Here is a 72,089-nt window from a genome sequence, read left to right as displayed (position 1 = left end):
AGGCAGACTACCTGCAGGGGCCACATGGGCCACCAGAAATCAAGGTACTTCTCCTGCCTGCAGATTTCCCCAACTCTCTTGGTGCTCTCCCACCCTATCCTCAATCCCCCCTCCCTTCATTGTCAATGTATCCCAGCCCCTGCTCAACCACATGCCACACTGACCAGAAAGCCAGAGAGGAAACAGAAACTGAGGAACAAAACACCCATTAAACAAAGACAAACTCAGAAATCAGCATCTAGACCTACGATCACCCAAACCCAAATGCCTAGATGCCAGCATAAGAACACAATCAACAACAGCCAACGCAATGTGTCACCGCCAAAACTCAGCTATCCTACTACAGCAAGCCCTGAATATTCCAACACAGCTGAAACACAATAAAACAACTTTAAAACCAACTTTATGAAGATGATAGCAGTCCTTAAAGAGGAAATAAATAAATCCCTTAAATTGAGAAAAGACAAACAAAAAACTACAGGAAATGACTAAATCCCTTAAAGAACGCCAAGAAAAAGCAAATGGTTAAAGCAAGTGAGTAAAACTGTTCAAGATCTGAAAATGGAAACAGAAGCAATAAAGAAAACATGAACTGAGGGATTTCTAGAAATGGAAAATCTAGGTAAGCAAACAGGAACTACAGATGCAAGCATCAACAAAGAAGATATGATAGAAGAAATTGATATGCCCTGAGGGTATGAAAAAGGGAGAACAGGTCACGCCTGCCATGAAGTGAAGGAAGATCTCACTCTCCCCTTACCCCTCACTACCTGCAGTAGGTAGGATACCTGACCCAACCCCTCACCAGCTACAGCACTCAGGAGAATGAGCCCTCTGCCTCCTTTGGGCAGTATAATAGAGCTGACCCCGAGGACAGGGGCATGGGTAAGCCAGCACTGAGTACATGAGAGGGGCATAGCTGGTACCACCTCCATTGGCCAAGGTGTGGTAGTGGGGATGAGGGAAAGATGCCCCCCCCACACTGCCGCCAGCTGGAAGGGAGCCAAACCCTTTCCCAGTTGCAACACTTGGGATAGTGGGCCCTGTACCTCATCGGGGCAGCACAGTGGAGCTGACCCTGTTGACAAGGGTCAGCAGCCAGCAAATATGAGCATGGGAGACCTGGCCACACCCCTCACCTGCCACATGGTGGCCTGGATGGGGAGAAATGCCCTACCCCCAACTGCAACACTAGGGAGAGCAGGCCCGATACCTCACGTGGGCAGCACAGTAGAGTCAACCCCAATGGTGGGTGTGTGGGTGAGCCAGCCCTGAAGTTGTTAGTATGGAAGAGCTGTCCCCATTACTCATCTGTCATGTGGCATGGGTTGGGGAGAGATGCTCCCTGTCCATCAACTCCTGAGACAGGCAGAAGAGCTGGCCCTGCCCACCACAAGCTGCAACTGCGGGGAGAGCAGGCTCTGCACCTCTTGTGGGCAGCACAATAGCGTCAACCCCATCGGTAGAGGTGTGGGGGAGCCAGCCCTGATATTGTGAGCACGGAAGACCTGTCATGTGGAGTGGCATGTGTGGGAGAGAGATGCCCCTCACCCCTGCCCATCAACACCTGAGGCAGGGAGGAGAGCTGGCCTTGCCCCTCATCTGCTGCAGCACTCAGGAGAGTGGCCCCTGTGACATGCCTGGGCAACACAGTAGAGCTGGCCCTGAAGGTGTAGGTGTGGGAGATCCAACCCTGAGGACGTGAAAGCAGGAGAACTGCCCCGCCCCTTGCTCATCACTGAAAAGGGCGAACTTACAATGCAGGAGGGCACATCCTGGTGGTGAGGACAAGGGAGAGCTGGTGGGATGACCAACTCTACAACTACCCAGGCCCAGAACCAGGGTTATGTGTTGGTCCACCCAAATATCCACCCCATCTATGATCTGCTGGAACACATAAAGGGATCAGTCCTGCAGACCCAAAGCTGCAGGATCTCCACAACACAGGGCAACAGCAGATAACCAAGAGGAGTCCCAGTGAGGGCCCAGCACTGATAGTGTAGCAGAAGCCAGAGGCCTTGAACCAGACCAAAGACTCTTTACAATGAACATTTACAAATAAAGATATATGGATAAAGGGGTTTACTGTGTGACTCACTGTGTCACACTACAGCTTCCATGATGAGATTCTGCCCCCTTTTATCTCTGTTCTTTTTTTCTCTTAAATTTTATCAGTTTCTTTTTTCACTTTCTTTTTATTTATTCTTTGTGTCTTTCACATCATGCCTCTCAATCCCATTCATTTCCCATCCCTGAGTATGTGCCCTCTGCCCGTGTACAGTCTCCTTCTGCTGCCTTCAGATCAAGATGTAGATATCTCAGCTCCTTCAACAATACCATGTCTGCCTGCATGCCACCATGCTTCTCCCCATAAGGATAATGAACTAAACCTCTGAAACTATAAGCCAGACCCAATTAAATGTTTTCCTTTATAAAACATGCCATGGTCATGGTGTCTTTTCATAGTAATAGAAACCCTAACTAAGATAGAGAAGGAACATTGCCAGATTCATTTATGAGGCCACAGCCATGCTGATACACAAACTACACAAAGATTTAACAAAGAAAGAGAATTACAGACCAGTTTCCCTTATAAACATAGATGCAAAAATATTCAATAAAATACTTACAAACTAAATCTAAGAACATATCAAAAAGATCATCCACCATGACCAAGAAAGCTTCATCCAAGAGATTCATGGATGGTGCAACATATGAAAATCAGTCAATATAATCCACCATATAAACAAACTGAAAGAAAAAAATGCATGATCAGTAGATGCTGAAAAAGCCTTTGACAAAATCCAATAGCCCCTTATAATAAAAGTATTGGAGAGATTAGGGAAACAAGGGCTATAACTAAATATAATAAAGACAATTTATAGAAAGCCTATAGTCAACATCAAATTAAATGGAGAGAAAATCAAAGCAATTTCATTAAAATCAGGAACAAGATAAGGCTGTCCATTCTCTCCATATCTAATAAATATAGTACTTGAAGTACTAGCTAGAGCAATAAGACAACTGAAGGAGATCAACTGGATTCAAATTGGAAAGGAAAAAGTCAAAGTATTATTATTTGCAACTGATATGAGAGTATACATATGCAATCCCAAAAATTCTACCACAGAACTCCTACAGCTGATAAACATGTTCAGTAAAGTGGCTGGATACAAGATTAACTTAAAAAAAAAATGTAGCCCTCCTATATACAAGTGACAAATGGGCGGAGAAAGAAATAAGGGGAACAAATAGCCCTTCACAATAGCCACAGATAATATAACATATCCTTGGGTAACTCTAAGCAAGCAAGTGAAAGACTTGTATGGCTAGTCTTTGATAAAAAGAAATTGAAGATATCAGAAGATGGAAAGATCTCCCATTCTCAAGGATCAGCAAAATCAACGTAGTAAAAATAGCCATCCTGCCTAAAGCAATCTACAGGTTCAACACAATCCCCATCAAAATTCCAACACAACTCTTTACAGACCTTAAAAGGACAATACTTAAAATCATATGAAAAAAAAACAAAAAACCCAGGGTAGTTAAACAATCCTGTACAATAAAAGAACTTCTAGAAGTATCACCATCCCTGATCTCAAACTCTACTATAGAGCTATAGTAATAAAAACCACGTAATTGGCATAAAAACAGACAAGTAGATCAATGAAATCAAATTGAAGACCCAGATATAAATCCACACACCTATAGACACCTGATTTTTTTAATAAAGAAGCTAGAAATACACAGTGGAAAAAAAGAAAGCATCTTCAACAAATGGTACTGGTCTAACTGGATATCAGTATGTAGAAGAATACAAATAGACCCATATATATCACCCTGCACAAAAGTCTAGTCTAAGTTCATCAAAGACTTCAACATAAAATCAGATACACTAACCCTAATTGAAGAAAAAGTGGGGAATAGCCTAGAACGCATTGACACAGAAGACAACGTCCTTGAACAGAACACTAATAGCACAGGCACTAAGGTCGACAATTAATAAATGAGACCTCATAAAATTGAAAAGCTTCTGTAAGCCAAAGGATACCATCAATAGGACAAAACAGCAGTCTACAGAACAGGAAAAGATTTTTTCACCCACTCCACGTGTGACAATGGGCTAATATCCAAAATATATAAAGAACTCAAGAAACTAGACATCAACAAACCAAATAATCCAATTTTAAAATGTGGTACAGCACAAGCAGGGGGAAGACACCCACAGCTTGATCAGCCTGGGCAGGTGCCATTACAATGAGCAACTATACGGTGGAGAAATGGGAGAGAAAGAGAAGCAGAGCAGTTCATGTGCTTTGGAGAGTGGCAGAACTGAAGAAACAAAAGTGGTGAGGAAGAAACTGACGTGGGTGGCCTGTGCTGTCTAGGCCCAGGGCTGCTGCCAAGGGCCATGTCTGGGTCCATGGCCCTACCACAGGTAGGGTCTATGTGGATGTCCATGGCTACTGTTACCACCAAAGGCTATGCAGATGCCCAGGGTCGAGGGCACCACCTGAAGACATGTTGGTGTCCAAGAGCGGTGCTGCCATCATGTCAAGCTAATCTGAGTGGTCTTTGCTGCCACCCAGAGCCATGGTGACACCCAAGTCTAGGCTGCTGTGGGTCTGTGTTGATGTCCATGGCCCATGTTACCACTGAGGGCCATTTGAATCATGTGTGTTGAAAACCAAGGGCCGTGCTGAGCTATCCCTGCCCTCTGCGGGCCCTGGGAGATCTGACCATGCCCCTCAAGTTGGCTGCTACAGCAGGAAAGCTATCCTAACCCTACACAGGAGAGCTGGCCCTGATGACCCTGGCACTGGGAGAACTGGTCCCACCTCTCACCATGGGTGCAGAAAAGCTGACCCTGATGTTGTGAACACTTGAAAGCTAGTTCTGCCCCTCGCCTGAAGGGGCAATCCGATCAAAGGCCTGAACTGACCAACTCAGCTTCCACTCAGGTCTACATCCAGTGCTTTGAGTTGCCCACTCAAACGTCTACCCCCTCTATGACCTGCTGGACCTGTGAAAGGACTGGTCCTGTGGAACCAGAGCTGTAGGATCTCTATGACTCAAGGCAACAGCGAGATATCTGAGACGAGTTTCTCTGAGGGTCCAGTGTTGATGGTGTACCAAAAGCCAGAGTCCCTGAACCAGACCAAGAACTCATTACAATGAACAATTCCAAGTAAAGCTTTTTGGGCAAAAGGGTAGACTGGGTGATGTACTGCAGCTCCCGAGGCCACCAGGAAGAATAAAGAGGTGATGGAGAGGTGGGAAAGACAGGAGCAAAGTGGTGTCTTCTTCTTCTTCTTCTTCTTCTTCTTCTTCTTCTTCTTCTTCTTCTTCTCCTCCTCCTCCTCCTCCTCCTCCTCCTCCTCCTCCTCCTCCTCCTCCTCCTCCTCTTCTTCTTCTTCTTCTTCTTGCTATTTTGTTTTTTGTTTTTAATTAACAAAAACTATAAAGATACTATAAGGGATACTATAAGGGTAAAAAACAGATATGGAGAGACTGGAAAATGAGTAAGATTAGGGTATATGATGTGAAATTCCAAGAAAATCAAGAAAAAATACGTTTTTAAGAAAATGGGATATAGATCTAATCAGAGAACACTCAATAGAGGAATCTCAATGGCTGAGAAACACTTAAAGAAATGTTTAACATCCTTATCTATCAGGGAAATACAAATCAAAAATACATTGACATTCCATCTTTTTTTTTTCATGATTTTGCATACTTTTTATTGTTGTTGATATCCAGCTTTGATCCATGTTGTCACATAGATTGCAAGACATTATTTCAATTTTCTTTTTTGTTTGTTTTTTTCCTTTTTATTTTATTTTACAATACCATTCAGTTCTACATAACAGCCACAGATTCCCTTGTTCTCCCCCTTCCTGTCCCCCTCCCCTTCCCCCCAGCCCACCCCCTCTTCCCACCTCCTCCAGGGCAAAGCCTCCCCTGAGGACTGAGATCGACCTGGTAGACTCAGTCCAGGCAGGTCCAGTCCCCTCCTCCCAGACTGAGCCAATCGTCCCTGCATAAGCTCCAGGTTTCAAACAGCCAGCTCATGCACTGAGTACAGGTCCTGGTACCACTGCCTAGATGCCTCCCAAACTGATCAAGCCAATCAACTGTCTCATCTATTCAGTGGGCCTGATCCAGTTGGGGGCCCCTCAGCCTTTGGTTCATAGTTCATGTGTTTCCATTCATTTGGCTATTTGTCCCTGTGCTTTATCCAACCTTGGTTTCAACAATACTAGATGTGGAACAAGGATGACTGGACTGCTACTCACATCACCAGTGAGGCTACCTGGAAAACAGGATCCCAAGAAAGACACGAGGATCGCCCAGTGATGGAGAAATGGCTGAGATCTACATAAACAACCTGGACATGAGTGGGAGCAATGAAGGGTGAGGGTCGAGGGAAAGAGAGCAGAAGATCCCAGCTGGATCACGAACAGAGAGGGAGAACAAGGAATAGGAGACCATGGTAAATGAAGACCACATGAGAAAAGGAAGAAACAAAGGGCCTAAAGAGGCCCACAGAAATCCACAAAGATACCCCCACAAAAGACTGCTGGCAATGGCCGAGAGACAGCCGGGACTGACCTACTCTGGTGATGGGATGGCCAAACACCCTAATAGTTGTGCCAGAAACCCCATCCAAGGACTGAGGAATCTGGATGCAGACATCCACGGCTAGGCCCCGGGTGGAACTCGGGGAGTCTAATTAGTGAGAAAGAGGAGGGTTTATATGAGCGAAATTCCATCTTAAACCTACCAGAATAGCTAAGATCAATAACACAAGTGACAGCTCATGCTGATGAGGATGTGGAGTAAAGAGAACAGTCCTCCATTGCTGGTGGGAGTGCAAACTTGTATAGCCACTATAGAAATCAATATAACATTTCCTCAGAGAACTGGGATTCAATCTACCTCAAGACCCAGCTGTACCACTCTTGGGCATACACCCAATGGATGTTCCATCCTACCACAAAGACATTTGATCAACTATGTTCATAGTGGCTTAATTCATAATAGCTAGAAACTGGACACTGGGCAGTGGTGGCACACGCTTTTAATCCCAGCTCTCGGGAGGCAGAGCCAGGCGGATCTCTGTGAGTATGAGTCCAGCCTGGTCTACAAAGTGAGATCCAGAAAAGGCACAAAGCTACACAGAGAAACCCTGTCTCGAAAAAAGAAAAAAGAAAGAAACTGGAAAAAAAACTAGTTTGTTTCTGGAATTGTCCTTCAACTGAAGAATGGATAAAGAAAATATGGTACATTTACAGAAAGGAGTATAACTCAACTGTTTAAAAAAATGACATCATGAAATCTGCAGGCAAAATGGATGAAACTAGAAAAAAAAATCATCCTGAGTGAAGTAACCCTGACCCAGAAAGACAAACATGGTATATACTCACTTATAAGTATATATTAGCTGTTGAATAAAGGATAACCATGCTACAATCCACAAACCCAGAGAGGCTAAGTAACAAGGAGAGCTCTAAGGGGGATGCATGAATCTCCCTGGGAAGAGGAACTAGAATAGATTTTGAAGGTGGACTGGGGGTGGGTGGGGATGGGAATAGGAGGGTTCAGGCAGGGGAGAGGTAGAGGGAGAGCATACAGGGAGAGATAACTGGAATTGGGGAGCATTTGGGGGTGATATGGAAACCTAGTACAGTGAAATCTCCCAGGAATCTATGAGGGTGACCCTAGTGAGGGTTCTTATAATGGGGGAATAGGGAACCTGAACTGTCCTTCTTCTTAAACCAGGCAAGGCTCCCAGTAGTGGGACTGGGACACCAACCCAGACACAAAACCTTCAACCTACAAACTGTCCTGCCTGCAAGATGTGTTGGGGCAATGGTGGCACAGAGCTTGTGGGAGAGACCAACCAATGACTGGTCTAATCTGAGGTCCATGCCATGAGTGGAAGCCCATGCCTGACTTTCCCTGGATAAACAGGAACCAAAGGCTGGGTAGCTCAGAGACCTAGGATAGGTGCCTAGCTCATTCATCATCAGGGAGGCTTCCTTAGGCAAATGATGGAAGCAGATGCAGAGACCCATAGCCAAACATAGGTGGAGAGAGAACCAAAATTGGAGATCTCCAATGGGTCCCTCCCCTTGAAGCTTGGAGAACTGTTAAGATCAATCCACATGAGTCTATCTAATAAGTACGGATTTATTAAGATATAAATTGAGAAAATACACTCACAAATACAAAACCTAGTAAACAGCTGAAGTCATCCTCTGTTCTGATGGGGAGCAATCCACCTGGCCATCCAATTACACCAGGAAGCAGGAAGCAGGAACTTGTGACCTCTCTCCCTTTCCTTTTAAGAGGTCACATTTAGGCTGTATAGCCCAAGGTCAAGGGTGGAGCAAATACCACTACAGGTAACCCAGAGAAAGAGGGAAAGGAAGAATTGTAGGAGCTAGAGGGGTTGAGAACACCAGGAGAACATAGCCCACAGAATCAACTAAGAAGAGCTCATAAGAGTTCACAGGGTGAAGCAGAAATTACAAAGGCTGGAAAGGCCTATGCTAGGTCCTCTACATATATGTTATGGTTGTTAGCTGGGTGTTTTTGTGGGACTCCTAACAGTGAGACTGGGGTGTCTCTGACTCTTTTGCCCACTCATGGGACCCTTTTCCTCCTATGGGCTGTCTAGTCCAGCCTTGATATGCGGGTTTGTGCCTAGTCTTATTGTAACTTGTTTTGCCATGTTAGGTTGATATCCCTGGGGGCCTGTTCTTTTCTGCAGGGAAACAGAAAAAGTGGAAATGAGGGAGAAGTGGGGTGATAATGGAAGGAGTGGAAAGAGGGGAAACTTCTGTTGGGATGTATTGTTTGAAGGAAGAATTAAAAATAATAATAATAAAAACCTCCATTGCTCCCCAAAATCTACATCATGGTCAACAAACCTCAGTCTATGGGCTAAGTCCAACAATCACCTGTGTTCCTATGTAAACCTGCACTGGTATACCACCACACTCACCACACCATCAAGGATGGCCAAGGATACTTCCTTGCTACCATGACAACAGTGGCATGTAGTAAACAGTAATTCAGACAGACTGAAAAATCCAGAGAGCCAAAAACACTTACTCTGTCGCTTCACAAAATCAGACTGCTGTCTTCAGGAGAAAGCCCACACCACCAAGAGTGGCATCAGCACATCAGCAGACAAAACAGAGTCTCTGCTCCATTCTGGGTTCCCTGAGTCCTGCATGGATGCAGCCTGCCAGTCCTGCAGGATCTCCTCTCTGCTCTGTTTTCTGCTTGGCTAACTTTAAGACTGCACACAGAATCCGCCCACCCTTCCCTTCTTCTATCTCCTCTTCTCCTTATTCCACTCCCGCGAACTCAGATGGTCCCCACCTCCCTTCCTTCCTGATTGCCCTCTCTGGCTGCTATCACCCTAAAGGTGTCTCTCTCTCCCTTCATCTTTCTCCCCGCTGACCTGACCTGTGGGCAGGCCTGGTCTCCACTGGTGCTGTCTTGATTGCCATTGTCTCCAGGCAACTAGCAGAGGATTGGACTCCGAGAAAGTTCTTGATTATGTACCTGGAGAAGACAGTGTGCCTCTCTATTGCTTTTCTCAGTTCTGTGCTCCCCATGATAAACCAGCCTGCCTCTATCCTCAGACTCGAAAACCATCTTATAGTAAAGATAAACTATGTTCATTCTGTTTACGATTAAATCTGTTTCTCAAGGATTGGGCTATGCTCCACCTGTAACCTTAACTACAAATGGTTCTGTACTGCCTGTTCCAGGAAACAGCAACCATGCTTTTGTTTCAAAAGGTTATTATAAGCACTTGTTGTTATGACCACCTTGCAACCATAGTTCTGTTTCAGGAGGTCATTATGACTAACTTGTTATGCTGTGCTCTGCTTCTGTCACCCACCTATTTGCTGCCAAGTCCCATTTGGAAACCCCCTACTCCTGAGCTATTAAAACCTTTATCTCACCCATGTCCAATGCTGATCTCTTGAACCCCACCTTTAGGAGAGACAGCTCATGAACGTGAATTTAAAAAAGCTTGCTCTAATTAATTTCTTGCTTTAGTTAATTTGGCCATGACTTTGGTCAGTGGTCTTTTCCACATCTGTGGGATTAACATCCAGCCCTTCCTCCTATGCAACTTCCTGCTGGCTCAGAAAGAACAGACACAAAGAAACAGCCCAAAGAGAACATTCCAGTTACATAAACCACACCTGGGGTGGGGTTGGGAAGAGCAGTGCAAGGCAATTGGGACTGACTTGTTGCTAGAACACAGCTGAGGACAGAATCAGGGAAGTCCTAGAGTGGCCTCTAAACCAGACTCCAATCCGACAGCCCACTGGGAGGCCACCTGCGGACACCTTCCAAAGGTGACTCAGAGTCAGCACCACCTCTCAGGTTTGACTAACAGCAGAAGGGAGGAAGGTATTCAGTACTCACAAGCATAATCTCCATAGCGTCAATGAGCAAGGCTAAGCACTGCCCTCGCCTCCCAAGGAAATGGTGAGGAATTACTTCAGAGTGAGGGACAGTGACAGGTCTAAAATTCCCAAGAGGGCTGGGGAGATGGCTCAGTCAGTAGAGAGCTTGCCTTGCATGAGGATCTGAGTCAGGATACCCAGAACCCATACAAAAAGCTGGGCATGGTGGTCAGACATCTATAATTCCAGTGGCAGCAAGATAAGAGGCTGAGACTGAAGGTTTCCTAGAAGCTTGCTGGCCAGCTAGCCTAACCTACCTGTGGAAGCTCTGGGTCAATGAGAGGCATTGTCTTTAAAAACAGGTGGAAAGCTCCTGAGAACCTTCACCCAAGATTTTACTCTGACCTCCAAATGTGTGCACCCATACACACATGAGTACCTGCATACACGCATACATACACACACACACACACACACACACACACACACACACACACACACACACACACTTAAAAAATAAATAAATCCTCAAGAGCACAGAAAATATTTATGTAATAAACTATCTGAGCAGCCTGGGATTCTTTCCCTTCTGTTCTCCAACTCCCACTCACTCTCACAAAGAGCTAGGCTGTCCTGAACAGGACCTTAGACTCATATTTTGGGTCTAATGGACCCTGATTGGTGCTGACTTCATGAATTTGAGATGGTCACTTCTACTCCTAGAATTCAAATTGCTTCTGGTACCAGGGTAGCAGTAGACTTTGGGAGTCTTTAAACACATGGGAATGAAAAGGAGGTCCTGGTCTGTAGGGTCCCAGAGGGGTTTCTAAAGCCTTAACTCCTCTTGGCAAGAGGGACACATGCTTGTTGCTCATCAAAGCAAGTGAATGGGAGTTTTAGATGCCACATTGAAAATAAAATCCTTCAAAATTCCTCTCTAGTTCCAGTGCTTCAGTCTCCATGCAATTTCAGCATTTTCCCACCTCCACCCCAGTAACAGGGTAAGTGATTTGGTTTTACTATGTTTCCTCAAAAATTCAAATGTTGAAACCTTCTGACCAAGGTAGGAAGAGGTGAGACTTTCAGAGCTGGTCAGGTCAGGCCATGGGGACTCCTCTTTCATGGATGGCATTAAGGCCCCTAGAAAAGAAGCTCCACTCAATTTTAATTCACCCTGACGATAACTCTTCTGTCACATGAAAGTCCTCCCTTCAGAGGACTCAACCTTCACCACCAGACAACTTAACCTGCTAGCATCTTGATGTCCCAGACACATCTGTGTGGACAGAGCAGACTGGCCACCAAGACCCTGCCAGGGCACATCTAGAGATAGCATTGCCCTACTTTGTTAAACCCAGTGTCCAGACAGCGTCAGATTCCAGAAGGTTCTGAGTCATCTAGGGCCTAAGCTCACCTCTCCTTCTAAGTTTCTGTGGCTTTCATGGCCACAACAAAACCTGTCCACCAAGGACTGTCCTTGTCTCCATCTTCTCTTCAACACAACCTCGGTGTGGACATCAAGCCCTCAGGCCTCATTCATGGTCTCAGTATGAAGGCTGGGGCTCAGCATCTTGCAGCCCATGTCCAGCTGGGCCTGGATCCTCACAAAAAAATGCTTCCAAGGAGGGGACAATCTGGCCATGTCTTCTGTACACACTCTGACCGTCCACACAATACTGCCAGGTTCCTGTTTGGTCAGGCAAAGCAAGCTGTAGTTTATTTCCAGGGTGCCCTAAAGGAAACCCGGGCATGTGATCTTTCCAGGTCTCATATGCACAGTGTTTACACGGAAGAAAGTGCTGCCCAGCTGAGCTTCTGTCCAGCCATTAGGCATCCAGGGTCCAGGGCTTGTGTGGAACCATCCAGCCTGGCTCTGACACCATGGCTCCACAGGGTTATCCTGAGTGCATTCATGTGCTCCACTCCAAGTCTGTCCCAAAGCTCCAACCCATTATCTATATACCATCTTCACCCACACATGTCCCCAGGCAGGACAGGAACAGAATAGTAATTGTTAGTATCTGCAGATTGTCCAATAATAGGAGACAGAGAGAAAGCAGGTTCCATGGGCAAGTGTGATTGAGGAACCCTCAGTGGGACAGAGCCATGCTGGTTTCTTTGCCACTAAACCTCTGGAAGCCTTGAGTGTGTTCACACAGTCTAGACACCCACTGAGAGAGCACTGTTGGAACTGATGAACACATGAGACCTTGAGTGTGCCCACACAGTCTAGACACCCACATATCAAGCACAGGCAGAACATTTGGCACGAGGAATACATCAGTCAATAAAAGAAGCCAAAGGAAAGGATTGTTTGTTTATGACAGACACAAAACAGAAGCATAAGATAAAAGTAATAAGGGGCTGGAGAGATGGCTCAGCTCTTAAAAGTAATGGTTGCTCTTCCAGAGGACTGCAGTTTGACTCCCACACACACTCCCATCCATAAGTCTACTCTCTGGGAATCTAATGCCTTCTTCTAGCCCCCATGGGCACCAGGCATGCATGTGATACACAGATATACATATAAAAAACTTACATAAATAAACAACTATTTTTAAAGAAATAAGTCATATAGGACTAGAGAGATGACTTAGATATTAAGAACCCATATTGCTCTTATAGAGGACCCATGTTGGTTCCCAAGGGCCCACAGTGGGCAGCTCATAAACACCTGTAACTCTAGCCCCAGGGGGTCTGATTTTCTTTTCTGGCTTTCATGGCCACCTGCACTCATGTGCACATACCCATACAGACACATATACAATTTAAAACCAATTAAACCTTTTAATGAAAGAGAGGAAGAATATATGTGAGATGTTAGAAGGTAGCACATTCTACTGATTTTTATTTTTAAAAGATTTTTGGCCAGACTCGGTATCAGTACATCTATATTCCCATGAGAGAAGCTGGGGTGGATGGATCAGTTTGTAAGATCTTATCTCAAAAAAATTTCTAAAAGCAAAGTAAGAAGAGGGATTGGGATAAGCACAGAAAAGGCATGTGACTGCAATTTCAAACAAGGTGGTTATAAGAAGCTTTGTGGGGAGGCATGAGATGAAGGCGTGGCAGACTGGAATGACTCTGCCAGATTCTGGGCATCAGCCCCTGAAAGAACTCTATGTCTCAGAAGCTACAAGGGCCAGAGGAGGAAAGCGGGTAATGGGAGAGTGACAGGGGATGAGTAGGAAGAGGAGACTGGATATGTCCAAGTGTCTCTCCACTAGAAGAAGAAGTCGCTCACCCAAGATCACTCGATGCATATGGTTTCATGCTATGTTAACTCAAAGGCAGACAGCTGCCACAAATATAGGGTCTTGAAGTTCTGTGTGTAAGCCTGGGCTGTACCCAAGTGTGCTCCTATCCAGAAAGTAAGTATCCTCAGACCCTGCCTGTTCCTACCAACCAAACCTGCCCATCTTTGTCTCATCCCTAGTTAAGAAGATATCTCAGGACTACAGGACAGTAGACATTAGGCAGACAGACTGAGCAGTAAATGTTAAACTTAGCCCCACCTTTCCTAAACATGGGTGCTAGTCTAGCGTGCTTCTCCTGGCTGTTGTGAAGCTTCCATAAGGAAACATTAGTGACTGCATCTAACAAAGGCCTGTCATAGTCAGCCTGTCTGTATGCAGGTTTCTTTCCTAGCTTAGCCTTACCTCTGCTTCCTGTAACAAGTGGGGTGGCTTGCAGCCACAGGCCTGAGCTCATCCGGCACGCTGGCTCTGTAGAATGGGAGAGAGGGTCTGCTGTCCTAGGCTTCAGTCCCTGCCTTGTCCTCTCCTGGTCTTTTCTATACATGTTCCCTTCTGTGTCCTCACCTCTTACAAGGTGGCCAGTCATGGGGTTTAGGAGTCTCCCTTCCCCTTCCAATGAAGCCTAGTAGGCAGGTTCTCAACCCAGAGTCTGTGCCTTTGTTTCTCTTCTGCTAGCAAACCCTTCAGTCCCTGGGCCCAAGCAGTCCAAATAATACACTCCAGCATGACTTAGAATAAAGGAAAGATGTTTGTTTCCCAGACATTTCCTGTTCTGGATTATCCCAGGGCATCTCTGGAGCCTAAGAATGAGTAGACTGGCTATGTGGACAAAAGCAAAAGGTGTGTTCCTAGCACCCCCCTGGGCGACCCATCCAAGAGCACAGTCTGTCAAAGCTGAGGCCACAGTGCCCCCTGGCTGCCTGCTGAAGCCCACGCCGCAGCTCCCTTGTGTTCCCGCAGCTGAGCACAGCGGTGGTGGCTGTAAGTGAATTTAGCATCAGCACAGTTATTTAAATTGTTTTAATTAATCACAGATTGAGCAGTAAATGAACCACTAAGTGGAGAGAGAGCGCTTGGGAGCACACAAGAGAGGTTAGGGGAGGAAAGCAGAGCCTAGGTGGTAGCCAGAAATAGAGAGTGCTTCACGGCCAGCCGGGGGAGAAGGCTGCAGGTAGGTGGCTGAGCTCTCCTGGCACCAGCCCCAGGCAAGACGTGTGGAAGCAGCAGGTGTTGGGGAGTGCAGAGCTTGAGGGCTGAGGGACACCTTCCCACTGGCATGAAAGGATAGAGCTTGGAGCATTGGGTATGAGGAAAACAGCAAGCATAGAGGGAGGACAAACTTAGAATGAACTCCCGTTTGGCATGTTTACACTCATCACCCATCATCTCTTTTTCTTTTTTCTTTTCTTTCTGACAGTCTCATATATCCCAGGTTGGTCTCAAATTCCCTATACAGCTTAGGATGATCTTGAGTTTCTGATTCTCCTACCTCCACCTGCAGAGTACTGAAATAACAGACCAGACATGACGTCACCACCTTGTTTTCACTCTGCTGGAGACTGAACTCAGCACACACTACCAAATGAACTACTTGCCCAGACCCATCGTTTCATGTCTGGCCCCTGGTAGATGGCACTCCAGTGGACAGCCACACACCCAAGAGCACAAAGTTGGGCAGGTAAGGGAGGAGGGATGGATATTAGAGGAGTAGGGGAGGGGTGAATATGATCGAAACACATTGTGTGAAATTCTCAAGTAACTAATAAAATTACAATCAAACGCCAATTTGAAGCACCAAGCATCCTCTAGCCAAGGCCAAGTGCTCGTGACAACACCTCAGCCCTGTAGGGCCACCTGTGCCCGCTTCCTGTCTGCAGCACCCGTGCCCGCTTCCTGTCTGCAGCACCCGTGCCCGCTTCCTGTCTGCAGTACCTGAGGGCCACCTGTGCCCGCTTCCTGTCTGCAGTACCTGTGCCCGCTTCCTGTCTGCAGTACCTGAGGGCCCTGAAATGGACAAAGGTTGCTGTTTCTTGGAGCCCCCCATATGTAGGGTTCTGTTTTCTCTGGAGAAGACATTTCCACGACTCTCTAGACATGCCTTTGTAATCTGTAAAATAGGTTTCTCACGTCGTATTGAATTTCACACAGGACGGAGCAAACTGCAGCCCAAGGCCTGTTTTCACACACAGCCTACAAGCTAAGAATATTCTTCCACATTTCTAAACTGTCAAAAAACACAAAGAAGAAGAATATTTCATGGCACATGAAAATTATGAAATGAATATTCCGCAAATAAAACTTGATGGGAATGCAGCCAGACTCCTTTAAGCATTGCCAGTGGCTCTTTGAGGTTCGGAGCAGAACTAAATGGCTGCAGCAGACACTGGGCAGCTGGGAACCCTGAAACACTTGCTTTTTGACCACGTGGAAGGTCTGCTGACTCTGCTCTGCACACAGGACTGTAAGGCACACAGGACTTTGTATAGCACTAAGAATGAAAACTAAACCACAATGCTCTCGTGTTATATAGTACTTAGTTTCTAATTTATTAAAAGTTATTTTAGGAGCTGAGAACATGGCTCTGCAAGCATTAGGATCTGAGTTCAAATTCCCAGCACACATGTAAAAAGCCAGGTGTGCCTGTTACCCCAGCACTAGGGGGCAGAGACAGGCAGATCCCAAAAGGCTATTGACCAGTCAAACTAGACAAAAGGGTAAACTCCTGGTTCAAGAAAAGAATTTGTGTAAGGAAATATGATAGAGAGTGATGGGGGAAGAAGCCAACATCTCTGATCTCTGCACGCATGTGCACAAGCTCATATACCTGTACACTTACATACATGCCCCACACACATAATGCACATGACACACACATATTTCTTAAAGTAGCTAGGGCAGGCCTAATGGCATACACCTTTAATACCAGTAGTGGACAAATAGAGGCCCAGCCTGGTCTACACAGGGAGCTCCAGGCCAGCTATGGAAACACAGTGAGACCGTGTCTCAAAATTTTAAAAAAGTAGTCTTTGGTTGTCAGCCTCATTTTTCAGCTCATTCCAGATAATACAGCCCCTTTTGTGACTGAATCTACTGCCTGGGTGTTTACTGCAGGGGTCTTGGGAAATGAGTGAGGCTGAGTCAGGTAGGGGGCCTTCTGGTACTGTCCTCAATTTGGCATGTGGCGCCTCATTAGATCTCCACCACCACCTTCTGAGCTGAGCTCTGTAGCTAGCCATATACTGCAGAAGGGAAAACTGAGGCACAGAAAGACTAATGCTGTGCTCCAAAGTCCACAGAACACAAGTGGCGTGGCCAAGACTCCCACGCAGCAGCTGTGCTCCCCTGGGCAGCCACCTCAGGCTGGGATCCTGCACTGTGACTGGCATGGCTGCAGTTTGTTCGGATGGTCTGTGGAGCTGTGGGGCTGAGGAAAGGGCCATTGTTAGGTTCCTGACTCTCCAAGTCCCTTCATCAGTGCCCCTCTGAGAGCAGACTGAGGCAATGGGAAGTCAAGCCTTTGGGCCCAAGGACTTCACAAGCACCTGACAGCTCCTTTTTGTCTCCAGAGGACTGAAAGATGGTTCCCAAGATGTGCAGGTGACTCTTGGGGACAGGAAAGCTGCAAGACTCCACACCTGTTTATGGAGAGGATGAAGCTCCTTGCTGAAGGTGGTTGAGCTGAGGTTTTCTTGGCTTTCAGACAAAATGATTCCAAGTAGAGTCTGCAGATCTGCAGTGCAGAGAAGAACCATGGGGACCTAGGGAAGTCACAGTTATAAAACTCATGTTCCAAAGAGTCCTGGAGCCAACTGAAGGTAGTTTTGTTTTGTACATGATCTCCCTATAATCCAAGATGGACTCAAACTGCATCCCCCTGTCTCATCCTCCAGAGTTCTGGGATTATAGGTGTTCCACACCCAGCTGGTAGGCTTTGGCAATGCTGAACTGGGGTCCTCACGGAAGCAGGGCAGGACATGCATGCTGGATGAGCTTAGCATCTCCACTCAGGATAGAGAAAGGAATAGCACTTCTGGAGCTGCCCCCTGCTGATTCTCTGCATCCTTACACAAAGATGTGTCCTCTCCAAATCCATTCCCTATTCAGCTGAGAAGAGTAACCAGTGTCTTGTTGGGGCTCCAGGCAGGCAGGTACACTCTTCCTCGACAGTGCCAGCCATGCTATATGGCAGAGGATGGTGAGAGCTGGACAGCCTTCTCATGTCCACAATGTAGCCCAGAGCCTCACCCTGTCTGTGTGACTTTGGGAAGAAACTGAGGCATCCCCTCCAGCATTGGCATCTCAGAACACATCACAGCTAAATACACAGCATAGGCATTTCACAACCTGGGGAAGTGGACACTGGGTTTTGAGAACAAGACAGTTGTTTATTTATCAAGACTGGGAGTGGAGATGAAGGTGTGGCAGTGAGCCTTTGGGTACCCAAGCCAGCACGTGTCCTCGCAGCTGCTTCCACTCTTGCAGCTAGTCCCTCAGCAGCCTCCCACGTTCCACATATCCAGCAGCAGGATAGTCTAATGCTTGGTCCTTTAGACCTAGCTGGGTTTGCTCTAGTAGCAGAGGGGACACACAGCAACACATAGAGAAATAGATACAGGACGACATCAGTTCAAGGTAAGGACTTCTGAGAAAGCCAGTGAGTGCGGCTGCACACAGGGCAGGGTGATTTAAGGACGTGTGATTAATCTTTATTGTCAACCTGATTGGATTTAAAAACATCATGGAAACAAACACCTGTGGGTGTGTCTACATGGGTTTTCCAGAAAGATTTAACTGAAGAGGAAGACACACCCAGAATGTGTATAGTCCCAGGCTCAATAAAAGGAAAAGGTGAGCTCACTAGTGGCATTTGTCTCTCTCTCCTTTGAGGCTCTGGACACAATGTGATCAGCCCCTCACCCTCCTGTCACCATGGTCTCCCACAATGATGGACTGTAAGCAAAACAAACCCTTGCCCCTAAGGTTGCTTCCTGCCAGGTATTTGGTCACACAATGAGAGAAAGTAACAGCAAGGACATCTAAACAGCAGTTGTGAAGATGAAGGAGGGACTTCCCATGTAGAGGGGCCCAGCAATCCTGAAAAAGACCAAGCTTAGTGGGTTGTAAGAACTGAACTGAAAGGAACCGGGGAGGGCAATGCTACTTGGAAAGCTTTAAAAAAAAAAAAAAAAGCAAAAACAAAAACAAAAATAAAAAACAGACATAAGGGGGTTGGGGATTTAGCTCAGTGGAAGAGCACTTGCCTAGCAAGCACAAGGCCCTGGGTTCGGTCCTCAGCCCTGAAATATATATATATACAGACATAAGTGGTGGTGGTGAGGTCAGAGGACAGAATACAAGACAAGAAGAGGCCTCCACCATTCTGCTGCTGGGGGCCATGCTGTTTCAAGTGGCCTGGGAAGCCACCTAAGGCCATGTTGATGTCTGTGGTCTGTGTTGCTCCTAAGGGCTATGTTTGAGTCCATGGTCCTGCTGTGGTCAAGGGCTGTGTTTATGTCTGTGGCCCATGTTACCACCAAAAGCCACTCAGGTGTTAGTGGTCTATGTTGATGTCCTTGGCCTGTGATGCTGCCAAGAATTATGATGGCATCCACAGCCTGTGATGCTGCAGAGGGCCATGTAGATGTCAGTGGTCTGTACTGCCACCTGAGACCATGCTGAGGTCAGTGGCATGTGCTGATGCTGGACACCATGTGGATGTCTGTGGTCTGTGCTCCCACTGACTGTAAAAGGCAAGGAAGCTACTTCTGCAGTCATATCGATGACTGCAGTCTCACTATTGAGAAGGAGGACATAGAAGGCTTCTGTGACAATCCCTATCTCCACCCCACCCCATCCTCCCAAAAAGGAACAACCTAGTCAGGAAACGATGGAAGAGAACTCTTTAAAATTGTGATAAAGATGCTAAAGTATAGCTCCCCACAACTGATGGCTTCTGGAAAGGATGCGGATGGGGAAGGACTCAGTTTTCTTTAAGGGACTGGCCACTGGGAGTTTGACCATGCTCCAGTGAGTATGTAGGCAATACAAAATGGACTTGTTTACTCCTCCTCCTCCGTCCTCCTCCTCCTCTTCTGTCTCCTTTTCCTCCTTTTTTAGGGGGGAAGTCAAAGGGTGGGGGTGGGCCTAGGAGGACTGGGAAGTGAGTGTGATGGGATGCAAGTGAAATTCTCAAATAATCAATAAAAATATTATGTTGGAAAAAACATATCAAAGGGAGAAAAAAGAAGAAGAGGAAGAAGAGGAAACAGTCTCCTCTAGCTCTAGGGTCACCAGGATTCAAGAAGGCTCTAGATATTGGAAGCAGGTTTTAATACTGATTCTCATTTAAATGGCCCAGTCTGGAATTGACTGTAGGAGGAAGTGTCGTCGCTGTCCCCACAAGAGGGAGCAGTGGTTTGTAGTGGTGACAGCAGAGTTGTAAGAGACTACTGACTTGGAGTATATTTTAGAAGCAGAGCTAACAGACTCCTATGAGCTGACATGGACAACCAGATGGGTCCAGATTGGTGGCCCCAGAGGCAATAGTTTACCTCCCTGCTCTGGCCTAGGTGGACCCTGTCTATACCACCCATGCTGAAAGCCTAGTTCCCAAACTGTCACTAACCATGGATACCCTGGCACCATTCTGCCTCCCCTCGATGCCTTCTGTAGCCAACACCTGAATGCACAATAGTTTCCTTCTTATCACACTGGCTGGAACATCTGTCACTTAATTATGCAGATGAGGAAGATGCCCAGGGTCCATGCAAGGATCTGTGTGTGCTTTGCCTCTTCTCTGAGCCTCAGAAGTGATGTTAATTGTGATTTTCTGTTTTTTGAAGCATGGTCTCATGTATCTGAGGCTGACCTCATCGTAGTCAAGGAAAACTTTAAAGTTCTGATACTCCTGCTTCTACCTCCAGAGTAATGGGGTTACAAGCATGAATTCACACCCTGTTTACACAGTACTAAGGAACTGAGCTACATGCTCTGGCCTCATTGTGATTGTTACATAACAACAAGGTCATGTCTCCAAGCCAAAGGTCTTAGTTAATGTGAGAGGTCAGAGCTTTTTTACTTTCTAAGCCCCAAGACCTTCCTTGGAAACAGAATTCCGGCAGGTGTGATGAAGGTCATATGAGGTCATTCATGTGGGAGTACTGACATGACTGTGTCCTATGAGACAGACACACAAGGAGGAGGTCATGTGACAGCAGAGGCTGATAAGGGAGTGATGCACTCACAAGCCAAAGAGAATCAAGACTTGTGCTGACAACATCAGAGCCTGTGAGAAGGGACAGTAACAGGTGCCTCCTAGGGACCCGCTGTGCTGTGAAGACCTGTGCCCCAAATGCACTGAAATCTAGTTCCCCGGGTATCAGCATTAGGACCCTTGCCAGTAGGTTAGCACAACTCTAGAAAAGACATCAGGGGTGAATTTACTCTCTCTTCTCTCCCCCACCAGGTAAGGATTGTGAGGGCTAAAGTTATGTTTTAAGTTTTAATTACTGCACTTAAGAGATCTGTAAAACAAAAAAGCCTCTGACCTGTGAGCCCCACTCACCCACGGACAGGTAACTTCCTGGAAGGCTGGGGGCTGTTCATGTAAGAGAACAAGCCATGTTTTCACTGCTAGGTTGGTTGCCCACACTGCACAGGATGTGCTTAATCACACATAGGTAGGCGGTACATAGACAGGAAGTGCATCAAGTTGTATGTTTGCCCCCAATTGCATGAAGGCAGGAAGTATGTATCCTTGTGGGTTTTTTCTTTATAAGCCTTTGACTAATAAAATTCAGCACCATTCTCTGGGAATCCCAGGTATGGACCTGGCCAGTGTCTATCTTCCTGACCAGTATTTAATAAAGCTTGATTCAAATTTGGCTCAAAAATTGTAGTCATGGTCTTTTTCTAGCCCAGTGGGATTAACAGGACCCCTGCTAATTAACAGACATAAGAATCTCATCACTTATGCCCTCCACCATATTATAAGCATGGAAAGGCCCTCACTAGATGCTACCACCTTGATCTGGGCTTCCAGCCTCCAGGACTGTGAGAAATGACTATCTGTCCTATGTGGACTACCCAGGCTGTGGTGTTCTATGCCAGCACCATGAAGAGATCAAGGTGGGCCTCTGAGACAGCACAGCACTGGGAACACCTACATTTTGGACTGCAGCTGCCAGAACTAAGAGAATTCATTGCTGGGGTTTTAAGACACAACTCTTCATGGCCATCTGGTGCAACATCCCGCAGAAGTTAACAGCCAACAAAGCAGAGAATCATCTGCCACCCTGGGCATGGGGTAGTGTATGGCCTCTGACTGACCAGTGGATGGAACTGAGTCGTGAAGTTTTGGTTGGAATTTGAACCAAAGTGTGCTAATATATGCACACTGTCACATCAGTGGGTCTCTCACAGGACTCATGCTTGGATTTGCCTACAGAGCCATCAAGGTGTGGCAAGACTGTTTCTCCACTTTACACAGGGACACAGAAGCCCCGAGCAAGGACCAGGCCAGCTCTGCCTCAAAAGCCGGGAATCTGAGGTCTGGGAACATCCACAGACCACAGACTCGAGTTAGGAAGCCCCTGAGCAGCAGCAGCCTGGACAGTGCCTCCCTGGCCCTAGCAGTCCTGGCTTTGCCCCTCCACTCCACAAATGCAGATCCACATTCTTCATGTAGACTTTAACTCTGAGTAGTCGGTGGTCTACAGAGGCTGATCTACCCTCTCCTGAGGAAAGCATGGAGACCCCACACAATCGAGGAAACTGAGTCTCCAAGTTCCATCAACTGGCACCTCAGAGGCAGAGCCACACTAAGACTTCAGACTAAGTACACTTACCTAGTACGCAGGCCCTGTGACTTCAGACTAGTACACTTCCCTGGAGCCTTTGCCCCTCACCGAGGCTGCCCCCCACCAAGGCTGCCCCCACCGAGGCTGCCCCCCACACTGAGGCTGCCCCCCACACTGAGGCTGCCCCACACCGAGGCTGGCCCCCACCAAGGCTGCCCCCCACACCGAGGCTGGCCCCCACCAAGGCTGCCCCACACCGAGGCTGGCCCCCACCAAGGCTGCCCCACACCGAGGCTGCCCCCGACCAAGGCTGCCCCACACCGAGGCTGCCCCCCACCAAGGCTGCCCCCCTCACCGAGGCTGCCCCCACACCGAGGCTGCCCCCCTCACCGAGGCTGCCCCCCACCAAGGCTGCCCCACAACGAGGCTGGCCCCCACCAAGGCTGCCCCACACCGAGGCTGCCCCCCTCACTGAGGCTGCCCCCCACCAAGGCTGCCCCCCTCACTGAGGCTGCCCCCACACCGAGGCTGCCCCCCTCACCGAGGCTGCCCCCCACCAAGGCTGCCCCCCTCACCGAGGCTGCCCCCCACCAAGGCTGCCCCCCTCACTGAGGCTGCCCCCACACCGAGGCTGCCCCCCTCACCGAGGCTGCCCCCCACCAAGGCTGCCCCACACCGAGGCTGCCCCACACCGAGGCTGCCCCACACCGAGGCTGGCCCCCACACTGAGGCTGCCCCACACACCGAGGCTGCCCCCCACCAAGGCTGCCCCCCACCAAGGCTGCCCCACACCAAGGCTGCCCCCACCGAGGCTGCCCCCCACACCGAGGCTGCACCCCCACCGAGGCTGCCCCACACCAAGGCTGCCCCCCCCCACCAAGGCTGCCCCCCACACCGAGGCTGCCCCCACCGAGGCTGTCCCCCACACTGAGGCTGCCCCACACCAAGGCTGCCCCCCACACTGAGGCTGCCCCACACCGAGGCTGCCCCCCACACTGAGGCTGCCCCACACCGAGGCTGCCCCCCACACTGAGGCTGCCCCACACCGAGGCTGCCCCCCACACTGAGGCTGCCCCACACCGAGGCTGCCCCCCACACTGAGGCTGCCCCACACCAAGGCTGCCCCCCACACTGAGGCTGCCCCACACCGAGGCTGCCCCACACACTAAGGCTTCCCCCCCACCGAGGCTGCCCCCTCACTGAGGCTGCCCCCCACACCAAGGCTTCCCCCTCACTGAGGCTGCCCCCACACCAAGGCTTCCCCCTCACTGAGGCTGCCCCCCACCAAGGCTGCCCCACATCAAGGCTGCCCCACACCAAGGCTTCTCCCCACCAAGGCTTCCCCACACACTGAGGCTGCCCCTTACCTCTGAGGTTGCCCCCCATACTGAGGCTGCCCCCCATCAAGGCTGCCCCACACACTGAGGCTGACCCTCACCTCTGAGGTTGCCCCCCACCAAGGCTGCCTCCCCCCCACAGCCCGAGGCTGCCTCCCCAAGGCTGCCTCTCTTCTCTGAGGCTGCCTCCCCAAAATGCCCCCTCAGGTCACAGAGATGGACATAAGAGCACTTCACAACAGCAGCATCTAAGCAAAGCTGAAGGGAGGGTCTGGAGTCAGCCAACCTGGACCATTCAGATAAGGAAATCTGATGCCGAGAGCGAGAGTGCCTTGAATATGTCACACAGCCTGGGAAGCCTGAGTCTCATCTCAGAGGATCTGATGCTCTTCCCTCAAAACCACAGCTACCTTATGGGTGTCTGGGTCCAGTCAGAAGATGAAACTCGCAGGAATTTAACACTGGGAATTATCAACTAGCTATCAGCAAGAAGAGGACTAACAATGAAGAATAAAACAGAAATAGCTGATGTGGATGAAGTGCAGGCTCCATCAGAAAAGCTGAGGCTGAGAAAGGCAGGTATGCATTTCCCACCGCAAAGCAGGCTCAGACCTCCCTGGAAAGGGTGTGCTCAACACACCAGCCTGGTGGTGGCTACATGAGGATTTCACTTGCTGATGCCGCTGCCACAACCAAGCAGTATAGGCTGGGTGACTTACACTTGGTACACATAATACAGGCTGGGTGATTTGTGCTTGGTACACATAGAACAGGCTGGGTGACTTACGCTTGGTACACACAGCACAGGCTGGGTGATTTGTGCTTGGTACACACAGCACAGGCTGCTGACATGAGTGACACACATCTAGAGCCACAGTTCTGGAATCTGGGAAGTCTAACATAAAGATGATGACACCCTCTGTTTCTAAGAGGGCACCTTAACTTCTGGCCCTGTAAGCTCTTAAAAATGTTCCACAAAGTCTGGTAGAGGGGCTGGAGAGGTGGCTCAGCAGTTAAGGGCATTGGCTGCACTTTCAGAGGACCCACAGTTGGTTCCCAGAAATCACACAGAGGTGCACAACTTTCTGTGGCCTCTGCAGGCACCAGACATACATGTAGTGCAGACATACATACATGCAAAACACCTGTGTAAAATAAATTTAAATTTTGAGCCAGGTATTGGTGGCACACACCTTTAATCCCAGCACTCAGGAGGCAGAGGCAGGTGGATCTCAGTGAGTTTGAGGCCAGCCTGGTCTACAGAGTGAGTTCCAGGACAGCCAGGGCTGTTACACAAAGAAACCCTGTCTTGATAAAACCAGATAGATGGATGGATGGATAGATAGATAGATAGATAGATAGATAGATAGATAGATAGATAGATGAATTTAAATTTAAAATTTTTTAAAGATGTATTATCATGCATGGGGGAATGGACGAGAGGGCAAAGGGGCCTACCTAGCTCCCCCCAGCCCCATCACAAGCTTGCTCAGGATTTAATCGGACCTAATAACTTAATTTCCTCCATATTATTACATTGTCAATTAAATTTCAACATGAATATGGAGGGACACATTCAGATCTCAGTAGGCAGGACAACACCCACTGGTTGCTCCTCCCTGGAACATGAGCTGAGTCTCCCCCATATCTCTGGCAGGGAGGTTTACAGAAGCCCCTGCTCACAGTCAGCCCAGAAGCAAGAAACCACAGCAAGATCCTGGGAGAAATTCCTTTCCTACAGTGCCCCCTGTGGGTCAGATTTAGCATTGCATCCGCTGGTAAATATTGACCACTCTGAGCAGGGAAAGGATGGGTTGATTCCACTGATAATGTGCACAGGCCTCCACCCCGGATCAGAGAAAACAGAAGGCTCCGGGAATGATAGTCAGAGCCATCCACTGCTTAGGCCCCTTACCTCATCCCATGAACACTGCACAAGTTCCCAATGGGACAAACTACTCTGAACTGCTTCTCACTGATGTACACACAGCATTGTGTTCTCTCCTCATCTAAAGACACAGTTTTGACTCCTAATCTGTTCTTATCTCTGTTCTTAGACCTCGTGACATGTTTAACTCAACTAATCATGGGTGATGAGCCATCAAAGGAAGGCACAAATATACCCATTTCACAGGCATGGAGGCCGAGGTTCCCAAGGCTGAGGCAATCCATGTTGTTTCCCCTCACTCTCCCAGAGCCTCTGCCCTTACCCTTTTAGAGCTGCCATTCTGTGGCAAAGCTCAGTGCCCACAATGTTCTTGCCAAGGTCACAGTTGGGGAGGGTCATGCCATGCATGCCAGCCTATAAGACACTGCTCATGGCCACTTTGCTCCAGAGTCTTTGGTTTCCGTGTACAACCATGATCCCAGCTGGAATCTGTCCACTTCTAGTGCCAGTGCAATGTGGCTCCAAGCAGGTGCCTGGGGACCATTGTCTCTGAAGCCCCATCTGAGTATTAGAATGTTTCAGGGGGGTTAAAAGACAAAATTTGAATCATTTACATTTGAGATATCCCAAATGACATCCCCATAGAGTTGCATGATGAATAAAAACTCAAAGAGAGCAGAGCTGCCTGCTGCCTGCAGAAGCGTTCTGATTGCACCCTCCCTTCTGTAAAACTGTCTGGGAATCTTCAGTTGGTTGGTTTGCATCTCCTGGGTTCCAAAGGACACTGTACTTCTTTTAAAGCTGACAAGTATTTTCATGTCCTCCAGAGTCCATTTGGACCCCAAGACCACTTCCCACAGCCCTAATGGAGTAAGCTGGGGGGTTGGGGATCACAGGGAACAGGGAGGGTAAAGGGAAAGCAGGCAGATCAGGGGACTGGGGAGTGAGGACAGAAGTGAAACAAGGTTGGCTCTATGCCAAGGCCTGTCCCTGAGGCCTGGCCATGTACTCTCCTCCAGGTGGATTCCCTCTGCTCCGCACCTCACTCCGTCCTTTTCTCTCCTAGATTGCCTGGTACCTCAGAGATCATATGTGAACCAGCTAAAAGCCACTTCCACAGCTTGCAAAGCTGTGCACCTTCAGAGCTTCAGTGACCCCAGGAGGGCCTCTTGTGGCTGGCCACAGGCCCCAAACATACAGCCCCAGCTCTGAAGCCCCATAGCAGTAATGAAGCAGAAACATCACTCATGGCTTTAGGCAAGACCTCACAAAGGATGGTGTGTACCCCAACCCTCTAGATTGTTTCGCCTAGGTAGACTGACAGGAGGCACACATGTCCCCTTTCTAGTGCACTGTGGGTGAGCCAACACTCTGACCCACATCTCAGCCTTCTGGGCCCACCCAGGAGGTGGCTGGCTAGGTCTGAGCAATCCTGAGCATGTGTGGACCAGGGGGCAGAAGCACCTCTAGTTTATTCCCTATTAGCCCTATAATGGGACACACTGTGTGTAATTGGCACACCAGTGAGGAAACACTTCCTTTCCGTCCCAGAGGCTCTGCTGGAAATCTTATTCCACACCTCTGCCTCGCCCAGCCTTGCTCTGTCTGGTCAGTTTGGTCAGTCTGACATTTCTGAGCCTGGCAGAAAAGAGACTTTGCTGCAACTCAACTGGTGACATATTCTCAGGGTTTTATGGGTGACATGGATGATATCATCTGAAGGCTTAACCTCCTTTAATCCTGAAAAACAATCTGTTTCCAAAAATAAGGGCTTGAAGGATCCACACAGCGGCTCATGAGAAGTCAGCTGGGAATGTCCTGGAAACTTCATCACCACAGGACCCATCTCTCACACCCTCCCACCTGGCTACCTTCCCCAACAACCCTCCCTACACCCACACACTCCAGTGCATCTTTCTACCCCAGAGAGGAGGCTCTGCAGGATAGCACAAGACCCACACACCGATTCCATCTAGATCTGGCTGCCAAGGCCACCAGACTCCACACCATGCCTCAGCTTCCTTGTCTGAAAAGGGAACTTGCCAATGTCTTTCCTCCTGGTGTATGGTAGAAACACCTTAATTCTTCCCCTTGAAACATGGCCCAGGGTGGGTATGGACTGGGAGCTAAACTGATGTCTTGATATCTCCTTCTTTCCACTTCTGGACCCCAACCCTGGCCCTGCCATGCCCAGTCCTCAAGACTGGCTTCCCATTCTGTCAATGAAAGAACTCAGGCTACAGCCTGGGTACTTAGCTCCACAATCAGCTGTGAATCTACCTGTCCCTGGAGGAGCTGTCAGGTAATGTTTTCCCTTACTAAACAAAAGTTCCAAGTGGAGGGAACCCAGGGACCACTCATTTGGTAAAGCACTTGCTTTGAAAGCACAACAACCTAGGTTCAAATCCTGGAACCCATGCTTTTAAAAAGAATCAGGCTTAGTGACACATGCCTTTAATGCCAGTGCTGGGGAAACAGAAACAGATGGACTCCTTGGGCTCAGTGGCTGGCCAGCCATGCCTACTTGGTGAGCACCAGGCCAGTGACTTTGTCTCCAGGGGGTAAAAAGTAGATGCCACCTGAGGATGACACCCACCATTGTCTTCTGGCCTTCACATGTACCTAAACACACACACCAAATGGAGTGGCCAGATCACTCAGATGTCCCCCTCCCTATGTAGCTCCACCTTTTCTGCATGGCTTTCAAGACCACTGGGTCACTTACAAGTCAGGCGCATTCATGGTGGAACACAAAGCTCCCAGGATGCACACGAAATGTAGGTTCGTTGCACCTGAGGATGCCGATCCCCAGAGGTGGCAGGTGCTCAGGGGATGATGGAAGTGGCATTAGAGTGAGTCTCAGTGCACACAGACCTTTGTCACAGCAGTGACTAAGCAAGCAGCCTTCCATTCAAGTCCTGAACTGCCCTTTTGAGATGTGACATCGTGAACAAGTTACTTGCCTTCCCTGTGCCTTCTGACACACACAGTAACACAACCTACCATGTACAGTGTTATGGAAAGAAATCTTGAACACTCACAGAGAGCCTGGGCCATGGTGAGCACTCAGAAAATGCTACTCACCAGTGGCTGTGTAGAAGAGTCTGGCCCTGGATGATTGACTGAGGAGGAATCAATGAAGATAATGAGGAAGCACCTCAGAAGAGAGTAATTTAAATTCCAAAGTTCTAAGAGAGGCCCTTAGGGAAACTTATGAAGTCCTTGAGCATTCTGCAAAAGTGACCCTCTTTCTGCTTGGTCTAATGGGTGTCCTAATACAGCATCAAACCATCTGTCAGAAAAATTCCACCAGAAACAGAAAAAAAAATGTGATTCTATCTTTGTTTACTCTTAAAAAAATAGTGCAATTAACTGTAATGAAATACTGTTAAACAGAAGATATGATGAATGTAATTTAGCTACAGAATTTAGTTTTTATTTGGAGGATAAATTGGTCTGGTCTAATATAAGGAGAGGCATAAGGGGCTAACACTGACCAAACATAACTCCCACTCAACACAGGCGATTCAAAGCTTATGACACGAATACATAAATATTTCTATGCTCAGAGAGACTGTCCACACCAGGGAAAACTCAAGCAGCCTCTTCAGGTTTCTGTGTATCTGCGTGCACATGCGTTGTGTGTGTGTGTGTGTGTGTGTGTGTGTGTGTGTGTGTGTGTGTGTGTGTGTGTGTGTGTGTGTGTGTAGGCCACAGGTTGATATTAGATGTCCTCCTCAATCACTCTTCACTTTTCTTTTTAAGACAGGGTCTCTCACTAGACCTAGGCTGGCTGGCCAGCAAGACTCCAGATCCTGCTGTCTCTGCCCCCCAGAACTGGGAATGCAGGTCCAGCCCACCATGCCTAGCTTTTAACACAGGTTCTGGGAACAGAGCTCGCTTCTCATTCTTGCACAGCAAGCACCTTACTCATGGAGCCATCTCCCCAGCCCACATTCCTTTGTTTGGTGACTAAGTGTTTATTGTGAAGAACAATGGACTGGAGACACAAGAACAAGTAAACAGACAAAAACCCTGGCCCTTGCAGGCTCGCAGTCCAATCTGGGGAGGGAAGGCAGAGGATGAGTGTTAAGCCACAGACATGCTCAGTAAGTAGGTGAGCAGTTCAATGGGGAAAGAAAAGGAGACATCTGGGTGCCAGAGCAGGGGTGAGGCTGGATGTCTGTCTGAGAAGGTGGCAGCTGGAAAAACTGGAAGGAGTGAGTCTTGAGACTATGTCAGGACAAGCACTCCAGGCAGAAGGAAGAGCACAGGAGGCAAAGGATGTCCAAGAGGAAATCACAGCAGGACCACAAAGCTGCTTGGAGAGAGAAGGGTCCCAGAGCCTGGCAGGCTGTTAGTCATCATCTGGGCTCATGGGAGCATGGTGGCTCCGGACCAGAAGCAGCCAGACATTGCCTGCTGAAAAGGAAGGATGAAGAACCGAAGGGCAGCTGTCTGTGACACAGCTGTACAGGGCCCACTGTGGTGGTGGTAGAAGGTGGGTGGAACCCAACAGCCTGACTGGCAGGATGTGTGTGATGTCTGCATGTGTCTGAGTTGTGAGATGTAGTTAGAAAAAACAAATTCAGAACCAGCAAGTGACAGGACCAAGAGAGAAAGCTGGGACTGTCCCACCTGCACCCTCCACAGCTGACAAACAGGTGTTTTCCCTCTGTGTGTCTGTTCTATAGGGGAGAGGGATGCAGGGCCCCCAGCTCCAGCAGTCTATGTCACAGAAGCAGGGGTGAGACCCCACTGCCCTGGATCATGGCTTTCCACGGTTGATCCTAGGCCTTGGGAAACTTCCAAGGTTTGCCATTCCTATATGGGCTAGAAGAGCCCTCCAGATCTTTTTACTCAAAAACTTCTGTGAATACTACCATTTCAAGAACTATTACAGGAGATTTGTTCGCTCTGTTCCCCAAAACTATCAATAAACTGAACCTCAATTCAGAGGATGGAATTCATGCTCAGCTGACCAGAATAAACCATAGAGTTTTTTGGCCAACTCAGATGGGGAGAGAGGGCCACAAGGAAGAAGAAGGAGGGGCTTAGGAGTTTCATGGGCCCTTTGGGATCTTGGAAAAGCAGAGAGGAGGGTCAGTTGGGCTTTTCTCCATCGCTTTTTGTATCTACCAGGTTCATACCCTACTATCTGACTCTGAATTTTTTGTTAATAATAGAATAATTTAGATAATCATTACAGAGAACAGTCCAGCAGGACCAGTGGGCCCTTCCAGAGTCCATCCAAAGAAAGGTTGCACCATCATCTATGAGAAGCCCTGCCAAGATGCCTTAAGTCCAGCCTGTGTCATGTAGGCTCCATCAACAGCTCATGTTATAAAAGAAGAAACTGAGATAGACCATGTTTCCATGACTCTTCTCTTTGCTGTGTGGCTTTGGGCAAGGCACTTACCCTCTCTGATCTTACAAAGTTATTCTAGCACTAGCACTAAAAAGTGGAGTTCCTGGCACCTATAAACACACAAAAAACAGCCAAGATTTTTGTTTTGTTTTGTTTTGTTTTTTTTTTTTTTTTTTTTAATTATCATCACCTTCATCCTCACTGTGTATACTACTATGGCACCTGCCCAAAGAACTATAGGATCTCATCACACACTTTAAAAGGATGGGCTAGAAGAAAAGAATGTAGAAAGGAATGAGTAAATGAATGAATGAACACATCATTCACCCAGGGGAAGGGCTGGAATGCAGAAGAGGACAAAGGGGTATGATAATGCTCAAATCACAGTTTGGGAAAAAAGAGAGCTGGTGGGCATATAAGAAATGAGGTTAAGTCATCATAGCTACATAACCTGCCACTCAGCTGGCATTTCTCTTTACTTCCAGAACATGAAGCAGAGAGATGTTTGCATGTCACTGCCTGGTGATGCCAGTGGAAATGTCAATGGATCATAATTGGTCCATAAATGGACCCCACAGCACAAGTTATCCCTCTCAAATCCCAGGGATGCTTTATAATCTTTTTAATTTGTGGCTCACTTGAGAACTCATCACCGAAAACAAACCTAATAAACTGTAGGTTAAAAGGGCTCTAGACAGAAGTTGTGGGGCTTCCCATGTGATGGGTAGCAGCCGCTAGACCTTTGAGACAATCATAGCAACTGTCACCAGGGAGACAGCTGCAAGAAGGTCTGGAGTCGTTGTGGTGACAGCTGAACACAAATGGCCTTTCCTGGCTCAGCTGGAGCTGGAGGAGAAGCACATCCCAGGGTCATGCACCAGCTCTGTCACTCACGGGCTCTGTTGGCACTGCATTTTGTCTTGGCTTACATGAGACACATTTGGGCAGTCACTGTCTTGAGTGCCATTCCATAGGTGAGGTAACAAAGGCTCACAGAGAATCTACCTTTTGCCTCACAGATAACCTGGGATTCAAATTTAGGGGCACCTATTGTGTGGGCCTAGGTTCAACAAGATCATTCCACCACCGAGCTGAAAACTGAGATTCAATGATGTTTCCAGATGAGCAAGTGAGCAATACGTGTATACACACACACACACACACACACACACACACACACATTCACATGCACCACAGTGTCTCCTTGCCTGACTGCAGTCCCTCAAGGTCATCAGCTTGCATCTGGAAACCACATATGGAGAACTCTGTGGTCACACTTTAGTCAGAAATTCTCTCTGTTGAGGCAGGAACATATTACTTCCCCACCGCTAATTAGAATTATATGTCTACTTCATGCTAACATGATGACTCCAGCCAGGCAGTCAGGAGGCCTGGCCCCAGCACCCCACACTCACATTTGGCAAATGGATCATTGGCTTATTTACATAGCATCTACTTACACCCCTGCCTCATCATGGAAAAGGCTGGAGTATTTTGAATATGTTCAACCTTTTGAAGGAAAGAACAGATAAATATCTTGGCAAAGAGAAAAAAGAAGGAGTCAATATAACAGGGCTCAGTTTACCCGAGGTTAACTTCAGGTACCTTCTTCTGCCCACAGCCATACCACTCTGAACATACCTGGTCTCTTCATATACCTTCTATCACTCTCCACTTTGTTTTTGAGACAGAGTCTCTCATTGAACCTGGACCTTTCCATTTTGTCAGAACTGGCTGTCCAGCAACCCCCAGGAATTCTCCCGTCCCTGTCAACCCAGCCCTGTGGTTATCGGCACATACAGGCACACCCATCCTACTATGAGCACAGCTTGAGGGATACCTGTGGAAATGTGCAAGAAATCTGTGGAAACACATCTAGCAATCCATATGGAAAGACCTGTGTGTGGTGCCTGTGAGAATACCATGGGAATCCTGTGAGAATGCCTGCAGGGGGTCTGTAGAAACTCCTATGGGAAAGCCTGCTAAATATCTGTGAGAATAGTTATTGGGAGTAGAGCTGGGGAGCTGACTCAGTTGGTAAAATATTTGTTATAAGCACAAGTGTGAGTTCAGATCTCCAGCACCCATGTAGAGGGTCAGGTATGGTGGTACATACCTGTGATCCTAGCACTGAAGAGGAAAGACAAAAAGATCACTGGGGCTTGCTGGTCACCTAGTTTGGTCAAACTGGCTACCCCCAGTTTCAAGATAGGCCCTATCTCAAAATGTAAGATGGGGAGTGATTGAAGAAGACACTTAACACCAACCTCTGGCCTCTGTGTCAAATACACACACACACACACACACACACACACACACACACACACCAAAAAAAAAACCACTCAAAAAAATAATATACATATATAAAAATACTATATATATAATACTATAAAAATTTCTGTGATAATACTTTAGGAAACCTGTGGAAATACATGTGACAACACCTGTGAGAATCTGTGTGGATGTCTGCAAAATCTGAGGGATATCTGTAAGAATGAATGTGAAATGTTTTACGAACACTCCATTGTACTGCTTGTAAAAATGCTTACTGGAATACCCCGAGAATGCATGTGTGGGAACCTATGGAAAGCTGATTTCCCTTAGATGATCACTATAGATCCGATCATGAAGGAACAATGTGGTAGTCCATCAAGCTAAGTCAAAATAACTTCAGCATAAATGTTTTTCAAACTACATTTTACTAATCTCCCAAGAAGGACTAAGAAAAATCCAAGTACTGCACCCATAAGATGCCTAATGTTAAGCAAATATAGCCTCCTGGTGAGTCCCCTGACCCAGTTTAGCAGGAAAAATGTAGCCTAAATGGCTAAATGAGTGAAGACAATTCACAGGTTGTTGAATAAAAGCCAATTCAATGTTGGAGGACATCTGCCAAAATGAGGATCAGGGGGCTTAGAGCAACTCATTGTGAGTCACATTTCCTTTCAGACTAATGAGGCTATTCCTGGTTTGTGACAATAAAACCATGTCATCTGCATAGAAAAGACCTCTAGTTTCCTGTTCCCCATAGCAAAGAGTAATTCATTCAGCTTGTCCAAAAAACTTTCAAGCCATAAAACACCCATTAAGGGGGCAGGGACAGAGTTCTGGTGCTGAAGTTGAAATTGTCAGCCACTTCATGGAGACTCTGCCCTACCCACTCTGGCCTCGCACTGTGCTAAGGTGCAAATTCTACATAAGCACAGCTTAGCCCATGATTAGTTTCTGTCCACACGATCAATTTCTCTCCATTGAGTCAAAGACCAAAATCAATCATGGCTGTTGCAGTTCTTATATTGTTCCTGACAAATTTCTGTACAAGTGGTATGAATAAAAAGGTCAGTCATGTGGAATAAATGTTCCTGAAATCCAGGGGCTCCTCATACAAAATATCAGTCTGCAAACTCCAGACTTACAATTTTAAGCAGGGGAAAACCAACAGGTGACTTAGTTGGAATGTAACTCAATGAGTCTATCATTTGTAGAGCAACAGAGAGTGGAGGTGGAAAAAGAGTCCTTTACAAATAGGATTATCTGCATTCAGGGTCCATCCACACAAGATCATGCTGTAGAGTTAAAGAGAAAGAGCCATACTCAACCCTGGAAATTTGGCAGGTGCAAGTCAAGACATGCTCTAAGTGAAAACTACTCATCAGACTGCAAATTTATCACTAAAACAGAAGGTAAATCTTCCATCGAAATTTCATATGGAAGGCTCAGAGGGCAAAGCATTTTCTGCCAGAAGATGCAAGTCTCATCCTCTGAGTTTGAGTCCCTAGGGCTCCCATGAAGGTGGAAGGAGAGAACCAGCTCCACAAAATTGTCCTCTGCCCTCCATCCATGTGTGTAGTGCATACACAGGTGCACGCACACACACATTCAATAATGATAAATAATTCAATATAAAATGATTACACACTAAAACAGTAATATTTGGGTATTTTATGTAAATAGAATATAGTAGTCAATGTCTTCTTACTTGATGTCTATATTGCTATAACAGGATTTCTGAGACTGAGTGTTTATAAAGAGGCTTTGGCAAAACTCCATGTTTGAGAAGCCCCCATCTTGTTGGCCTCAGCAGAGAGCCATCAGGCTGTATCACAACCAAGTGTATGGTATCAGGTGATGAGAAAGAGAGAGAGAGAATATAACAAGACAAAAGAGAAAACAGGAATGCAAAACAAGAGAACTAAGCTCATTCTATAGCCATCTTCTCTCATGGTTCCTAACCCAGTCCTGAGAAGCAAGCATTAGTCCTTTCTAAGGCTGGTGACTTCAGTAACCTAACCCACTAAACCACACCTCTTACAGGTTCCATTACATTAGGGACCAAGTCTCCAGCACATGAACCTTCCTTTGGGAGACAAACCAGGTCCAAACTACAAAATCCAAACTGATGCCATCTTTTTTGTTTTTTTACTTTTGTTTAAGAAATAAAGAATTGGAAATTGCTTGTGTGCACACTGTGGCAGCCATAGCCTCAAAAGAATAAAATAAGAATAGACTTAGCCAAGGAAGTAAAAGACTTCTACAATAAAAACCAAGAAAGAAAACACTATAATATAGAAAGACTTCCCAAGCATATGGCTGAGTAGAATATTATTGTGATGTAGCTATATTTCTAAGAATAATCTACAGACTCAGATGCAGTCACCATCAAAATTCCAGTGGCAGTCTTCACAGAATTAGATCAAACAATCCCAAATTCATATGGAACCACAAAAGACCCCAAAGACTCAAGGCTCTCCTAAGCAGAAGAAGCAAGGCTGAAATACCACAATACCTGCTTTCAAATTATACTGCAGAGTCAGAGGAACAAAAGTATCAGGGCAATAGAGCAAAACAGACATGTAGACAAAAAAAAAAAAAAAAAAAAAAAGAGGAGCCAGAAATAAGCCCAGACAGCTATAGCCATATGCTTCCTAACAAAGATTCCAAAAACATATGTTAGGGAAAAGACGGCCCCTTTAACAGTGCTGCTAGTGAAAGCAGATACCCACTAGATGAAGCCAGATCCATGTCTCTGGCCATTCTAGTTTTCCTTCTGCTGTGATAAAACACTGAGCAAAAGCAGCTTAGGGGAGGGAAGGCTTCATCTGGCTTGTGCTTTGAGGTCACTGCCCATCACTGAGGGAAGTCAGAGCAGGATCTCAACAGAACAAAGCAGAAATCATAAAGCAATGCTGCTTGCTGGCTCCTTCACAGGCTCCTGCTGAGGAAACTTTCTTATGCAGCACAGGACTACTTCCCCAGAGAATGGCACCATCACAGGTTCATCTGATAAAGGTAATCCCTTCCACTGAGACTCCCTTACCAGATGACCCTAGGCTAGGTCAAGTTGACAGGTAAAGCTAACTAGGATACTCACCCAGTACAAAAATCAATGCCAAAGTGATCAAAGACTTCAGTGTTGGATCTGAAGCTTTAAAACTCCTAAGGGAAAATACTCCAAGGTACAGGCATAGGCAAGGAATTTCTGAAAAAGACTTCAATAGCTCAGGAAATGATTCTAATAACTGACAACTGAGATTACATGAAATTAAAAAGACAACATAGACTAGAAAACAGCTGACTGAGTGAAGAAACAGCCTACATAATGGTAGAAAATCTTTTTACAGGTGCTTGTTTAACAGGGGACTAATATCCAGAATATATAAAGAACTCAAAAAATTAAATATCAACAATATAAATTCTCCATCTAGTAAGTGGACACATTAAGTGAACAAACAGATCTAAAAAATAGAAATAGCCAGTGAGTACATGAAAGAATGCTCAACTATCTTAGCCCCAAATGAAACACAAATCAAACTATGCCTCATCCAAGTCAGACCCATCTCACCTGAACTGAACTGGCTATCATCAAGAAAACAGGGATGAGAAGGAAGAAGGAACCTCTTTACACTTTGATAGGTGTGCAAAGTAGTGAAGCCATTGTGAAAACCAGTGTGGAGGCTACTTGGGCACCTAAAGCTAAACATAGGCAACCTATCATATTACCACTGCACAATATGAATATTTGTGTATCCATGATTACCATGGCTCCATTCACAACAGCCAAGACACCTAATCAGTATAGATGTCCATCAATGGAAGAATGGATGAAGAAAATGTGATGTGCTACAGAATGGAATATAATGCAGTCATGTAAAGGAAATTGTGCTACTCACAGGGAAATTAATGTTCCTAGAGATCACCATGTTAAACAAAATGAGCCAGACTCAGATAACTATGACATGTCTCCTCTCATCCATAGTCTAGATTTCAAGTAGAAAGGGGACTGTCTCAGTAAAGGCAGAGAGCAGGAGGAGGGAAGGAGGAGGGGGGTGAATATGATCAAATACATTGTATACATGTATGAAAATATACTGAAAAACTGTTTTGTATGAAAATATATACCAATTTAAAGTATACCTTGGCTTGCAAGAATGTATTGTAGTCTTTAAAATCTCTAGGAATAAATTCTAAATATTCTTATCATAGAAATGCTAAGTGTGTGAGCTGTTTCTATTAGTTCAGTTCAGCCATTCCATGCCATATATATTTCAAAGCATTCTGTCATATGCCATAAATATATATTTGATCTTTTAATTAAATAAATGCTTTAATCATTTAGACACAATAGACTAGCCAGCTGGGGATGGCAAGAGAGAGAGTAAAAGCCCTGGCCTTCACATGTTCCTGTGCCTGGCCAAGCCCAGCCTGCACCGACAACCTGCGCACGTAGCTCAGTAAATCAGTAAGCCCCTTTGGTTTGCCTCTAGACAGTGGGAGTTGGATCGTTTGCAGAGCTCAGGCTGAGGCACCCTGCCTCCCAAACACACACACCCCAAGCAGATTGCCCCCCTCTTACTGCCAAGCCCATGTGCCTCTCTTTACCTGAAGTCCAGTCAGTGGGAGAACATGGTCCACACTACGCACAGCAGTGTGCTGCCTGGGGTGAAACTCAAAGGGCCACTGAGTTGCTGTGCGTCTCCCTGCTGTGCTCTGCAGCATTACCAGGAGCAGGCCTGAGGAGACAACCAGGGGAGGCTCAGGAGTGACCTTAACTCCCTTGACTGGCACACAACAAGATACAACTGGAACTATTTTTTGTAAATGCCCAGGATACAGAAAGACAAAATCAAAGGAAGAAACCAACAAATACAATCCTATAAGTAAGGGCTCCCCGTGGAACAAACAAAAGAAGCCAACTTTATAGCGGGAACCAATCAAGTATAGTGTGTACTTTCCTAGACTTCCACATCTAGGAAAGCTCACCTCTTACATTGCTTGGAGTAGCACCTCAGACCACTTCTAGTTTGGAGCCGCCCAATTCACGAGTAACTATTGGCTCAAATAAACTCTTTATAGTCCCACTGTGCCTCCATGTATCTTTCAACATCGTAGAGATTATGTTGGGCATCTATTTATCACCTGTTTGCTGTCCCACTATCCTCAAAGCCAACTCCCTGAGAGCAGGGACCTTGTCTTTTTTTTTTTAACTGTGACTGTCTCTTTCTCTGCTTGCTTACTTTCCTGTCTGACACATCACCATGGGTATTTCAAAAATGTCTGGTGAGTATATGGACGAACAGAAGGAACAGCTTCTGTGAGACTCTGTCCTTGTATTGTATTGTATCGTACTGTGCTGTACTGTATTGTGTTGTATTGAGAAGGAAAAACTATTGGACTATTGACTGAGAGTAAATTTAGAGACTGTTAAAACAAGCCTGTGTTTTCTTTCTGGGCATGTTCTGTTGTTCTGGATCACTGTATGACAGGTACAGCACCACTATCCATGGAAATAGACTCTTCCCCATTGTTTGGGGTTTTTGGTGTGTGTGTTTGCATGTGTGTTGTGTGGGGCACGCTGTGTGGGGGTGTACATAGATGTGCATGTGGAAGCCCAAGGCTGCGGATTATCCTCAGTGGCTCTTCCACCGTGTTAACTGAGGGGAAATCTCATAATCAAACCCGAAGCTCACTGGCAGGTTTGGTCTCACTAGGCAGCTTGCTCTGAGGCTGGCACCACAAGTGGACGGCTGCCCCCTCCCCACGCAGCATTTCCGTGAGTTCTGGGATCTGGACACTGATCCTTACACTTGGGCAGCAAGGGCTTTCACTACTGAGTCACCTCCCAAATCCTCTTAGCTCTTTTTTAAAACACAACTTTTTTTTTTTTCAAAAAGTTTTATTTGAGGTCTCAAGTATTTGAAGCAGCCTCTTCACTAGAGTGGGGCTTGTCTGCCTTATTAGTCTTCAGAGAACACTGTCCACTTCCAAAGTAAAGTGGAGCTTGTCTGCCTTCGTTAGTCTTCAGAGAACACTACCCACTTCCAAAGTAAGTCAGTATTCTGAACCTGCTCCTCTCAGTCTTTGTTCCCAGCTCCTGTAAGCATTCCCATCAGAACTTGAGGCAATTGTAAGGAAGCTGTTTCTTTTTAAAATGCAAATACCATCAAATTTCTAAACGTACATACTGCTTGTCATGATTGGTTTGTTTCCACGTTTTTCAAGTTTTAAATACCAAAAACAAAGAAGGTGTAACTTTAGACAAAGTGAAAAAATTAGAAGATGGACTTCCTTTGCTGAAGTATTTAAGTGACTAACTTGTTAGATCCAGTTTAAACTGAACACTACAAAATTTCTTATTAGTACAAATCCATGAATTGTTCTGCATACACATGTACTGACCAGTGGCTTCAAAGGCATGTTTTAATTATGAAATAGAAGGAAAGAAAATGCATCTTCAGACACATTATGAACTACCCCACCACAAATACTGTTTCATTTGTGTACTGTAGGGTGTCTATTTTATAATTGTGTATTGCATATGAACTTCCTTAAGACTTGTTTTTTTTTACAGTGTGTGTGAGTGCATGGTCACCAGTGGGTGCAGTACTGACAGAGACCAGAAGAGGGCATCTGACCCTGGGGTGGGATTGAAGTTACAAACAAGGTTAGCCCTCATGTGGGTGCTGGGAACCAAACTCAGAATCCTGCAAAGCAACAAGTGTGCTTAATGCTGAGCCTCCTCCACCTTTCCTGGATTATTGATTTATTTATTTTTATTTATTTATTTTTCTATGTGACAGTTAAGTAGCTCTCTAAAAGCATAGTCTCAAAGAAATGGTATCATTTCCTTGAAACCAAAATTTGTTGAATTTGCAGCTTCCGGGTTTTACTGGTGGCAATTACTCACTGAGCTCTGCAATAGGCAATAACCTGGAGATGCAGCCTGTGGGTGTTCCCAACACTTACCTATATAGCTTAGAATAAAACAATGGAAGTACACATTGCACCGTGCTTCTGTGGTTTATTTAGATCAAGATGAATAAATTTCACTTTCATGTAAGCAAATTGTCCATTTGTCTGATTACAGTCAATTAACACACGGCTCTTACATATCCTTTACTTGACCTGTGTGAAATATCAACCTAAAGTCAAGATGAGGAGAGAGAAGGAAAATGCCAATCAATTTTTCAAGCTCCAGAAAATAAACATATAACAGAGCACTGGCTTGTTCGCTGTCTGCGTGAATTTTCTAGTGGCTCTGAGGAAAGCACCAGGATCCATTCAGAGGAGCAGTCACATGACTCAGCTGGCCACAGAGCAGGAGCAGACATCCCATAAACCATTTATGCTCTGACTCATTAACACTCTCCTCTCCGCTCTCGCCCCTCCCTTGGAGCCCACAGTCAGAAGATGGTGGCTCCGCCGTCGCTGCCAGGAAATCCCTGCTTCATCAGACTTCCAAGGGCGACCTACCCCTACCACTGCAGAACCCCATCTCTCCCAGATAAACCAGAGGTTATGGTACACAGGATCCCAGAGAAGCCCTCCCTCTTCTAACTTCTCTCCAGGGAATGGGGACCAGCCCTGCCCACCCCACCTCCCTCTATAAAGATGTCTCCATTCTAACTCTGAAATTCACATTCACAGTCAGCTAGGGTACCAGTCACTCTTTGTGTTGCAGCAGCCTGAGGCTTCCAGGGAAGTCCTTAAGTCCTTCCTGCCATCCCCTGTACCCCTTTGGTCTGAGCCTCAGTTTCTCCACATGCCCCATACAGGTTTTAAATGCCTACCATGCTCTAACATTTTCAAGGCAAGGAACACACATCTGTAAGGGACCCTTACCCACATCTGTAAAGCTGACCCTCACCCACCACACCCTGGCTCAACCTCTAAGCCTTTGAAAACCCCATAAACTCTCCCAACCCTAACTGTTTAAACAATTGTACTGGCCTCCCCCACTTTCTGCTCTTCTGTTCCACCTGGCCATTTCTCCGATACCACGCCTCTGCACGACATCCTGTATCTATCCTCCAATCCTGGCTGCCTCCCTCAGCTCTCTGCTCCAACACCTGAATCCCATCCCATCTCCTGGGGTGGGTGGGGACTTGTTTTCCTTATCAGCCCGCCCTCCTCCTTGGTTACACAGAGTCCTTTGAGCTGAATTCTTGGCAAGATAGAGCAGTGAGTGTCAGCTCCAAGCCTGGGGTTTATTGGTCAGAAAAAGTCTTTGGAGCTGTCTCAGAGATAGGTGAAGGGTGACCAAGCAGGAAAGAAGTAGAAAGGACCCCAAAAGAAGGAGAAGTAGGTGGCTAGAGAGTCTAATATGTGACTGGAGATCAGGGAAAGAGTAGAATAAAGCCAAAAGCAGCCAAGAGACACAGGGGAAGAGTCAGACCATAGGCCTGAGAGCTGTGAAAGAAAACAGGGGCCTGGCAGTTACCCAGCATCACCCTTCCTGAAGACCTACAGAGACACAGGTGCCCGGGAAGTCTCATTCTGGAGACTGAAAACTGAACTGAGCAAGTCCAGAGGGTATCTGAGAAGACTCCTCAAGCCACAGGGGGGCTCAGGGCTCACTTGGCCACCAAGGGCCAAGCAGAACAAGACACAAGTTAGAGAGAAGACAAAGGTGGACACTGGCTCCAAACCAATTCTGCTTGTTTTCTTTTTGTTCTGTTACCCTTGATCTCCAGGATCCTTGCCTACGCTGGTGACTAGGAAAGCCATCACCTCCAAGAAGACCCTCTCTGGAAAACTGAACCTCTGTCTGGTGACAACTATAAACCTGTAGACACAGGACAAGCACCTGCCAGCTCTTCCGCTGGAAGCTACCTCCTAATCTTGGAAGTGTACGAGGTCCATGGAAGTCCCTGTGTCCAAGAAATTGTGCTTGAATCACCCCGCATCAGGATCGCTGACCACCACCTCTGTGTGCCCTCTGGGTCCCCAGAAACTCCAGGAAGAAAGTACACCACCCTCTGCTGGCATCACCCTGGGCACACACAGAGTGTTCCTCCCAGAAGGCTTTAGGGCAGGCCACAGCAGGCCCTACGATCCACAGAGATATGGAGGAGAGTTCAGGGTACAGTGAGGCCCCAGAGAAGCTGGGCCTGTCCTTCTCCATTGACGCTATCCTGAAGAGGCCCACAGAGAGAAGAAATATGTCAAGACCACAAAGCATAGGTGGAGAGGACGCTAGGCAGACAGCAATCCCAGGTTCCAAGCTAGAGAGGCTCCCACAGGATCAGCCCCAAGGTAAGTGATTTCTGGTCATTTTCTTTTGTTCTGTGGGCTCTGGAGGCGGGGGCTCTGATGGTCCTTGTCAATCAAACATGGGGGCTGTGACATCCAAATGGATAGTAGGTTCTAGGCCCAATGCTTTTTAAGCCTTACAGTCTAAATCAGAAGGTTGGTATTCAGAGTGCAGAAGCCCATTGGCTCAGTCCATTGCAAAATGCAGGGGCACAGAGCTTATCCTTGTGACTAGGCTGTGGCTAGGAATTGTCAGTCACATTCACCCTGCATTAATGCTATGGCAGGCACTGCTCTTTCATTTGGGCAAAAATTATGGTAACTGGACTGACAGGGAAAGAGGCGGACAATATCACCAAGTTACAATACTAGAAGTCACAGGCTGAACTCAGGGTGGGGCACACCCAAACCCTTGCTTCTAGCACATTCTCCCCACGAGCTGAGCTCAGCTTGCATGATTTCTAGTAGCTGAACTTTACCAGGGCTTGTCCTCATAGATTTCCCACACCCATGTCTGTAGCCACCCCAGTGCATGCACCTACATAAGTGAACAGAGAGTTTTCAGGCTCTCCTTCAAGCCAGCATCCACTCAGGGCAGTGGATACCCCTTGCTGTAGGAGCTGGGACAGCCAGGGTCAGGGGGAGGGTGTCTCCATCCTGCCTTATCCTGCTGTGTGACTTTAGGGAAGTCCCTAACATCTCTGGTCTCAGCTTCACTCTGTGACACAGCTGGGGGGATGAAAGTGGGGCATGTTGGTGCTTATGAAGGTCTCAAAGGCCATTTGGTCATGAGTCTGTAAGCCTGGAGTCTCTCACAACGGATCTGGTCTTTTCCATTTTCACCCCTTTCATCTAAGAAAACGCTAGGCAGGAAATTCAGGAAAGTTCTTGATGGCATTGCCTCCCCACACAGAATCCTGCCCCCAGCCAGTCTCCCACAGAGGTTCCTTACAGGGGCTGTGCTCGGCTGCAGGCAAAAGGACAATCCAGGAGGGATGCTGCCACCAGCAAGCAGCAGGCTGCCTGGTTCCCTGAGAGAAGAGGGCCTTGGGCCCAGCTTTCAGAAGTTTACTGGTATCTCCCAGTCAGCTGAGGATTCACAGAAGCCAGCTCCCTGGGGGCTGTAACCTTATCATTCCCGCTGCAGCTGCATAGATGACCACCTTCCCGTCACAGTCAGGGAGGGAGTGCTGCTGATACGGATAGCTGAAGAGACTGCTCCTTTTAGGCTGCCATTGAGGATTCTAGTATGGTCTATGTGTATGTCCCTGCTAAGCCCAGTGCAGACACCAGAAAGTGCTGGCCAAAATAACAGCCACAGCATTGAAGGGTACCCTGAGGCCTCATTGCACTTTATCCCTTGTTCTAGCTAATGGTCATATGTGTGAGCCCCACTTTGGAGAAGGTAATCACAAAAAAGGAGAGAAACTCCCCATAAAAACTGCACAAGCAGTTAGCACTAGCACTGACCCTGGAGGCCTAAGGCCATGAATGGGAAGCTATTTCTGGCCACGATTTAAATCCATATGGCCCTCAGGCTAGAACTGTTTTCCCAACCCTTGGAGCAGGTCCATCTGGCAGTTTATGACTGTGGGATCTCTCAGGTGAAAAACCACAATGTCAATAGTTCTGGAGTTACTACCACCCTAGCTGCCTGCCTGTGGTGTCAAAGGTGCTGGTTAACCAGCAGTAGTCAGGACAGACGGATCTCTCTTCAAATGTGTACATTTGAGCAAAATAAAAACAGACGAAGACAGCTGAGACAGACACAGTACAAACAAGTCGCCAATGTGGCGGCGAGTACAAAGGTGGCCTGTCCGTGGGCCGTGCTGGGTGCGCAAGGCTGGGACTCAGGAACACTGACTGTTAAGGCCAGACATGGCGCCAGTGCACAGGAGGACTTTAAGCAAATCACTACCCTATCTGGGCCTCAGTTTCATGTTAACATGAAAGAGCAGAGCTAGATCTTCATAAACTTCTTCCCAGCTCTGATATGCCTTGACTGATTCAACAATAAATCAGTTGTTGGAAAACCCTAGAGAAGTCCATGGCAGTCATTTTTCCCCAGCAGAGACTTCCTCCATGCAGAATGTCCAGTCACAATGCTGGGGGAAGTGAGCAAGGTAGATAGGAGGTAGCCCCCATCAACCACCCTACCCCCTCTCTGCCATCCAAGGAGCCCCAAGTGAAACACAGGATGCCTTGGCTGGCCAATGCCCTTAAGTTCCTTGCATTCTGTCCCTCCTATGGGACAGAACCCCCCAAGAAGGGAAGCACCCAAGATTAGCAGCAAAGCTTCAGGTTCCTCACTGTGCTATTTTACATGTACAAGACTCGATGGAGTGGCTGGCAGACACAACCTCCAGTGATGGTTTGAATCTGAAACCTCCCCCACAGGGTCATGTTTTGAATGCCTGTTCCCCAGCTGGTGACACTATTTTGAGAAACACTGGGGCCCTTAGAAGATGAGGCCTGACCGGAAGAAGTATGCCCCCAAGTTCCTCTCTCTCTGTACCTCGCCTATAATGAAGTGATCAGTCCCTGATGTCACATACCCTGGGCTGCTTCACCATGCCTCCCCTGCCACAGTGTACTACAGACCTCTGAAACTATGAACCAGATGGATTTTTCATTCTTAAATTTTCTTGTCAGGCTTTATAGTCACGGCATCACAAAAGTAACCAAGCCCACCACCACCACCACCATGGAAGGAGTTTGGATTAGTTGTGGCATGTCAGGTCCCATGTCTAAGTGGGTGACTCTAGCTCAAGGCAAGGCCACAAATCTGTACTGAATTTGGTGGTCCAAGGCATTCTTTGAGGAGCCTGGGGCCCAGAGAGGTAAAGTGGTTGTGCAAATTTAAAGTTCATGAAGAGCCAGAACCAGGCCTGTCATTCAGGCTTCCAGGCCAATCTCAGGTCTCAAGGTCCTACACATACCTGCCTGCTTGTCTCTGCATCCATTCCCCATCACTCTCTCAGACTCCCTCTTCCTACCCACCGGGTGTGTGCTTCTCAGCTTCCCTCCCTTCAGATGCCCCACTTCAGCCTTTGAAAACCATGCCTCCTCCCATGCTCCCTACTCCTCTTCCCTCCCTCAGGTTAGTTTCCTAATCTCTCCCCTGTCTGACAGTGCCCTGCCTCCAAAGTCACGGGAGCCCTCCATCCCGTGTGTGTGTGTGTGTGTGTGTGTGTGTGTGTGTGTGTGTGTGTGTGTGTTTGTGTGCATGTGTAGTGTGTGTGATGTGTATGTTGTGTGTGTGGATGTTTGTGTGGTGTGTGTGTGTGTGTTGCATGTGCATGTTTGTGTGTATGTGCATTTTGAGTGTGTGCATGTTTGTATGTATGTGTTGTGTATGTGTGGTGTGTGTGTGTGATGTGTGTGTTGTGTGTGCATGTTTGTGTGTGTGTTGTGTGTGTGTGAGATGTGTTGCATGTGCATGTTTGTGTATGTTGTGTATGCATGTTGTGTGTTGTGTGTGATGTGTGTGTTGCATTGCAAGTTTGTGTGTGTGTTTTGTGTGGGGTTTTTGTGGGGGGGGCGCACGCACGTGGGCACGCGCGTATGTCCTTCTCTTCTGAAGGACACTAGTCACTGGATTCATGCCCACCCTAACTCCAGGGTAATCACATCTTAAGAACTTTAATTATATCTACATGGACTATTTTCAAATACAGTCTCATCCACTGTTAGGAAGAGTCTGAACTTGGACATATCTTTTGGGGCAGTATCCCACCTCTCACAGGTCTCTCACTTCTGGCCCCTTTATTTTACTCTCCTTCTTTCTTTTCTCTTCCCTTCCTTTTCTTCTCTCCTCCCTTCTCTGTCCCTTTCATGTTAGCCTTCTCCTTCTCTGCATCTCCTGGAATCAAAGACAGCTGTCTTTCCCTGGACATCTGGAGATGGACCCTGTGACCAAGGACCACCATGTCTTTCATTACTTTATGACTGTTAGCTTTGGCTGATTAACAAGTGAACCCAGGGACTCCCATCAAAGCAGACAGTAGAAGGCAGGAAGACTCTATGTTTGTGATTTTGTACAGCTGTGACAGAACATGAACAGCTTATTGGAAGCTTGTTTGGGCTCACAGTCTCAAAGGATTTCATCCATGGTCACCTGGCCCCATACACTTGGGCATAACACCATAATGGGAGTGTGGAATGAAGAGGTTGTTCACCTCATGGCAGGAAGTAGAGGAAGAGGAGGGACTTAGAACCCTGTATACTCTTCAAAGGCAACAAATCCAGTGACCTACTTCCTCTGGCTAGCTCCCCCCCCCCCCCAAAGTTACAACAACTTCTCAAAGTAACAAGGAGCATAGCAGATACAGTGTTGGATGCTGGTACTTCCTCCAAGGGGCACATGGTTTTGTCTCCCTCCATTGGATCCCATGGATCCCACCTCTATATCCCCACTACCAGAGCCACAGACTAACTTTAAAAAGGAAAGGTTTTAATTTTGGTTCAGTTTCCTGGGCTTCAGGCTACAATGTATTGGCCCCATCTGGGGCTATGGTGGCATATCAGAGCAGAGGCATATGGCAGACCAAACCATGCTCCTCATAACCAGGAAGCAAAAGTGAGAGAGAGGAAGAGCTGAGGTCTCCCCCTACCATTCAAGAGCACAGCTCCAGTGAGCTGAATACCTACTGGTCACTGCTTCCTAGAGCTTTCAGAACTTCACAAGACCATGGGCTGGAGATCCAAGCAAATGAGCTTGTGGGTCTGGATGCAAACTGTAGCAGAAGCCACCTCCCTCCTGAAGAAGACTCCCAAGGGAGGCAATGGTTCGTTTGAAATCTCTAAACTAAGAAAGGGAGAAAGCATCCCAGGAGGCCGGATAAGGCCTGAGGGCTGGAAGTAGGCCATCCCACAATGGGTCTGGTAAGCTAGCAGGGGTAGGATAGTGTTACTTTGTATTCCAACAGGAATGAGCAATCATTTTGGAGTTTAATGCTGGAAAATGTGCATGGTCAATATCAATGAGAACTCTTTGATTATAATTGACAAAAAAAAAATGTCTCCAGAGAGCTAAAATGGAGAGAGAGGTATGTGTAGCCTTGAAGAAAACTAAACATTCTTCCACACTGGCCATGGAAAGGCCAAGACCTAAAGCCAGCTGAGTTCACGATGGGAGCCCAACCCTGATACTACCTAGGCTCTCTAGGTACTTCTATGTCTCTTGGCTCTTTCTCACTGCAAACCAGCACCCTCCAAACCACTTCCAACAGCTTCCAGAATGGCATCCTCCTGCAGTGACAGACCCAAGTCTAAAAGCCCCAACCTCGATAAAATAGCCACCTCAAACCAATCAGGTGAGGCCAGAGGCTGTGGCTGGTGGAAATGCATGTGTTTAGACATAGAATGGAGTCCTTTCCTTATGGATTGTCCTTCATCACATTGCTCCACGCTAGGGTAATGACTTCTTGTCTTAAGGCTCTTGTGAGTCCTCACAGGTCACTTACAGTCTCCAGTATAGAAGTTTCAAATTTCTTTAAAAGAGTATATTCCTATAGAAATTTTATCTAAATATTCCTGGAAAGGGGACAGTTGTTGGTCATTTATTGGTCAAGAACAGCTCATCCCTCTGTTTGCAGAGCCATGTGACTCCGGGTCTGTCTAACCTGCTCACTGAGCAATCAGGCTGGATTTTAGTAGAAAGGACCATTAGATTCTTCCTCTGATATTGGCAGGAAGGATAACAAAATATGGATTCCTTCTTGGAACAAAAACAAGTTCTAAGGCACTTTCTGTGTCATGCACTCTGGCTACACAGCTTGGGTTGTTCCCTGTCACAAGGTTGGGAAAGGCCCACGATGTGTGGGGGTGGCATCTGAAATGTACATTCACACATATGTGCCTTCTCAGCAAGAGAAAGGGGCATTGCTATTGAGCTGTGACAACACATAAAACTTACCTGTCACTCTGTCCCTGAAACCGGTGTCTTGGGGTTCATCTCACCAAACCTACGAATGTCGTGACAGTTGGTCACTGTGATTGAGCAGAAATGAGAGCTTGGCGAAGGACGTCAGACCCCACATCGGGGAATGGTGAGCTCTGCACAAGGAGGGCTGCAGAGAGGAGATGACCATGAGATGACGCAGCAGGGAGAAAGAAGACAGCAGCCTGCACAGCAGTCACAGCAACAGAAGAAAGTGTGTTTGCTGCAGGGAACAGCAGAATCCAGTGTGACTCCCATCTAAATATCACCACATGGGAGACAAGAGCCTCTGGCCTTTAAGGATGTACAATCAGCATTTTTAAAAGCCATATTTGGAGACCGTAGCTTCCACTGAGGTAGAAGAACACAGCTGCCTTGGATAGGGCACCCAATGAGTCCCACACACTTCAGTAGGGGACAACTGCCTTAACAGAGAAAAAAGATGGAGATGAAAACCATGGGGAGCATGTGTGTATCTAGATGCAGGTATGCATATGCATATACTGTTGTATGTGTGGCGTGGTGTGTGTGTCGGTGTATGTTATATGTATGTGTATGTTGTATGTGTATTATGTTTGCATATGTATGGTGAAGTGTAGTGGTATGGTGTATGTGATATATCTGTGTGATGTATATGATATGTGTGTGTCTGGTGTGTGTGTGTAAGAGGTATGTGTATATATGTGTATGTTTAAAGTGTGTGTGGTGTATATATGGTACATATGTAGAGTGTATATATGTGTATGCAAGGTATGTGCACTATATATGTGTGTATGTTGTACATGTAGGTATGTTATATTGTATATATGTGTATGTGGTGTGTGTGTGGTATGTATCTGTGTGTGAACACATCTGCTGAATCCCTGCATATAAAGTGTCGTGAAAGGGGAGAGGAGCAGCTGCGTGCTGCCCAGGTCTCACTACAGTTGTCAGCACACCCAGCCCTGGGGCTTCTCCAGGGCTTCTTCCCTTTGTCTTGTGCTGTCATCTTTCTTCTCGTCCCTTTCCACTCTGCTCTTTTCTTTCTGTTGTCCACTTAACCAAAAAATTGTGCTATTGCAAAAAATAGAAATATAGATTAAAATCTACAAGAAAATGTAACTAGAGTGCCTCCATCTAGCTGTCCAGCTGTGCTGTCGTTACTTTGACAGGTGACAGACACTGAGACAGAATTTTGAATATGACAGCTGCTTGCTGCAAAGTGAAACTTGGCACTCACTTCTTTTCAATTCTGTTGTGTGTTTCTGGGAGATTCACAGCAAACCTGGAAGGGAAGGAAACATTTGCTGGACTTGTGCTTTGAGGCATGGGTAAGAGCTTGCTAGGCAAAGGAGGACAAAGTATTACAGACATGGGGAGCACTAAGAAAGCACCTGGAGGGTGGAAGGTTGTGGACAACTCAGGGGAATCCCAAGGTGGTCAGGTATGGCTGCAATCCTGGGACTGAGGAGGGCAAGAGGAGCTGTTGGTGGAAAAGTATGATGGTAAGAGCCTGTTTCCAGGCTGAAGAGCTAATCAATCCTCTGGGTACAAACAGAGCTATATCCCTTGACTGATTTGAGAGAAGAGGCCAGTGTAGAACAGCACTAGGGAATCTCCTGGCTGAATCCCTCCTTCATGTGTCAGGGATTTCTAGCCCACAGCAGGCTACAAATGGTCCCAAGATCTCCTTGATAAACCTGTTTCCTCAGTGACAAAGACAGACCTATTCCCAGAGGCTTCCCCCAGTGGAAATGTGCCCCTGGGCCTTTAGCTGCACAGCCAGGGACAATTAGCAGACCACAGAAAAGGAGCAATCAGGGGAGGGAGTTGAGTGCAGAGAAACACCGGTTTATAATTAGGTGGCCTAATCACCTGCATAAATTGTGTATTTCTTATGATCGATGTGCTAAATGGCTCAGTTTTAATTAAGTTCTGCTGACTCGTTCTCTTTGAAGACTCACTGATGTGTGATTCACAGCTCCCAGAATTAACAATGGCCAGAAGAGTCACTTGAAAGAGGTAGCAGTCCAGGCTGCCTTCATCCGCCTCTCCTGCCGCCAGGTGCTCTTGTCCATCTCAGAAGATGGAGTTGCTGGGCTGAGCTTGCTGACTTCTTTGACAAGAACCTGGGCTGGACCAGGAACCTAAGGATTGTTTCACTCTCTACCTAGCAACCCTTCCTGGTTGCAAATATGGGCCTGATGATCCCTAATCCTCTCTGAGCAGGAATACAAAACACCCTGGCCTTTGCTTCTATGAAGGAACCCATCCTGGGCCTGGAACAGCTTCCCCAGTGGGCTCAGATTTTCAATACCTTGTGAAGAAATCCCTGAGGTCCCAAAGGTATATAGGCTGCATCATATTCCAGCTTCTCCTCCATCCACAATCTGTTCTTCTTCTGGAACCTGCTTCTGGCTCTTGTGACCCATTATGATCTATCACCTTACCTTCCTGGCCTCTAGCAAGCTCTAACAGCACATGATGGGAAAGTTAAAGCATTGATCTCCATCCTTCCTGAACTGTCCCCTTGGACACTGCACTTGCCTCTCCCTCCCTGCCCTGTAGTCCATGATGAGGTTGACTCCCAGGAACCCCCAAAGAATTTCAACATAATCCCCACTGCTGACATCTCCCTCCTTCCCAGGCACAGGCAGAGAGGCAAGTATAGCAAAGTCTATACTTCAGATTCTGCTGAGGCCATCAAAGTTGGCAGCACGCCTATCTCATACTTCCTTTCCTGGAGATTAGTGACAATTAAATGATATTGTAATGGAGAAACACACAAAGTTTGGCCCAGAACGTGATTCTTCCAAGAATCCAGCAGACAGCCCAATGAGAAAGAGCTGTCTAAAAGAACATTCCACAGTGGTGGCTGGTTCTACAGCCTCACAGTCCAACACGGCAGCCCCTCACCACACGTGGCTGCCCTGTGATGGCTAATGTGGCTGAGGAGCTGAATTTTCTATTTTACTTCATTTCAATAGCCACTTAGATCTGGCAGCTGCTATTTTGAACAACACATTTTTTACCTCCCTGCATGATATCCAGCCTCAGGTCCTAAATTATTTCCCTGACTCTAGGGTTCAAGTCTGTCTGTCTGTCCCCAAAATGGACTTGGCCTTGGTTGGGAGCCCAAGCCACTGGGAGTGACCTCAGCTTTGGAGTTCTCTCACTGTCTCTTACATCTCTCTGGTTTGTTCCCAAGAAGGGAATATAATAAGAATCAGCATTAGAAGGAGAAAGAATATGATCAAAATATGCTATTTGTAAAAAAAAATTCTTTATAAGAAAAAAATCACAATAAATTTAAGGGCAAAAAATAACATAAAGTCATTATCAAAAGGAAATAATCAGCATTGACTACTGATTACCAAGAACCCACAGCCAGTCCTGGGGAAGGGCCTTGGCATCTTGAGCCAAGCAGGCTGGTCCACTTGGAGCTCTCTCTAGGCATTGGCTGGTTGGTTAGTCTAAGATCCACTCCTGCCTTCCAGGGGTAATCCAGAAAGAAGGCTGCGGACAAATATGAGCTGCCTTCCCAGAGTGCTTATGTCCTCCAAGCATGAGTGTGATCTTCCCTGGACAGAGAGACTCATCTGAAAGTGAAGGCAATTTGGGCTGAGAGTGTGTGCTTTAAGACTACTACAACTTTATCTCCAGAAGCCTTGGTCAGAAAACAAACCACAGTCTGGTCATCCCACCAGCAACCACTATTGCTTGGCTCCATGTGGGGCTAAAGCACAATGCTGGCTGAGTCTCCCATTTTGAAATAGCTCCCTGGGAGTGGCAAGTGCACAGAATACTTTTCTTTTTGCATGATTGGTGTATGTGTGTAGTCAGATTGGGGGGGGGCACCAGCACACAAATAATAACATGGAGGCTTAGCCTTAACTTAGACTTGTTTTTAACTAACTCTTATACCTTAAATTAACCCAACTATTAATCTATATTCTGTCACATACTGCCCATCCTGCTTCCTCCATGTCTCCTCATGTCTCTCTCTCATGTGACTAGATTCCTCCTCCTCTTCTTGCCTGAAAGTCCTGCCTATACCTCCTGCCTAGCTATTGACCATTCAGCTATTTACACCAATTTACACCAATTACACCAATCACAGCAATACACCTTCACATAGTGTACAAATATCCCACAACGTGTGTGTGTGTGTGTGTGTGTGTGTGTGTGTGTGTAAATGTCCATGTGGGTGCCCTTGGAGGCCAGAAGGTGAGTCAGATCCCTTGGAGCTGGAGTTACAGGCATTTGTGAGCTGTCCAATGTGAGTTCTGGAATCTGAACTCTGTTCCTCCAATAGAACAGTAATTGGTATTAACCATTAAGCCACCCCTCCACCCCCAACAACTACTTTTCTATCTGCCACACAGACATAGAGGTATCTGTTCCTTTGGTATATGCCCATCATTATGAGAATAGTGAATCATAGACACTAATAGTACCACTTCATTTCTCTATATACAAACGCTTTCTAATTGCTCATCTTTTCAAACATTTGCTTAGTTAGATACTATCACTGGTTTGCTCTATCATCTAAAAGAACAGTTTGTACATAGACAGTAGGTATTAACTATTATGAAATTGTTAGGAATGTCTAACTTTTTAATTGTCACTACAAGATATTATTTCTATGATATTTTGTAGACAAAAATAATTACTTTGGGCCTTTTCTATGTTGAGGCCCATCAGTTGATGTCTGTCCTTGGACCCTATGTACCCAAAGACAAGTAAAGGTCAAAGAATAAAATATTTAAATCTTTTAAGACTGAATTTATGTCCCAAAGAGTCTGTAAAAATTAGAATTATGACAAAGGAAGTGATCAGTCCATCAGAGACCTATGAGCTTGTTGCAGCAAAACACCTATGGGATATGCTACAAACCAGGCAGTTGAGCAGTGTGAATGAGGCTGGGTACATAGGTTGGCAGTAACGGTGGTAGAGCTATGCCAGTGTGAGTGCCCACCATGGTTACACAGAGGGCTGTGCCTGGAGGGAAGTCTCACAAGTAGAGCTAAATACATAGGGCCACTCTCTTGAACTCCTTAGTAATTTCAGGTTAGAATTTATGTTTTAGAAGGAGTCCAGTGAGGAATTAAGCAAATGTGAGGATATCACCATAATGATGGGGAGCCTCCTCTCACCATCAATGCCTTCTTCCCACTCCTGCTGCCCTAGGATGAGCTATTGTCCCCCATCCCATGCCATGCCCCTACCTACTTCCACCTTGGAAAGGGGCTGGCTGAAGTATGATTTCCAGGATACTCCAAGTCAGGTGCCAAGTTGCAGGATGGGGTCAAGTCTCTCCACTGAATATGCATGTCTCAAAGACTTGGGGTAACTCCCAGGACCATGGGAAGACTAGCATAGCCCTTGAGTGTTCTCAGTCAATCTGTCTCCCTCAAAATTAAATAGCAAATTAAAAGGCCACCATGAGGGCTGAGGAGCATTAGCTACACAAGCATGAGGACCCGAGTTCAAATCCCCAGGACACATGTAGAAAAACAGGATGTACCTACATACACAGAGACAGGAGACTCACTGGAGCCTTCTGGCTGCAGACCTAGTCCAAGTTCAGTGGGAGACCCTGTGTCAGGGGAATATGACAGAGCAGTGCACCCCTTTTCCTCCTGTGACTTCTGTGTTCAAGTATGCATGTGCATACACACATGCACATAAACCACACACTGCCATGTACACATAAACATAAATAAATCCCATGACAGAGTGACAATCTAGGTAATAAAGGAAAAGACTCTTGGATCTTTTCTAAACAAGGGGCCTCACATTTTCATTTTGTGCTGGGCCCCACAAATGGCAAAGCCAGACCTGAATAGAACTGAGGCTAGACAGGTGGATTGGAGACAGATTGGCAGGGCTCAGCTGCCGCCATGCTCTGCCAGTACTTTGTAAGCCAAGGTTGGCATACTTTTTCTGTAAAGGGCCAGATGGTAATTATTTCAGTCTTTATAGCCATATGCTCTCAGATGCAATGACTCAACACCACCATTATAATGCAAAATCAGGAAGAGACAATACAAAATGCAACACAGAGCTATGTTTCAATAAAACTTTATTTAAAAATACAGTGGGCTTGGTTTGGTCTGCAGGCCATGTTTGCCATCTCCCATTATAGACAAAGGGGTATGCCTTAACAGAAGAAAGGCACAGAATCTGAGAATTTTCTAGAAGGTTAACTTGACTTTACTGGGGAGAAGAGGATTAGCCTAACAGGTATTCTAGAAGACAATGTTGCTAAACTCTAATTCCAAGAAGCCAGGGACCAAGATTCAGCAGTGGCCATGGATTTGGAGAAGGAGAACAAAGCAGCATGAACATCCCCAGGAGCTCAGATCCAGGTGACTGGCCCAACTTGCATGCTTTTTTCCACAGAAGAAAAAAAGAACAAGCGGAGGGTTCGCACTACCTTCACCACAGAGCAGCTACAGGAACTGGAGAAACTCTTCCACTTCACCCACTACCCCGACATCCATGTCCGGACCCAGCTGGCTTCCAGGATCAACCTGCCCGAAGCTCGAGTACAGGTACAGTGCCCAGCTTCCACCAAGTCTCATGCTGGTCCTCAGACCTCCAGGATTGCCCCAAATGAAACTGCCACTGGCTATCTCCTGGGTAGTCGTCATAGCCAAATATGTCTTTCCAGGCCATGAGATCACCCTCATGTAATAAAGGATCTATCCTTTGGAGTGGCAATGTAATGGATAGACATCGGTGTTCTCCATCCATTTCTGTCCCCATGCCCTCCCTCTCAGCTTGTTCATGCTTCTAAAGGTTACTCACACTATCAGCCATAGCAGTTGAGGATTGGGGTCAACCAACATTTTTACTAAGAGTAATCACTTTGGGTTTTGCTAGACATGCAGTCACTGTCAGAGAGGGCCATTTTCCCTGCCATAGCAGCCTGAGGGCAACCACAGCCAAGGCAGAAACAGGTGAGCATGTTGGCGTTCCAACAAAACTTTATTTACAAGTGTTAAAATTTTGTTTTTTGTACAAGTTGCAGGTGTTATAAAATAATATAAAATACTATTCTTCTTGTTTCTTTTCTCAATGATTTAAAGCTGTGAAAATCACTCTCAGCTTGAGGACTTCTCAGATATTTGGAATGGCAGGTGTAGCTTACCAGGGTACTGTTGACAGTCTAGTAAAGAACACCTCCATGTCCCCTTGGTGGAAGCAGAGAAGTAGACAGACCAAGGATCCATGGTCAGAGACAGGGATTCCGCACTAAGAGCCTAATCTAACACCTGTCATCTCTTTACCCCAGAGTATCCACTCCTCTGTCCATGCTTGGATATACCACAGCCCTTTGTCACCACCAGGGTAGACCCAGTGCCCTCTTTTAGATACATTCTGTTTCACAAGTCCTAGGCTGGCATGAGAGGGTCTGCTATATCCCACAGTAACACTGTCAGCACTCTCTCTGAACACAGAGGCTTCTACATCATTCTTTTAAAAAAAAATGCAGTGCATGTGTTCTCACTCAAAATCAAAATCCAGCCCAACGTACCACTTTTTATCCATCCTCCTTTCCTGCTGGCTAGAGCCCAGCCCAGCCTCAGCCGGCTCCCCTCTTCCTCCTACTTGGAACTGTGCTCCAGCTGAGTGTTTAGCACCTGTGTCTGCCATCAAGTCTAGAATCCAACACCTGCCTCCCCAGAATCACTAAGTACAAATGGCCGCATGTCAGAGACCATCAGGGCGCCCAGGAATGCAGAGATCTGCCAATGTTCAACCTATAGACGCCAAGTGGCCCACAGGGGTTGCAAACTGGTGGCCTGCTGGTGGAAAACAGCCCACAGATGGGTTTTGTTTGGCCTGCACTGCATCTGAAAACTCAAAAGTGTTCACATAAAAAAATAAAAATCAAGATTCTTCACATTGGAGACTGCATGAGTCTGACATGCTAGCTGTTTCCAGGTGGCAGCTGTTTGCAGGACCTAAGACCCTCTTCAGGCTTTGTTCACCACAGACCCTACCCAGCCCTTCTCAGTTATCACTCATGTCCCCACCCCATTTCCACCCGGAAGACTGTGACCCTGGTCTCTTCCCTCAAGTCTCCAGACTCCACATGCAAACAACTTCCCCTCCCATGGTATGATTTTATAAACTATGAAGTGCTTATTCTTTAGGGGATATCAATGTTCTGCATTTACACACATCCATTTTCTTTCCCTGACCACAGATCTGGTTCCAGAATCAGAGAGCCAAGTGGAGGAAGCAGGAGAAGACTGGAAGCCTCAGTGCATCGCAGCAGCCTGGTGAAGCCAGCTTGACCCTGCCCTCAAATATGGACATGGCTGTGAGTGGCCCAGTCCTCAAGTGGGGTTGGAGGGACAGTCATCTGGGTGCATCTCACCCATGCCCTGATGTGAGGAAGCCCTGCGGGAGGTGTCTACAGTACCAAACACAATGGAAATCCTTCCAGAAATAGAAAGACAAGGAGATGCCTGAAAGAAGGGATCAGGGCCAAGTGGCTGGCTAGTTGGCTCTCCCTTTGAATGACAGGAAGGAGTGGTTTTAAAACTTGTAAGAAATTTCACAGTTCACAAAACAGAGTCACAGGGTAGAGGATAGAACATGGGGAGTTGGGCAGCCAGCTCTAAAGTAGACTGCCCAGTTTTAAATCTCAGTTCAAATCCCACATCACAGTGTGGCAGAGAAAAGTCATCTTGCTCCTTAGAGTTCAGCACTAAAGTTTTGACCAAGATGAAATGACTAAGATCTGGAACACTCTATTCATGGTCTGCTACTGAAAAAGTGGATCTCTGAGGAGTGAGGTGACACCCCAGACACATGGTTGCTATTCATGCTGTGAGGATTAGGTCCAGGTAGGTTTGCCTGGGCCATACTGGATGATGAAAGTCCTAGGCAGGCAGGACAAGCTGGTCACACTACCCACCACCCACTACCTGAGTCATGGAGGTACCTGGGAGGCAGCAGGAACAGTCCTTGGTAAAGGTGGAGACTCATTGGTCCCCTCTGATCTCTCCTGACAGGGTCCTGTGCTGACACCCAATGCTCTGCCCATGTTGGTGCCTCCCACAGGGTGCTACCCACTCTCTCAGACTCAGCTCACTTCAGGCTGGTTCCCTGCCCAGATCACCCTTTTTCCATGGCATCCATGGGATCCACAGCCCTTGCCTGGCTCTCTCACCCATCAGCCTTGTGTCCCTTCCCTTGCCCTGCCACCTCCCCACCCCAAGTGGGGCAGCATCTGTGCCACTTCAACATAGGGACGGGTTGCTCTCTTCCCAAGCAAGCTACTCTCCTCTCCCAGTGATGGCAGGCAGCCTTGGCCCTCAGAGAAAATCACTCCACGATCCATCAATGGCTCACAGCCCAGAAAGCTACCCAGAACTTTGCCACTGAAGACGGCACTGGTGTGACAGGAAAAGACAACACACAATCTCACCAGCCAAAGTCCTTCTCCCAGTGCAGAAGCCTGGCTGCCTGAGGGCTGGGGAGGAACTCCAGAATAAGCTGCTTTCTATTCACCCCTGTGCTTCTTCTAACAGCTGTGCCACCTCCAGCTGGTCACTCATACCCTCTGGACCTCATCTGTAACAGCAGCCAGACAGATTATTTCTAAGGACCCTCTTCTCCCTTACTTTGGGGAGATGAGCCCTGGAAAACAAAAGGCATGGGGAAGTCCAGGAGGGGCTGCACATCCATGCATTCATTCATGACATCTGTACTGACCACTGAACATTGTGGACCACTTGGAAATAGATGTGGAGCTGAACAGATAGGCTTCTGCCCAGGTCAGTTGGAAGGTGATGCTGACCTCTGCCTGCAAACAGATGTCGGTGACCTTGGCTCATGTCTAGCACATTACCAATGACTTTGGTATGAAAAAATCTCAGAATGGAAGAAAAATAGAAGAAATGTTTTTAATTTAAAACAGAATTTAGTGTCTTTGTCATTTGCTGGTCTGGGAAGGGATGTCCCATCCTCATTGGCATTACTGACAGGGAAGACAGCAAAGTTCTTTGTGCATACAGGGCCCTGCTAGCTTGTTTGGCTCTGTACTGAAAAGCCCTGTGTTCAGGTCTGTTTCTTTCCAGAGTGGTTCTCAACCTGTGGGTAACGACCACTTTGGCAAACTTCTATCTCCAAAAATATTTAAATTATGACTTCTAACAGTGGCAAAATTACAGTTCTGAAGTAGCAACAAAGTAAATTTATGGTTGGGGGTCACCACAACATGAGGAACTGTATTAAAGGGGTGCAGCATTATGAAGGCTGGGAACCACTGCTCTAGACTGACCACATGTCCTGCCTGAGTCTGGTTGTCTCCAGGATGGAGGCAGCGGCTCCCTGCTGACCTGTAGTACACAGCAACCGGGAGGCACTGGAGGAGGGGAATGCACCTTACAAGCGTGAAGGGCGGGCAGACATTGGAATGGTGTCAGCATCTCATGCCTTACTGGGCAGGCGATGGCTTGGGTTCCCACCCCAACAGTTCCTACTCCCAGGGAAGCCTCCTGCTCAGCTGTTTTTCTGCCCAGAAGTCTCAGAGGCTTGTCATTACTGGGCAGCTGAGGATGACCTCTGTGTATAGCTCCAGACTAAGTTCTAAAAAATGTGTCCTGAATCCCAAAACACCTGAAATGTGCAGGAGCCCTGACCTACCCCGGAGTTGGGCCAAGAGTTGGGAAGACTAGGTCTTAGCTCTGTTTACCCTCTAATTTGTATCTGGACCTCAGTTTCCTCATCTGTAAGTTAGGGATAGCAGTGCCAGCTCTTCCCTGGGGTACCCAGCACAACAGAACTACAGACCACAGCTCCTCTCACTGAGAAGTGAGAACTTGAGCCCTTGAGATTGGAACCTGACCTACCGATAACTCTGGGTGGCAGGAGAAGGCAGGGGTGGATGGAGAAACACAAAAGGAAGTTAACTCAAAAGGCTCATAATTGGACAGCCTGTTGTATTGTGTACTGTGACAAAACGCCTGAGATAAACTATTCATAAGGAGGAAAGGTTTCAGGGGTTGAAGGTCGAAGTCCTCTGACCATATTGCTTTGGGCCAATGGTAGCACAGTCTCTCACAGTGGAGGATGTGACAGAGGCCTGTCACTTCATAACCACCAGGAAGCAAAGAACGCAGGAAGGGGCCAGGGTACCAGCACCCCCTTTAAAAAGCACACCTTCAGCAATCCAGCTTCCCCAACTCTAAAGGTTCTGTCACCTCCCAGGAGCACCTCAGGCTAGAAACAAACCTTCAGCACATGGGCCCTTGGAGACATTTAGGCTCAAAACCATGACGCAGGAGCCCATCTTGTGGCCAGAAGTCCACTATACAGCTGTAACTTAGCAAGAAATGTATTGTAGTGGTTTCTAGATTGTTTATCAGTAACTCAGATACTCCCAGTTTAGTAGCCAAATCCCCCAGGGGTTGAACGCAGGTCATAAGGTTTTGCCCTTACCATTTGAGCCATCTTGTCAGCCTTGGAAACATGAATTGCTCCTCAACAAGAAACTCAGCTTCAGCACATCTTCTCCCCCAAGCACTTTCTATTTTCTTACCTATACCCCTGGGACAAAGGAGTCACTTCCAAACCCTTATCAACCATGTAACCTCAGACAGCAAATGACATGTTCTTCCATCTACTTCTCCCCTGAATAACAAGTTTATTGCCTCTGTGAGAGACTGTGACAAGTACATCAGAGCCTCTGGCACATGGCAATAACTCAACATGTATGGGGAGGGTCATTTTCCCGAACACCCTTTTAAGCCTTCTGCTGCTTGGAGCAGCTACTCTGAGCCCAGGCGCTATCCCAGGAGCTCTTGACTCCATTTCTGGAATGCCAAAGAACCCTCAAAAGAGTGATCAAAATCATGAGTGTGTTTCTTCTTCCCTGGGAAAGGCACACCTCCTTTGCTAGCTTCTCTGAGGCTCAGATTAAGTTCTTATCAGGAATCCTGACAGACAGGCTGCGTTGAATTCTGACAGGCTCTGACTTTAGCATAAAGATCAGCAAGAGAATGCAAGGGTCACTAATTTATCTTTTTTTTATTTTTTATTATTGTATATGCATCATATGTATGTTTGTGCATGTTTATGTGTATGAACACAGGTATGTGTGCATCACCATTTACATGTGGAGGCTAGAGGGCAACCTCACATGTCAGTCCTTACCTCACACACGGTCAACACAGAGTCTCTTGTTCACACAGCTATTGCCCCAGGAATGACTTAGGTGGAGGGAGGGAGGGAGGGAGGGAGGGAAGAGGGGCAAAGCTGGTGTGGAAAAGACAGTTCTCAAAACTAGACTCCTGGGGGGTCACACAAAAAAGCCAGGGATGCTGGGAAGACAACAGCCCAAGCTCCAGTGTCTGCATGTCCATCTAGACCAGTGGCTCTCAACCTTCCTAATGCTGTGACCCTTTAATACAGCTCCTTATGTTGTGACCTCAAACTACAATTTTGCTATTATGAATTGTAATGTAAACATCTGATATGCAGGATATCTGATATATGACCCCTGTGAAAGGGTCATTTGAGAACCAGGGGGTCGTGACCCACAGATTGAGAAACACTGTTATAGACTAAGAAAAGCCATGCTCTGTGTGGCCCCCAGGACAACACCAGGGCCAATATGGAAAGGAAAACATAACAGACATAAGTCCAACCCCAAGAACTAAGAGAGAAGCTTCCCAAAGGCCTTTTGTGCTGCCCACCCCTCCAGTCCCTCTCCCAGATATGCCCCTCAGAGCCCTGCATTGGGAACACTCCTATCTCTGCCCTTTGCCCTGCTCATCCCTCAGCCAGGAATGCCAACCCCGCTTTGTGGGTACATCTTTCCACTTCTGTGTCGTGTCCCCATTCAAAGGATTTCCCCACTGTCTTCTCTCTCCTCTGAAATTAGAAAATCTTTTACATAATCCAATCAAAGAATGTCTAATATCTGTCACATGCATGTGATTTTGTAGCTTAGAAAAAGTTATCTTTATAGATAGAAATCATAGATAAGTCCTGCTTTATCTTTTATGATGGCTCTTCCTTCTCACTCCCACAGCACTGTGACCCTTCTTTGCGATGATATGGCCCTGATTCTGAAGTCCTACCCTGTGCCAGTCCAATGACACAGGCTCACTACATCAGAGAGGCAATGTGACTTGCACAACATCACATAGCAGATGTCTATATTTAGAATTCATTTCTGCCTGATACCAAAGTTTGGAACCACTATACATACAGAATTATAATGATACAGTTAATGTGTGTGTATATATATATGTATATATATATATATGGCTTATAAATAATGCAAACATGTAAACTGTGTACAAAATCTGTAACCATATAAATCCATATGTGGTAGGCTATGTATCTACTGTATATATGTAGCCTCCCATGTTTACTATATCTGTTCTCCTTTCTAGTGCCATGTGAGGTGAATGGCTAAATTCTATTCTGTGATTAGACATCTTTCTATTCCACATCCAATTGTCTCTCTGACTCCCACTGTTACAATTTTCTACACAGTTAGAAGAAACAAATCGAACCAGACCCCAGTACTCTATAAGAGAGATCAGAACTTGGAGACAGACTGGTAGGGGCTTGTCATGACTCCAAGAAGTGGATGGAGTGGTAGAGGGAAGTTCGGACACCACACAGGTACCACTGTAGTTACCTCTGCCAGATGAGGCTGTTCTAAGGACTCACCAGGAGGGCCCTGACCGCTGGGTGACCCCTGGGTGGGGAGGAAGGTTACAACCCTCTTATCACCAGAAGGTAATAAAGTCATTTCATGGCAATTAGAATCCTAACCAATTTAAGTCATTTACAGCTCCAAACAATTACACAGGGATCCTTATCCCCAAGAATACCAAGATGTTGTTTGAAGTGGAACATAATGGCCTCAGGTAGGAGCAGACAGGAGGGAACAGATGGTGACCAGACCTGAGAAGGAGATGTCTTTATGTTTAATCAGCATGCGCAGTAGCTGGATCTCTTGTGGCATTTTCGTGCTTAGTTTTGGTTGACTCCTCCACTCTCAACTCTCCCAGTCTCCTTGTACCCATCTGCATTTGTACCTTTCTGATCCCAGTATTCCTCACTTGCACATTCACCACGTAAGCTATTATCACCCCTCCCTTGGAACCCCGACTCTCCAGCCTCACAGGTCTCTTTCTAGTTTCCCATCCTCTACACACACTCCCACATAAATGCACATATATGGAACTTAGAAACTAGGATCTGCATATGAGACCTGAACCTGAGTCATCCCACTTAATACCATGTTTTCAAGTTCCATCCTCCTTAAGCACCTGGCTCACTCCATCAGATGCAGGCTACTTGTGTGTGTCTGTAGGTGTTTCAGGAAGGGTACCCAAGTGAATACAGGTTATGACCAGGGCCTCCCTCCTAGAAAAAGGGACCTGTCATGTGTCCCAGGTGCTATGAAGGTCCACAGGACAGAAAGCAGGCTCCTCGGGAGATCTTAACTCAATGACACCCAGGTGCCTCTGACTGTGACTACTGAACCTATTCTCCCACCAGGAGTCCATGAACACGCAGCAAAGCCGAAGAAGTGCGTTTCTGATCATCATGCTGTCCCCTTGAGCTAAGGCTAGACTGAATGGGATCCTGTTCCAAAGCCCTCCATGATCTTAGGGTGGGGACTTTCCCTAGCAGAGATCAGTCAGCTAGCTGGGGGTCACCTTTGAAAGACAGGGGAAAGACCCCACTTGAGGGGACCTGGAGAAATAGGCAATAAAGGATAAAAAGAATCTGTAACAAGTAAAAACATGGGTCACTAACTGAAGGACTTTACTTTCAAAGGTGACAGGAAGAGACTTCTCTGAGGATATCAAAGGGGGAGAATTGAGGTGTAGGAAGAGGTTAAGCAGACAACCCAGGAAGCAGAGAGCCTGATGACTCACTTCCTCTCCTGGGGCTCTACCTCCTAAAGGTTCCACAACCTTCCCAAACAGCATCACCAGTTGGGGACCAAGTGTTCAAATATGGGAGCCTGTGGGAGACACTTCACATTCAGACAACAGCGAGTGGTGGGAAGGCCCCAGGCGGAGGCAGGAGGACCAGGAAGAGCCTCTGTGGAGTCACGGCCCCAGGCGGAGGCCCAAGAGACAGATAGAAGCCAGCCCTGCCTCTACAGAGTCACAGGCCCAGGCGGAGGCCCAAGGGACAGATAGAAGCCAGCCCTGAAGAGACTGAGGGCAATGTCTCAGGATGACACCTCAACAGGGCAAAGGCTCTGACATGGGGACATACAATAACATGTTCAAAGAGTACCCATTTGTTATTACTTTAACAGCTCCCTGCTGTGGGATGTTCTGTATGTTAAATGTGTTGCTCTGATTGGTTAATAAAATAAAACATTGATTGGCCAGTAGCCAGGCAGGAAGTATAGGAGGGACAAGCAGACAAGAGAATTCTGGGAACAGGAAGCCTGAGTTAGAGAGACGCTGCCAGCCATTGCCATGAAAAGTGAGATGTAAGGTACCCGTAAGCTACGAGTCACGTGGCAACTTATAGACTAATAGAAATGGGTTAATTTAAGATATAAGAACTAGATAACAAGAAGCCTGCTGCGGCCATACAGTTTGTAAGCAATATAAGTCTCTGTGTTTACTCGGTTGGGTCTAAGTGGCTACAGGACTGGCGGGTGAAAGAGATTTGTCCTGACTGTGGGCCAGGCAGAACCAGAAAAACTCTAGCTACAGCTCCCTGATTGAGCTGAATAAGTTATCACCGTCCTTGTCAATGTCATACACAGCTTGGCTCAGCCTCAGTTTCCCCACCTAACAACTTCAAGCGAGGGCTACTTTCAAAGATGCTGTCTGGATTAGTGAGCACTTCATAAAAAGCAATGGAATCCCCCCTTGCTTTAGGAGGGAATCGTGTTCTCAGAGTGCTGGCTGGAAGCTATGGACAAAGCCACCTGCATTTCTGATACCAGGTAAGTGACAATTGTTGCCATAGCTACTGTGCTTAGATGAATGTGTTCTAAGAAAGTGTCTGTTGTGATCTCTGCTCATTGTCCCCTGAACTTTAGAGTTCCCTATACAAAATATGTGTCTTTAGTTGATGATCCTCAATATGGATCTGCCAAGTGCATCATGGGCCTAAATGAGGAGCTGTTTGGGGGCTCTGTTGTTGTTGTTGTTGTTGTTGTTGTTGTTGTTGTTGTTGTTGTTGTTGAAACAGTCCAACATGTAGCACACAGGTTGAGTATCTCCCCCAGTAGCTGTGAACACAGGCCACACATTCACATGTTAACATCACATCAAAATGTCAAAAGGTTGGACATCCCAGCTCAGTCACTCCTAGCAGAGCTTCACACTCTTTCTTCCTGCTCCTACAACACTACCACTCTCTGCGAAGTGGGAAAGTGGAGAGGGACAGGCTGGTGATTTGCAAAGCATCATATTCTTGTACTGATGTTTCTTAGAACTGAATTACAGGCATTGAAAAAAGAAGTCATCTTTAATCCAAAACAAGGGTATTATTCAGTACCTTTTCCTTATTTTAAAAATGAATTCCATCCTCAAGGCTTTTTTATTTCATGTGTGCTTCTTCATCTATGTAATTGCGAAAGTGAGCGTGCCCACAGCACACCTGTGGAGGTCAAAGGACAACCTTGGGTCTAGGTGCTCACCTTCCATCTTGTTTGAAACAGGGTCTCTTCACTGCTTCCCACATGGTGGCCCACATCTGATCCCCTGCGCACTGGCAGTGTGATGTTTTGAATCTGAAATGTCTTCCACAAGTGTGACTTTGAACCCATCATCCCCAGCTACTGATGTTGTTTTGGAAGGTTATGGAAGCTTTAGAAGGTGCGACCATGCTGGCAGAAGTAGGTCACTGGGAGCAGGCCTTTGAAGGTATCTGTTACTCTCTGATCTGTGGTCCATAGCAATGTGAACAGCCTCTGCATCCACACCCACTGCCATGAGTCAAGCTGCTCTGGAGGCCTTGCCTACAGCACAGACTGATATTGTGAGTCAAGATAAATCCTCTCGCCTTAAGCTAATATTGGGTATTTATTCACAGTATTTCAAAATTAGTGCAAGTACCTAATCCTGCTGTGGAGACAGCTGGAGTTCAAAGACATTAAGCAACATGTCTGTAGTCACAGAGCTTGGAACTATACAGACTAAGTCTAGAAAACAGTTCTTTGTATGAACCAAAGACTGAGGGGCCCCCAGCTGGATCAGGCCCTCTGAATAGGTGAGACAGTTGATTGGCTTGATCAGTTTGGGAGGCAACTAGGCAGTGGGACCAAGTCCTGTGCTCATTGCATGAGTTGGCTGTTGGAAACCTGGAGCTTATGTGGGGACACTTGGCTCAGACTGGGAGGAAGAGACTGGACCGGCCTGGACTGAGTCTACCAGGTTGATCGCAGTCCTCGGGGGAGGCTTTGCCCTGGAGGAGGTGGGAATGGGGGGGTGGGCTGGGGGTAAGGGGAGGTGGTGGGAGGGGGGAGAATAGGGGAACCTGTGGCTGATATGTAGAACTGAATGGTATTGTAAAGTAAAATAAAATAAAATAAAGAAAACAGTTCTTTGGCCTCAGGAGGCCAAAACTCCTGTCTCTACCCATCACATGCTAGGCTACTTCCAAGGCTCCTTCAGATCCACTCATGGGAACTGCAAAGTTCGAGACCCTGTAAGAGAGGTTGAGGATGAGAAAGGGAAGCCACTAAGCTGCTTTATTTTTCCATGCCAGACAAAGAGTTCAATTCCAGAAGTGTTATCTGCTCCATGAGTGAGGACAAGAACTTAGAGAGTCAGAGGGACTTGCCCAATAGGGTGATGATAGCCAATGAGGATTAGGACCAAAACCTAGGCCTGTGGGATCTATAGGACAGAGAGCTCAGGTGAGTCTTCTTTTTTTTAATCATTATGCGTGCATGAAGTGTGTGTGAGAGCAGGTGCATGCATGTGAGAGGATGGTGTGCACATGGTGGTCAGGAACTAATTCTCCCCATTCACAGTGGTATCCAATGATCAAACACAGATTGTCAACTTTGCATGTCAAGTACTTTAACCTACAGAGCCATCTCATTACCCTCAGACGATTCTTTAATCATGTCCTACTTTTCTCTTCATGTACCCAAAACAGACAAGGCCCAACACCTTCCTGCCCTCATGGCATTGAGGTAAGGCCTTTTATCAGGTGCATTTCAACCCAGGGCCCTGTTTAGGGGTACCAATTGAGCCCACAGAGGTTCATAAGGCCCCAGTGAATGTATCAACAGCTGCCATCTGCAGTCTTAGAGAGCCTACAGGGCTGGGTATCTGTACATCTCAGCACTGAGAGGGTTGTCAGCCACTCAGGAAATGCCTGGAGGTCTTGAACTTCTGAACTTCTGGCTCACCTCTGCCTGAACCCAATAATATAGCCTTTGCTGATATTACTTTATAGTCAAGATTGTAAATTCTTCCCTGGTCCCACTTTATGGCTGCCAGATAAAAACATCTGCCTGGAATGAGGCTCTGGAGGAAGTTTCTCTGTATAAGGTGGCATTGTTACAGCATGGAGGAGACAAGCTGACCAGATCTTGTAAGCCCACAAGCAAGATGTCACATCAAGGAGCCTTGAGTACAGCAGCCTCCAAACCCTCACAGCGGCCCCCCCCCCCCCCCCCCCGCACCATCCCAGCCACCTGTCATCCCACCACCACCGACCTAAACCTTGGCTTGACACAGCATTCATTTGTGTCCTTTGATCATCTTCATTCCACAGGCTATGGATGAGACACAGAGGGGCAGGTGTCCACAGCCAGACACATCACCCAGCCAAGGCTAGACTACAGATCCTGAGCACCACCCAAACACTTGTAGAAATCAAAGCAGCCAGTCATGGCCTAGTAGAATCCTGGGCAGCCCTAGGAAAGACAGGCTCCATCTGCACACACACACACACACACACACACACACACACACACACACACACCCCTAGCCAGCCTCTGCTGCACAGGTTAGGAATGGTCCCATCCTCGTCCTCAGGACGTTGCTAGGCCCTGAGCCCCAGTGGAAAGGCAGAAGAAGAAAAGCACATGTCAGCAGGCCTACTCCTCTTTCAGAAGCTATACTCTCTGGGACATAGTCCCATTCCTCCATGAATGCAGGGAAGGACAGAGGGCTAGGGATGCCCAGGCCAGCTCTCCAGAAGACTCTCAGACACTCGCATGCAAGCCTAAGCCCCATTCTCACTGCCTAGCTCTATCTGTGCGAGTTACCAGTGTGGTTTGAACCTGTGTGCCCTCGGTCATGTTCTTCCACAATGTACAGGCAAAGGCCAACACATGGCAAATGCTGGTCCAGGGTTCAGTAGGAATGAGCACCTCCCTGCCTTCCCATGAGGACCCATAACTGTCCCTTTATGTGCTTCCTCTGTCTTAACTTGAAAAAGTCCTCAGTCAGTACAGTTGGTTTCATGTCACCTTCTTCCCTCTAGCCTCTGATCCAGGAGGACAAGAATTCCAGGGCCCCCCAAGACACCCCACTACCACCATCGCCATTGCCCCCAATACCTGGGAATAGCGCCATTGTAAAACCAAGGACTACAGTCTGACTCATGGTTCAGCAAGGCTGGACAGAAGTGCCTCTACGTGGAGCTGTTTTAATCTTTCCTTGCAAATCAATAACTGCTTACTTTGGGGCGGTTTTAATTAGTGAAGCCCTGCTGAGTGTTCCACTGATAAAGTGGCTTGCTATTCACATTAAGTGTGTCAGGCGCCTGCCAACTTTATCGCGGCTGCTGTTGGGATGAAATCCTCCTTCCCGGGCCACATAGCTGGGTTCTCTGAGAGATCTGCTCAGCTGCTGTCACCCGAAAGCTGGGGGGAAGGGGCCTTTTGAGTGACTGGGATTGCTCTCATGGTGGCAAAACCCTTAACTCAGCCTATGGACAAAGGGGCTTTCTTCAATGGCAGAAAGTAACCCTCCAAATCAGTGAAGTTCCCCTGCCCTAGGCTTTTCAGGCTCCTCAATGAGAGATCAGAGCAGAGAGCATGAGATTTATGAAGGCCCTACTGTGTACCAGCAGCAGCACACTGTTCTTATAGTAGGATTCTCTTGTCTCCAGAGACGTCCAGACCAACCCTGTTTCCTCAGTGAAGTCTCAGTGCAGAGGCCAGGGCACTCCCCAGGGACGGGGGGTCAGGAAATCAACAGAACACCCATCTCAATGCAAAATCCGGGGCTTTCCCCAGCCTAGGCCAGCTTCTCTCCTTAGGTTTCCTGGCTTGGTCAAGGCTCACACTCCACGCAGCACCACCTCCACCACCATCCACCCATCCACCCCACCCTGCCTGCCTATCTCATTCTCTTTCAAGCCACCACTGTTATCTTTAGGTTCTGGCTGGCTAGTGCTGGAGAACTGGAGCATGAGGCACAACCACTCCCAGCCAAAGGCTACTCTACGGACCTCAGCAGTTGATGTACATGAAGAGAAACAAAATAACTCCCTATTGGAGGAAAATACAGTATCTGGAGGCATCAAAGGTATCAAAATGCTTCAGGAGTTGGAGGAGCGAAGATTTGAGTTCAAATCTCATACGTGCCTGTTGTTAATAATGTAGCTTTGAATAACCAGCTATGCTCAGCTTCTGTTCTGTAAACAGCCCTTCTAAAAGTATCCCAGGACTGTGGGGTCAAGTGAGAAAACTATGTTGTGGTTTGAAAACTATGTTGTGCCTCCCACAAGAAACGGATGAGCCCTTCTTAATGCTAGTAGCAAGAGAAAGATACAGAAAACAATTACCTTTCTGTTACTGTGATAAACACAACCAAAGTCAACTTTCAGGGGAGCTCAGGCTGTTTGAGCTTGCAATTCCAGCTAACAGTCCATCACTGAGAGAAGTCTGGGCAGGAATCGTGGAGGTCAGCTTCTTACTGAAGTGCTTTCCAGCTCACTCATGCTCAGCCACTTTTCTTATTATAGCACAGGCCTACCTGCGTAGGGATGGTGGTGGCTGCAGTGGCACAGGCCAACCTGGTCAAGGCACTTCTTCAGTTGAGTTGTGTAGACAAATTGCTAAACAGTCTTATAAATGAAATATATGGAGCCAGGTATTGGGGTAAATTCTGAAAGATCAGAGAGACAGAACAAACCACAGCCAACCTCACCTCGCCAACTCTCAGCTGATCTTGTTTCCTCAGACTGAAAGCTTCTGAGTCCTCACCCAAATAGATCTCAGCTGAACTGCTGCTCAAAAGCCTAAAAGCTTAAAAAGCCTAAAAAGCCTCTAGTTCCTGGTCCTCATGCCTTTTATACCTTTCTGCTGTTTCTGTCAGGACACCATTTCCTAGGATTAAAGACATGTGTCTTTCCCAAGCAAGACATGAGATCTCAAATCCTGGGATTAAAGGTGTGTGTCACCATGCCTGGCTGTTCCCAGTGTGGCCTTGAACTCACAGAGACCCAGATGGATCTCTGCCTCTGGAATGCTAGGATTAAAGGTGTGTGCTACCACTGCCTAACCTCTATGTTTAATATAGTGGCTGTTCTGTTCTCTAGCCCTGAGATAAATTTATTGAGGTGTACAATATATCAACCACAGAGGTGCCTCTTCCTAGTTGACTCTAGGCTGCTTCAAGTTGACAATAAAAACTAACTAGCTCACCACTTGTCACACGTCACTCTGATGATCCTGTCTTTTTTTTTCCTCCCTTACCTAGACACTTATTTGCTTTGGGTGATCCTTGTACTGCCCCCACTTCACAGATAGCAAACCTGAGGCCAAGAAATAAGCCTTGACTAACTTGTTTGAGATCTTTTGGTACTCACATTATTCTGAGATAAATAAAATGCCACTTTAATGTCAGTGGAGGTTGAGGATGTTACTCAGTTGGTGGAGTACTTGCCTAGCATGCATGAAGCCCTAGGTTCTATCTCCAGCACTGCATAATACCAGACATAGTGGTATCCACCTATAATCTGAGAACTTGAGGAGCTTAAGTAAGACCAACCTGGGATACAAGAGACATTGTCTGAGAGAGAGGATAGAGAGAGACTGAGCTCCCAGAAATTGTCTATATCCTGTATTCCCCAGTAATAACATCTCACAAAACCACAACACAATGTTGCAATGGGTGAGCGTGCTTGAGACAAAGCATGAAGACGGGAGTTTGAATCCCAGGTACCTACATGGAAGCCAGGCATGGCCACATGTCCCTGTAACTGCAACATTGGGGTCTGAGACAGCATATACTGACCAGCACACCAAGTCAAATTTTGAACTTCAGTGTTAGTGAGAAACCCTGCTTCAAGATGGAGAGAGATAGAGTAACACACCCAATGTCCTCATCTGACCTCAACATGTGCTAGCATAGACACACACCCTCACATATGTGCACACACAAATTCACACATACACAGTCACATATAAAATAACAATAATAATAATTTTTTTAAAAAAAAACTACCTGGAGAACTTCCTTTGTCCATCCCTGTAAGCATGTCCTTGATGAGGATCATCCTTGTCCTTTACATGAGAAGAGTGAACTATCCCCTTCATTCCAGAAGCATACTGCACTAGACCCGGGAATCTAGGTGGCGTTTCCCAGGGAACTCAAGACTACATTACTCCTCCGATCCCAGAGCCCCTCCCCAGTCTGCCTTCTCCCTACTTCTCATAGTCACATGTTTATTTCATCTTTATAATTCTGTGTGTTCAATTATAATTATCAGGAAACAAGGGAAGGCATGTCTATTCCATCCTCCTGGAAGCAAATGTCCTCTACACATTTTCATAAGGAGAGTCTGTACTCCACCTGGGCAGTGGAGGCCCCAGAGCACATGGTCATAGCCACCAAAGCAAAAGGGCAGTCCCCAGAGAAGTACACTAGAATGTGCTTTGATGTCCCCAATACTGGGAAGCCTTCAAAGGCTATAGACGAAAATCTCTTCTTACCAAAGACAGTTAAGAGTCCTGTCAGTCCAGCTCAAACCTTTGTAGAATGTGGCGAGAGACCATCCAGAGGCCCCACACTCCCATCCCATTAGCATGTGAGCTAAACCATATAAATATGCATGAGAACTGCTTCTGAAAGGCCAGCTCTTGTTCTTTCCTTTCATTCATTCATTATTTATTGAATGAAACTAACTGGGGATAACAAACTTGTAACTGCCTTTTAAATTGTGTTCTTATTTTGTTCCAGGCCAAGTATGTCAGACACCATTTCAGATCTTATAAGCCTTGAATCTGTTCTAGCCACTGCTATGAAAGCCAAGCTTGAATTAACAAAAACCCACAACTGGACAATGTTCAGAAAGTGAGAGACTTTGGAGAATCGGTCCTAAATGGGATGTGTTCATCAAACCCCTCTGAACCATGGTTCAGAGATCTATGTGGAAGAGGAGGTGGAAAGATTGTAAGAGGCAGATGGGATGGACGACTCCAAGGAAACAGTGTCTTCCAGATGCAACATGAGTGATGCACGTGTGAACTCACAGATACTGTGACAGCATGCATAAGAATGCACAGGTACAAGCCAAAAGGGGTCTCAGGACTGAAAGGGGAAGTGGATACAGGGGTGT

The 72,089-nt window shown here is 46.9% G+C and overlaps 1 protein-coding gene across 1 annotated transcript; it reads left to right on the top strand.

The window, feature by feature from the left end:
• Window positions 1-42,282: 42,282 nt before the first annotated feature.
• Window positions 42,283-58,572, top strand: Isx (intestine specific homeobox; the record flags this gene model as incomplete). The annotated part of the gene is made up of 4 exons (XM_006974948.2): window positions 42,283-42,619; window positions 54,942-55,093; window positions 56,755-56,871; window positions 57,569-58,572. Coding segments are annotated over 4 exons (843 nt in total), but the record flags the coding sequence as incomplete, so codon positions are not given.
• Between the last annotated feature and the right edge of the window lie 13,517 nt (window positions 58,573-72,089).

The sequence above is a fragment of the Peromyscus maniculatus genome, chromosome 5 (genome assembly GCF_049852395.1).
Source record: "Peromyscus maniculatus bairdii isolate BWxNUB_F1_BW_parent chromosome 5, HU_Pman_BW_mat_3.1, whole genome shotgun sequence".
NCBI classification, from domain to species: Eukaryota; Metazoa; Chordata; class Mammalia; order Rodentia; family Cricetidae; genus Peromyscus; species Peromyscus maniculatus.
The sequence above is the reverse complement of the archived record's forward strand: the minus strand, read 5'-3'. Positions and strand labels throughout refer to the sequence as shown.